Raw genomic sequence first — 72,089 nt, 5'->3', positions numbered from 1 at the left:
TTCTGAATGAACTCAAGGATAGAATGTAAAGGAGCAACCGAAGGAATGTTCCTCAACTGGATCTGGGCAAAATTTAAGAATTTGTGCCAAATTCTGCTATAAATCCTTACTGTAATCTCTTTTTTGCTTTTTAGCAGGGTAGAAATTAAAGCATTTGAGAACCCTTCCTTTTTTAATAGCTACCTCTCAAAATCCAGGTCATTGAGTGTAGGCTGTCTACAGCTGGATGTATCACTGGTCCCTGGCTCAGAAGGCTCCGGACCGTCAGAAGCACCCAGGGATCGGAGACCGACATGGTCCGGAGCCCCGTGAAACAGGACCTCCTGGGCCAGAAGGGGGCAATTAGGATTACTCTGGCCCGCTCTTCTCTGATTTTCCGTAAAACCCGGGGAATCGGGGGAAGAGGGGGGAAGGCATAAGCCAGACGGAATTTCCACTCCTGCGTCAGGGCGTCTATCCCACAGGGGGATCCTGCTCTGCTCAGGAAATAAAACGTTGGCACTTTCTTGTTTGAATGGGTAGCAAATAAGTCAATTTTGGGGATACCCCAAAGATCTACGATCTTCTGAAAAACAATAGTTTCTAGGGACCATTCCCCCTGAGACAGGGCACGGCGGCTCAGGAAATCCGCCTGTTTGTTTCCCACCACTCTGATGTGAACTGCTGATATCGAGGTGCACATTCTCTCTGCCAGACTCAGAGTGACATAAGCTTCTTCCATGAGGGCTCTGCATCTTGTCCCTCCCTATCTGTTCAAATAGAAGACTACAGTCCTGTTGTCTGAAAGAATCCTTAGGTCCTTTCCTTCTTTCTCCGGGAGGGAGGCCCTCATCGCAAGTCCGACCGCCATCAATTCTTTTAGATTGGAAGACTCTGCTTTTTGTAGGGGGTCCCAACGACCCTGGAAGGAAGTTCCCTGAATGTGGGCACCCCACCCCCAAGGACTTGCATCTGTAGTCAGGCAAACTAACCTGTCAGTCTTCCAGGGGGTACCCTGAATAAGATTCTCCGTATTCAGTCACCATGATAGCTTCTGTAGAGTATGGACCGAGATCTTCAATTTTGCGTCTAAGGACCAGTTTTTCTTCCAAGTGGACAGGATCTCCCACTGTAAGGCTCTGGAGTGTAGCTGAGCCCACCTCACTCCCGGAATGCAGGATGTGAGGGAGCCGAGGACCGACATTGCAACTCTTATTGAAGTAACTGGTTTCCAGGTGAGATTCCTGATTTTGTTTTAAACGACATCTACCTTGTCTCTAGGTAAAAAAGTTCTCTGGAGAGATGAGTCCAGTATTAAGCCCAGGAAGATCTGCCTTCTTGAAGGACGGGGTCTTGACTTCTCTTCGTTTACTATCCACCCTAATCTGTTTAAGATGGACTGGATCTCTGAAACTGCCGAATTGCAGGCTTCTTCTGTCTGACCCACTAGTAAGAAGTCGTCTAGGTAAGGCTGTGGGCTGCCATGTGGGCTGCCATTTCCGCCACCAATTTCGTAAACACCCTTGGGGCCATGGAAAGGCCAAAAGGGAGAGCCTGGAACTGGAAATGTTCCAGTTGACACTTCAAATGGATGGCCACCCTTAGGAACCCCTGGTGCTCTATTGCAATGGGGACGTAGTAGTAAACGTCTTTTAGGTCGAGAACGGCCATGAAGCACAGAGGATATAGAAGATTGATTGCTGAACGCAAGGTTTCCATCTTGAATCTTTTGGGTTTAAGAAACCGATTTAATTTTTTTAGATTTATGATGGTTCTGAAAGAACAGTCTGGCTTTCTGACCCAAAAAAGTGGTGAGTAGAACCCTTTGTCGTCTTCTTCTTTTATTACCGGGGTTAAAACAGATTTTTCTATAAATTTTAATACCTCTTCCTGTATGACTGACTTCCCTAAGGCTGAAGAAGGATCTACGGTTGGTTAGAATCTGGCAGGAGGGGACTGAAGGAATCCTTATCTTAACCCCTTGCCGAAGGTATCTAAAACCCACGGACTTTGGGAAATTTTTCTCCACTCTGCCCCCGGAGTTCTGGCGTTATTGTTGGTCTGTTTTTCTCTTATCCGAGGAGGACTGGTTAAAGAAAACATTTCTATTTTTCCTCTGACCTCTGAACCGGTCTTCCCTGGCCTTCTTATCCTGTTCCTGGCTACCCCTAAAGGGACGAAAGGGTCGACTGAACCTATTTTTATAAGAAAAGGATCCCTGGAAACCAGGAAACCTTTTTTTTTTGTTTTTTGTTGTCTGCCGCTTTATCCAGCAAGTTGTCTAGGCTTGGACCGAAGAGATATTCCCCCTCACATGGAACTCCACAAAGCTTTGATTTAGAAGCAATGTCCCCAGTCCAATTTTTTAGCCAAAGTGTTCTTCGTGCTGAGTTGGATAAAGCTGCTGGTCTGGCTGCCAACCTAACAGAGTCAGCCGAGGCGTCTGCCAGAAAGTCTGCTGCCTTCCTGATCGTAGGGAGGGAGGCTAAGATATCTTCCCAGGGGCACCTATTCTTTAACTGGGACTCTAGCTCACCTAACCAAACAATAGGAGACCGGGCCGTGCAAATGGAGGCTATACTGGGCCTAAAGGAGGAGGTTGATGCCTCCCAAGCACCTTTAAGAAAGGCATCCGCCTTTTTATCCAGGGGGTCCTTCAATATTTCCGTGTCATCGAATGGTAGGGCCGTCTTTCTAGAGACCTTGGATATAGCCACATCGATTTTAGGCACCTTATCCCAAGAGGAAGAATCTTCCTCCTTAAAAGGATATTTACGTTTAAGATTCTTGGAAATAAATACCCTCTTTTTGGGTTTCTTCCATTCTCCTTTTATCAATGCTGATAAATTTTTATATACTGGAAAGGTACTATGTTGTCTGGACTCCAACCCCACAAACATAATATCCTGAATTGAGCGGGGTTCCCGAGTTTCCTCTATGCCCATAGTCGAGCGGATAGCTTTAAGGCGCTTTTCAGTGTCTTCTACCGGAAAACAGGGTCTCCCCCTATTTCTTCTTCCCCAGAAGAGGTCTGCGATGAAACATCAGAGGGGCCAAACACCTAAGAAGGGGTCTCTCCCTCATCTGACGAAGGAGGTCCTCTGGGGTACTCTCTACGCTTAGAATTTTGCTGTTTATGGGTAGCCTGGGATGCATTAACCACTTCAGCCCCCCTAGCTGAAACACCCTTAATGACCAGACCACTTTTTACACTTCTGCACTACACTACTTTCACGGTTTATTGCTCGGTCATACAACTTACCACCCAAATGAATTTTACCTCCTTTTCTTCTCACTAATAGAGCTTTCATTTGGTGGTATTTAATTGCTGCTGACATTTTTTGTTAATAATCGAAATTTAACAAAATTTTTGCAAAAAAATTACATTTTTCAATTTCAGTTGTAATTTTTTTTTTTTTTTTAAAAAAGGACATCAATATATAAATTTTTCACTAAATGTATTGTTCTACATGTCTTTGATAAAAAAAAAAATGTTTGGGTAAAAAAAAAAATGGTTTGGGTAAAAGTTATAGCATTTACAAACTATGGTACAAAAATGTGAATTTCCGCTTTTTGAAGCAGCTCTGACTTTCTGAGCACCTGTCATGTTTCCTGAGGTTCTAAAATGCCCAGACAGTAGAAAAACCCCACAAATCACCCCATTTCGGAAAGTAGACACCCTAAAGTATTCGCTGATGGGCATAGTGAGTTCATAGAACTTTTTATTTTTTGTCACAAGTTAGCGGAAAATGATGATTTTTTTATTTATTTTTTCCTTACAAAGTCTCATATTCCACTAACTTGTGACAAAAAAAAAAAACTTCCATGAACTCACTATGCCCATCATGAAATACCTTGGGGTGTCTTCTTTCCAAAATGGGGTCACTTGTGGGGTAGTTATACTGCACTGGCTTTTTAGGGGCCCAAATGCGTGCAAAGTAGTTTGAAATCAAAATCTGTAAAAAATGCCCTGTGAAAGCCTAAAGGTGCTCTTTGGAATGTGGGCCCATTTGCCCACCTAGGCTGCAAAAAAGTGTCACACATGTGGTATCGCCGTACTCAGGAGAAGTTGGGGAAGGTGTTTTGGGGTGTCATTTTACATATACCCATGCTGGGTGAGAGAAATATCTCGGCAAAGACAACTTTTCCCATTTTTTTTTATACAAAGGTGGCATTTGACCAAGATATTTCTCTCACCCAGCATGGGTATATGTAAAATGACACCCCAAAACACATTGCCCAACTTCTCCTGAGTATGGCGATACCACATGTGTGACACTTTTTCGCAGCCTAGATGCGCAAAGGTGCCCAAATTCCTTTTAGGAGGGCATTTTTAGACAGTTGGATCCCAGACTTCTCACGCTTTAGGGCCCCTAAAAATCAGGGCAGTATAAATACCCCACATGTGACCCCATTTTGGAAAGAAGACACCCCAAGGTATTCAATGAGGGGCCTGGCGAGTTCATAGAATTTTATTTTTTGGGCATAAGTTAGCGGAAATTTTTTATTTATTTTTTTTCTCACAAAGTCTCACTTTCCGCTAACTTGGGACAAAAATTTCAAACTTTCATGGACTCAATATGCCCCTCAGCGAATACCTTGGGGTGTCTTCTTTCCAAAATGGGGTCATTTGTGGGGTGCTTGTACTGCCCTGGCATTTGAGGGTCTCCGCAATCATTACATGTATGGCCAGCATTAGGAGGTTCTGCTATTCTCCTTATATTGAGCATACAGGTAATGAGATTTTTTTTTTTCCGTTCAGCCTCTGGGCTGAAAGAAAAAAATGAACGGCACAGATTTCTTCATTCACATTGATCAATGTGGATGAAAAAATCTCTGCCCCCAAAAAAAAAGGAGGGGAAAGGCGTCAGGACATAGGAGCTCCGCCCAACATCCATACCCACTTAGCTCGTATGCCCTGGCAAACCCGATTTCTGCATTCACATCAATCAATCAATCAGATGTGGATGAATAAATCATTGCCGGGATTTTTTTTTTTATCTTTTTATATACAAAGTGTTTGCCAAAGCATATGAACACCGCCGCCTCCTCAGCTCATATGCCTCGGCAAACGTATCTTTTACTGCAGAGGAGAAATCTCGTCTTGCAGCGCCGCATACACCGACTTTTGTGTAATCTGACAGCAGCGCAATGCTTCTGTCAGAATGCACATCAGTGCTGCAGCTAGTCGATCGGTTGGTCCACCTGGAAGGTAAAAAAAAAAAAGAAAAAGAAAAAACCAGGCCGCAACGCAATAAATTTTATTAACTTTATAATAACTTTTGAACATAACATATAAACTTTATTTAACTTTTGGAACTGAACGTTAACTTTTTTGCTTACTGGTGTTTTTTTCTTTTAGTTTTTTACCTTTATAGGACAAATCTCTCCTTCCCCATGGGACAATGTGCAAAGCGCAAATCGCCCAAAGATGTAGCGAAGTGCATTATGCACTTTGTCCCAGGTGAAAGGAGAGGTTTGCAGCAGCTGTGTGTGAATGGGCCCTAATAGCCCTGTGTGCCTGTCCTGTGAGATATGATCCCTATGCTAAGTGTACCTGTGTGTGGTACTTCCGGAAACACTCCCCTAAGCATAGGGCAGGGTGGTCAGGGCACTCAGGACAGAAATAGCGGGTGTCACGCCTTATTCCACTCCTGCTACACAACATCTTTTTCGGGGTGACGGTTGGGTTGAAGTACCAGCAACGACATTGGGGAAATGTCGCTCGTGTAGATGGCTAACTACACTGGTGGATGGGGCCACGGAACCTCCTGGATACAGGAGGTTCTTGATGATCTCTTCCTGAAATTTGAGGAAGGATCCTGTTCTCCCAGCCTTACTGTAGAGAACAAAACTATTATACAGAGCCAATTGAATTAAATATACAGACACCTTCTTATACCAGAGTCTGGTGCGTCGGGAAACTAAATACGGAGCCAACATCTGGTCATTGAAGTCCACCCCTCCCATGTGAAGGTTATAGTCGTGGACTGAGAGGGGCTTTTCAATGACACTGGTTGCTCGCTCAATTTGGATTGTCGTGTCTGCGTGAATGGAGGAGAGCATGTAAACGTCACGCTTGTCTCTCCATTTCACCGCGAGCAGTTCTTGGTTACACAAGGCAGCCCTCTCCCCCCTTGCAAGACGGGTGGTAACGAGCCGTTGGGGGAAGCCCGCGCGACTAGCTCGCGCGGTGCCACAGCAGCCAATCTGTTCTAGAAACAAATGCCTGAAGAGGGCCACACTTGTGTAGAAATTGTCCACATAAAGATGGTACCCCTTGCCAAATAAGGGTGACACCAAGTCTCAGACTGTCTTCCCACTGTGCCCCAGGTAGTCAGGGCAACCGACCGGCTCCAGGGTCTGATCTTTTCCCTCATAGATCCGAAATTTGTGGGTATAGCCTGTGGCCCTTTCACAGAGCTTATACAATTTGACCCCATACCGGGCGCGCTTGCTTGGGATGTATTGTTTGAAGCCAAGGCGCCTGGTAAAATGTATTAGGGACTCGTCTACGCAGATGTTTTGCTCAGGAATATACAAATCTGCAAATTTCTGGTTGAAGTGGTCTATGAGGGGCTGAATTTTGTGGAGCCGGTCAAAAGCTGGATGGCCTCTGGGACGGGAGGTGGTGTTGTCACTAAAGTGCAGGAAACGCAGGATGGTCTCAAATCGTTTCCTGGACATAGCAGCAGAGAACATGGGCATGTGATGAATTGGGTTTGTGGACCAATATGACCGCAATTCATGCTTTTTGGTTAGAGCCATGTTGAGGAGAAGGCCCAGAAAAAAATGTATTTCGGAAACTTGGACTGGTTTCCACCGGAAAGGCTGGGCATAAATGCTTCCCGGGTTGGCGGATATAAATTGAGTGGCATACTGATTTGTTTCTGCCACAACTAAGTCCAAGAGCTCCGCATTCAAGAACAGCTCAAAAAATCCCAGGGCCGAACTGATCTGAGCTGTCTCAACCCGAACTCCAGACTGGGCGGTGAAAGGGGGAACTACAGGTGCGGCTGAAGTTAGGGACTGCCAATCAGGGTTTGCCAGCACCTCAGGGATTCTAGGGGCTCTACAGGCCTGTCTGTGCGGTGGCTGTGACAGGGTAACTACTGCACGTGCCACCGTACCAGCTTTAACTGCCCTTCTGGTGCTCGCCACTTCACCATGTTGTACGGCAGTGCTGGTACTAGGTCCAGGATGGGCTGCGCTACTGGTGTATGCCTCACCACGTAATCAGACAGCGCCAGCCCCACTCTGCTGCCCTTGAAGCGGATCCTGCGCAACCTGTGGTCTAGCGACACGGGGCCGGGTACGCCTGGTGCTATCAGGGACCTCAACCTCCTCGTCCGAACTTTGAGTCAGACTGCCACTGCTTTCTACAGGTTCATATTCTGACCCGCTAGATTCATCAGATGAGGGTTCCCATTCCTCATCCGACTGGGTCAGAAGCCTGTAGGCCTCTTCAGAAGAATACCCCCTGTTTGACATTTGGGCTACTATATTTAGGGGTATTCCCTGAGACTACCCAAGAAAAAAAGCAAGCCTGTTTTACAAATGGGAGGCTAGCAAGTACCGGAGGCCGCTGCGGTTGATAAAAAATATCAAAACAGATTTTTTGCCTGATCGGGCAAACACTGCATTTTGGGTGGAGGGCGAACTAAGGTGACACTAATACCATTATAGATCTGACTGATCAGTTTTGATCACTTACAGATACTATAAAAGTACAAAAGCTGATTAGCGATATGCTAATCAGCGAATAAGTGACTGCGGTTCGTTGGGCTGGGCACTAAACGATCGCTAAACTACCTAACCAAGGGGCCTAAACTATTCCTAAAACCTAACAGTCAATACCAGTGAAAAAAAAAAGTGACAGTTTACACTGATCACTTTTTTCCCTTTCACTAGTGATTGACAGGGGCAAGAAGGGGTGATCAAGGGGTTAATTGGGGTGCAGGGGGCGATCTGGGGCTATGTGTGGTGTTTGGTGCTACTCACTGTGATGCCTGCTCCTCTGCTGAGACCAACCGACGAAAAGGACCAGCAGAGGAGCAGGGAAGCCATTTAACACATTATATTTACAAATATAATGTGTTAAATGGCTTCTGATTTGAGATTTTAAAAATCGCCAGCCTGCCAGCCATGATCATTGGCTGGCAGGCTGGTGACGTGACCCCCCTCTAACTTTTGCCGGCCCGCGATGCGCATGCGCGGGCCGGCTCAGACCGAAATCTTGCGTCTTGCGAGATGACGCACGGATGCGTCCATGAGGAATAAATCGACCACCTCCCGGACCCATCCATGTGTTTAGGCGGTCGGGAGGTAAATAACCTCTGAGCGTACTAACGCTTGCAGGCACTTGTAAAAGGAGGGAGACTCCTCCGCCACCGTCTTATCTATACAGGGTTGGCACATCTTCTTATCCCTGAGAAATATGAATTACATAAGGTTGCAGGCCATAATGCAAAAACATAAAATGATGCCCCATCCAAGCTATAACCAACAGCTATGTCAGACTTTCCATTTTACCAGTCAGATGATAACCCCACTCTGCATAAGGCACATTCCTTATTCTTTTTCTTTGACACCACTTTCTTAGGCCTAACTGGAACAGGAAAAACAGTGGGCTCCTCAGACAGCTTGTCGTCCTCAATACCTGCAGAGTTTGATTAGTTCAAGTCAGAGGAAGACGCCGGACGAAAACCTTGTGCTCTACTCATAGGGGCGCCCCGAAGATGACGTCACAGCCGGCACCTGAGGCCGGTCATGTGACTTTAGGAGCGCTCCGCTCATAGCTGGAGCCGCTCCTCTCCCTACCCCTGGTGGCCGGCGTCCTTCTGCCGGCGTAACATGATGCCGCCGTCTCCAGTACCCCCGCACACTGACCGCCCCCTCCGGAGCTCGGCTGTGCCTCTGCCTGCCCTCAGCACACCATCAGATGCCGCCAACTTACCAGGGACTCGCAGGTTAGTGGGGAGCCACCAGAGGGAAGGAACATGCACGTCGAAGCTGCAGGCTTACCATCAGAGACAGGAAACCACACTGATGGACAGGAGAATGTCCGCCCATTTTATCCTGCAGGTTTCCTGTCTCTGTGGGGCGGATCCTCCTCTCTCCGGTGGTGCTGTCATGGGCGATAGGAAAAGATGTCCAAACTTACTGTCAAGGTTGTTGGTTTGTGCTCAGTTCCAGCCTCTAGGTCCCACACATCATGCCCCACTTCAGAATAAGGGATTCTCATTGCCATGGTTCGATATACAGATTGACTTTATAGGTCCTGTCATAAAGTCATCCAGGGGAAACAAATACATGTTAATGGTTTTGAGCGCGAATAGTCGAATAGCACATTTTTTTATCTCAAATATCGCAACTTCGAGAATTTGTCAATAATTCGAATATAGTGCTATATATTCGTTATAGCGAATATTTGTAATTTTTTTCCCTTCTGAACACATGATTCCTCCCTGCTTCTTGCTTGTGGGCCAATGAGTCATTGGCTCACAAGCAACTTAAGCAGGGAGGAATCATGTGTTCAGAAGGGAAAAAATGACGAATATTCTAAAAAACAAATATATTAAATATATTAGTTTTTTAGAACATTCGTCTCTTTTTTTTCAATCTGTACAGTTGTTCCACTTCGGCATACTCCTCCCTGAAAGTGAGATTGTGAAAACTCAGATCCGATGGTATATTCTAACCCCCAGGTGTTCCCATGGTGACGGGGACACTTGTCGGGGAGGAGTATGCCCAAGTGGAACAACTGTACAGATCTAAAAAAAACGAATATATTCGATATAGTGCTACATATTCGTTTTTCAGAATATTCGTAATATTCTAAAACAAGAATATATAGCAATATAGCGAATATTCCAAAAACCCCGAACATAGAGCAATTTAGCTAATATAGTGCTATAATCATTTTTTTTTTATGCTTGTAATTTTTTTCAAATCTGAACTTCAGATGAGAAAAAAAATGACAACTAGTAGACACAGAAGATTATAGCACTATATTAGCTAAATTGTTCTACATTCGTTTTTCGAATATTCGCTATATTACTATATATTCTTGTTTTAGAATATTACAAATATTCGAAAAAACAAATATGTAGCGCTATATCGAATATATTAATTTTTTTGAATATTCATCTTTTTTTTCCCATCTGAAGTCATGATTCCTCCCTGCTTAAGTTGCTTGACAAGCAACTTAAGCAGGGAGGAATCATAACTACAGATAGAAAAAAAAATTATGTTCTAAAAAACTAATATATAGCACTATATTGTATAGTCTGATATCTTTATTTTTGACCCACGCCTGTATTGATCACGTTATATTCGCATATTACGCGATCATTACCTTGCCGATTTTTCGAGCAAAAAATAAGTCGAATTCGCAAATATACTACAAAATATTGCGAATTCGAATATGACCCCTGCCATTCATCAGTACTTAACAGTCACTTGAGTGTTTATCAAGTGGTTAGAGTGTTTACCGGCTTGTAATAACACAGCTGAAATATGTGCCACTTTGCTTATTAACCATGTATTTTCCAGATTTGGGCTACCATTAAAGAGGACCTTTCACTAGAATAAAACATCTAAACTAACTATACAGACATGGAGAGCGGCGCCCAGGGATCTCCCTGCACTTACTGTTATACCTGGGCGCCGCTCCATTCTCCCAGTATAGCCTCCGGTATCTTCATAGTTAGGCTCCACCCAGGGGAACCTGCCGGCGCCTCCTTCTCCCAGGCTGTAGCGCTGGCCAATCGCAGCGCTCAGCTCATAGCTTGAGAGGCTTTTCTTTCTCTAAGGCTATGAGCTGAGCGCTGCGATTGGCCAACGCTACAGCATGGGAGAAGGAGGCGCTGGCAGGTTCCCCTGGGTGGAGCCTAACTATGAAGATACCGGAGGCTATACCGGGAGAATGGAGCGGCGCCCAGGTATAACAGTAAGTGCAGGGAGATCCCTGGGCGCCGCTCTCCATGTCTGTATAGTTAGTTTAGATGTTTTATTCTAGTGAAAGGTCCTCTTTAAGGATCAATATGGACCTCACTTCATAAGTGAGGTAATGTCTAAGATGTGGAAGATCTTGGGTGTCAAACGGAAATTGCACATTGCTTATCGTCCAGCATCTAGTTGATCAGTAGACCGCTATAACCAGTCAATTGTCAACATCCTTAAGTAGTACGTTAAGGAATCAGGTAAAGACTGGGACATGAAGCTAACTTTAGTGCTCATGACTATTACAGCCACTGCAATTGCTGCTACTAAGATGTCACCCCTTGAGCTGATGATAGGTAGGAGAATAGTACTTCCACAACATCTGTTGTATCGCACATCGGATCAGATTCTGATCCATGCAGCCACGACACACCAGTATGTGAAGAATCTTCGTCAGCATCTTCAACAAGCTTTTTGTTTTGCACAGAAGAATTTCGAGAATGCAGCAGTAAGTAGTAAAACGTATTATGATCTCAAAACCACTAAGAAGGAGTATGAGATAGGTAATAAAGTGTATGTACAATTTTGCTCGGGACCTGGTAAAAGGTCGTGGAAAGGTCCTTAAGATATCATCGACAAAATCTCACCCGTGGTTTATAAAATAAAACTGTAACTTATCCATATTCTAGCTAGAAAACTGTAAAGATCAATTAATAAGCACGTGTATTCATAACTATCTGTTTCTTTTATAAAAAGGCGCTACAGTCCATACCAAGTCGTTGATTCACACAAACGATGATGACTACCCAAGACACAGCTATCGTATGGATGGTGTCAATCCTTAGTGCCCAGTTTAGGACTGAACCTGTCATCAAACTGGGTCCTTCATCAGGAGTCATGTTGCAAGAAGCTCCTGGATTCTATTCACGGAGAGGGAGATTTTATCACAGAAGATCTTTATGAGTTTGGATCCAAGGATATCCATTAAAAGGAATTACAATACATCCCAATTTCAGCTTGAAGAGATGCAAGAATGTTATTTTATTGGTTGCCTTTATACCTTATATGTTACCTATGTTCTCAAATTGATTGAACTTAATTGATCATTATTCTTTGTTTGTCACCAATTATATATTTTATTATTTTGCACTGATTTTTAATATATATAGTATACAATTGTTTCCCACTTGTCTGCAACTCAGCACAGATAACGATGATTTTATTTGTGGAAATAAGTTGGAATCTCCTCCATTACAGATTCTTGCTTGTTTTCATGAATAGAAAACAGTTTATCAGAGCAGTATAAACATTCTGACAGTACCAAACAACAAATTTGATCTCTTTGGGAGGGTTAAAGATCTCAATCTGTTTGTGCGAAGGCTGGGGTGGAAAAAAATTCTTCACCACAGACGGCACTGCTTGGAATTGGGGATTGATACCGAGGACTTGGCAGATGTAGAAGTCCTGGCTGAATTAAGGGAAGAGGGGTCTAGGTGAGGGACCCTTTACCCAGTTGATGCCGCCTTTCTCCAAAAACCCACCCATTGTTGATCATACACCCATTGATGTGTTCTTTAGGGTGGTGGTGGTGGACCAGTCAACAACTATAAGTGGACCCGATTTTGGGCAGCATAATTTGACACATACAGAGTGGAATGGTCTAAGGGCCCTGGAAATTGACAAATCAATTGTCTAGAACTCTCAGACAAGGGGGCAATGTGGTTATCATGGACTATGAGCAGTATACCCATATGTGCCTAAACATTCTGAATGATAGGTCCTGTTATGACATTCTCCCCAAGAATCCATCATTGATGGATTGTTGAAGCCCTCCAACTCAGACTGATCAACAATTCTGAGCCTGTTTCTATGGCCTCCATAAGGGCTTAGAACCCTTAAAGTGAAGACCAATTGTATCAGGGACAAGCACCCTATCAGCAGACACATTGACCAAATTTTAAAACCATTTGTTACCTCTCTCCCATCTTATGTCTTGGACACCATGGAGGTCATCAAGAATGTGAATGGCCTCCATGTGGAGCACGGCGTGATTCTGTCAAGTTTAGATGTGGAAGCACTATATAATTTGATAACGCACAACAAAGGATGCAAAGTAGACGCCACCTTCTTGCGGGAGAGGGGTACTCATTTATGCCTCACAGTGATTTGGTGCTGAAACTCTTGTTATTTATTTTTGAACATAATACCTTCCTTTTCAATAATAAGTTCTACCACCAGGTAAAGGGTGTTGCGGTGTGGAGCCTGTGTGCCCCCACATACGCAAACCTTTACCTGGGTGGTTGGGAAAAGGAAGTAGTGTTCAGTGAAGAGATGAGTGACTTCACATCGTCTATTATCTTATGGCTTAGATATATCGATGATATATTGATTTTTGGCAGGGTCATGGGAACACCTTTGTGACCTTTGTCCAGCAGCTCAATGTTAACGACTGGGGGCTTGTTGTTCACATTGGAAATCCATCTTTCCAGTGTCACTAATAGCTTATTGGAATGGCGGAGTTGTCAGCCTGGGGCCCTTAAACGAGGTATCCCAAGGGGTCAGTATGTACGTCTCTGCCGTAATTGTTCCACCATAAAGAGATTTCCGACTGGCTGCAAATTATCTAAAACTGAGGTTCCAAAGCTGGGGATACCGGTTTTGAATCAAGCGTATCATCAGGCTGTGAGTAGCAATAGGGAATCGTTGCTAAACACTCACACGCGGATTTAAAAAATCTGACCAGATTCGGATCATTGGAAACTATGATAAAGCTTACGGCCCTGTGAGACAAATCTTGTCACAATATTGGGGCATTCTACAAGCAGACCCCGACATAGGGCATTTGGTGGGCAGTACCCCTTCTATTACATATCAAAGGGGCACAAATATTAAAGACAGACTGGTTTACAGTTTCCATACTCCAGCAGTGTAGCTTCCCTTCTCCTTCAGAGACCAATTGTTGGGGACCTATAGATTTGGGGGGTGCATCGTGTGAGGCTCAATCAAGAAGGGTGGCACATTTTCAAGCACCACTACTGGATACATCTATTATATCAGATCTTTTATAAATTGTAAATCCACAGGTCTGATATATCTAATGACGTGTATGTGGACTACAGTTTGTGGGCAAAACGGTGAGAGAGTTCTGCAGACGCATCGGGGAACACCTCAATGACATTAAAAAGGAGGCGGATACCCCGGTGGCAAGACACGTGGCGGAATGCCATGTGAGTGACCCTGGGGTTGTTCAATTCCAGGACATTAAATTAATTCGACCCTCACCTAGAGGGAGTAATTATGAGAGATGTGCGAATTTCATATTTTGAAATTCGTTCACGCTTCGTTTGGTGGTAAAAGCAGAACTGCGTTATGGATTCCGTTACCACGGACCATAACGCAATTCTATGACAGAATGCATAACGGAATGCCTTTAGATTTCGTTATTCATTCCGTCATAATAGAAGTTTATGGCCTGCATAACGGATCTGTTCCGTTTCTGTTATGCAGAAGAAGACTCCCCTGCATAACAGAAATGGGACGGATACGTTTAGCAGCCCATAGACTTCTATTATGACGAAATGAATAATGGAATACCTCTAAAGACATTCTGTCATAGAATTGCGTTATCGTCCGTGGTAACGGAATCCATTATGCAATTCTGCTTTTACCACAAAACAAAGCGTGAACGAATTTCTAAATATGAAATTCGCTCATCTCTAGTGATTATGATAGGTGTGTACTACAAAAAGAGGCGAGATGGACCCTTCGGCTTAACACTGACGGACTTTATGAAGGAACATAATAGGGCATACCCAATTGTATTCTTGCTCCGATTAGTACGGTATCTTCTCTGTTGCTGATTTTACCATTGCAACCACGGTTATTGCCGCCCCCTCATTTGAATACATTATTAGGGTTGATACTGCTGATGTTGAACTGCACTTATTATATGCCATACTTGTATTATTATTGTTCATATACAATGACATATCATTATCATCTATTAGTGGGGGGGTTTTGTAAATAATTATTATTTCTCATTTTTTTATTATGTACATTTGCGATTATGTACATTTGTCCTTTTTGATCGTGTTCATTCTATTACACATTTATGATTTTTCCTCTGTAGGCGTTTTTCTGCGAGCAGTATAATGAGCATTGAATCCCTCTCCCACAATGTATTTTGTTCCTGCGATTAGATATATCCGCCTTATGATCCCTGCTTTACCTAAAGGGGACATTTGGTCCCTCTGCATCTCTCCCTCCTCCTTGCAGTACAGGGTTAGTAGCGCTTGATATCTTCAGTGCTGATTCAGGCACAGACCCGAGTGACTGGGACGGCAGACTTGCGTCTGACCTAAGGATGGCAGAGCCATGACATTTAAATAGCCGGCTTTTCGGCTGCCGCTTCACGCCCATCATAGCGCCGGAATGCTGCCCCTATGTGAGAGGGGTTGCGTGCCTTTACTGCTACTATATTCTAAACCACTGCTCATAGCACTCTTCTGTTGTTGGGCTCCTGAGGAGGCATCTAATGACGCAGAAACGCGTCGAGCCTGCGTTACATAATAGAAGGGCTATTTAGTTAGAGCAGGGCAAACAGGTTTTACTTAGCAAGCAGTAAGTTTTCAGTTTGGACCGTTTGGGCCGTGTCCCAACTGCATACATAGCAGTGTCTGTGTCGGATTAGCCCGTGCCCTCTCCATTAATTAGAGAAGAGTGGACACTTGCCTATTTAGTAACTAGGGTTCATTCAAGATGTATTTTTATTCTGCAAGTGACTTTGGACCGTGGATTTGGTCTTTTATTGTCACCTGTCCATTGCCACTTGCGTCTATTATTGCACCAATGTTCCAATGTTGGAATAGGGATTGGTTCAGAGCGGGGAAGCTGCTCTCAACCCCTAAATCATTGAGTGTAGATCTCTATATCCATTGATTGCAAAGAGTTCTACCTGGTGCGACTATTTCCATGTACCCCTAATTTCTTTGATTAATTGATGTTTAATTAACTTTTTTTCTTTTAAACAACCTCTTCATAAAATGGTTTTTCACTATTTTGATATTGATATTGCCATTGATCTGACACTGTGCTCTCCACTGATCAGATCTTCTGCAGTAGATGTCTAGTTGTGCAGCAGATTTAGCTCGTTTCATCTTAGCTGCTCCCACTGAAGTGATTGGTTAACGCATCTGACCAAACCACAATGGATGGAGTTTTGGTGCCAGAGCTACTGTAGACCATCTGATTGGTAGGGGTGCTATAGTGCCCTAAAACAAGGGTTCTTTGAAGTCTGTATACAATAAAAATGAAAATGTCAGTCCTGTGTCCCAAAACACGGACACTTATCTGCGCTGCTGGTTCCGGTGTAGTGTGGTGGGTATTCACACTGAAAGTCAAGTAGTTAAAGGTTTGAAACCAAGTGACAGAAATAGGGTATTAGCCTTCATCCTCCTCTCTCAAGGATTCGATCCTCCTCAGACCACCTCCTCTGTAGGATTAAATGACCAGCATATAGTAAAGTACCCTCTTAGTTGTTAATAAAAAAAGGTTTTATTCTACTCACAAACAATGGTAGATCATAGGCATATCACAATTAGTTAAAACAACTTGAAGTCCTGCCCGACCCGGGTTTCGCTCTCTGGCTTCCTCAGGGGCGCCAACTGCGCATGTCCACAGCTGGGCCCTTTAAATAGCCCAGTCTCCCATTATCAGACCGTAGGAATCACTCCCAATCAAAAATTTTTTTTTTAAATGCATGATAAAAGCAGTATTCATAACATATCCTTAATAGGAACATTCATATCCTTATAAAACAATATCAGCCATACACCAAATTGTATCAAAAATCGATTAGAAAATATTTTAAATATAAAATATACTTTTCCATATATCTCACATAGCTGTGCCGCAGCTTTATCTTATATACAACCTTGTCACCATATTTCAACTTATCCCCTTTCTTACTCAACCGCATTTTAGTATTAACATGCTTCCTTTTTCACAGTTATATGACCGCATCTTATTAAAAGCTTTTAATTCACAGTATTCTTACTTTTCTTGTGTGCTTCACCACATGCTCACCTGATTACATCTCCACCCACTATTGGTCACGTTACTCTAAACGTTATTACCCTACCCCTTTCCCATTCATAAAACTCAAATCACATGTTTCAGCTACCCAATCCCTAGTTACTACTCATGACATCTCCTGAAAGGTCCTCAACACAAGGTAGAAGTTGTTACTATTTAATTTCCTATGGGCATTTCTTCTCCTTTTTGCACTTTATATTAAACATGGCTTTAGATCAAACTCTATGTTTAAACCGCTCGGCTGCAAGGTGCCCAATTGATAAATCCATTGTACTTCTTTTCGGTTAATTTGTGCCCAAAAATCGCCTCCACGCCAATGTGGTTTAACCACTTCCACCCCAGCAAACTTCAAGCCCCACGGGTTCTTGCCATGCATCAGCTTGAAGTGGGCTGATACACTATGACTCATCAGTCCTCTCTTGATATTTCCTATATGCTCCTGGATCCTCACTTTTAGTTTCCTCACTGTTCTACCTACATATTGGAGTCCACAAGGGCACTCCAATACGTAGATAATACCCTCATTTTCACAGGAACATTTTCCCTTTATTTTAAATTCCTCTCCATTCTTTTTAGATACAATGCAGTCAAGTGTTCTCATTCTCCCTTTTGTATTCCGATTCTTGCACCCAATACAAAATCCACACCATGTGAACTTCCCTCCCTCCCTCCCCTGTTTTTTATCTACTGGGGGAATGGCACTATGTACCAGCTTAGTTCTGATACTTGGAGCCTTTTTAAAGGTGAACATCGGGTTCTCAGGAATAGCCTTTCCTAATATGGGGTCATTTTTAAGTGTTCCCCAATTTTTTCTAACAGCCTTTTTAACAATGTCAGACATTGAGCTATATCTTGTAACAAAGGAAAATCTATAGTCTTTCTCATCTTTTTTTTATTTTTACTTTCCCCTTTTCCCCTTTTTTCTCTTCTTCTACAGTCTGGATATATTCTTCCAGGCTCCCTTCTTCACATCCTCGTTCCAGGAATCGATCTTTCAACACCTTACATTGCAATCTATAGTCCTCCACTGTAGTGCAGTTCCGGGCCATTCTTTTAAATTGCCCTTTTGGTATACCTCTAAGCCATGGTTGATAGTGGCAGCTTTTCATGTCAATATATGAATTGACATCTGTCTCTTTAAAAAAGGAACTGGTTTTATATCTGCCATCCTCAATTTTTATGCACAAGTCCAGAAAGTTAATAGCGACATTACTAATCTCCCCCACAAACCGCAAGTTCCATGTATTATTGTTGAGCTGATGGATGAACTTCTCAAGTCCCTCCCTCTCTCCTTCCCACACTAGGAGACAGTCATCGATGTATCTCCTCCAGAGGGTTAACCTGCCTCTGGAGGTGACCGCTCCTAGTGTGGGAAGGATGGTGGCCTCTTCCCATGCCCCCATAAAAATATTGGCGAAACTGGGGGCAAATTTCACCCCCATCGCCGTACCGACGCACTGTACATAATGCGAATCTCGGAACCAAAAATAATTGTGTTTGAGACAATAGTCCAGACACTTCAAAATAAAATCCCCCTGTAGATCACCAATTTTCGGATCTTGTTTGATTCTATTCTCTACAGCTTTTATCCCAAGATCTTTCGGGATTACTGTATACAGGGATGCCACGTCAACTGTGGCCATCCATATATTTGCTGTAGGAGGACTCGGGTCTTTCATTAACTGTATTACAGATTCAGTGTCTTTGAGATGTGAAGGGTTTTTTATTACATAACCCTGTAAATAAAAATCTATGTACTCCGTTATTCTTCATGTCAAGGAGTTCAACCCCGAGACTATCGGCCTCCCCGGGGGGTCGGTGAGGCTTTTGTGCACCTTCGGCAGATGGTATATCACGGGTACAATTGGGTGTGACACGGTTAAATAATCAAACTCCTTTTTGTTCAATACCCCTTTTTTGTGGCCATCCATTAATAAACCATCCAGTATTTTTTTATATTCCAAAGTGGGGTTATCTTTTAACCTTTTGTATGTGACCTCATCCGACACCAGTCTCAACATCTCCGCCTCATATTTATCTCTATTCATCATAACCACCCCACCCCCTTTATCGGCGGGCTTGATTATTAGATCCGGATTCTGTTCCAGATCCTTTAATGCCTTCCTTTCACCAAAAGTTAAATTATGGGATATCCTACTCGTATCCATTTCTTCTAATTCCTTCAATAGGCCTGTTTTAAATGCTTCAATACATTCATTGTTGCGGTTTTTTGGGAAGAATTTTGATTTTTCTTTTAAGTTTGTGTGCACAATTTCCTCCCTTTCCTCTATCTTTTTATTTTGTGGGGCCGGGTTATTCATCCAGTACTTTGCCATATTAATCTTTCGAATGAATTTGTGTATATCTAGGAACATCTCAAATTTATTTATCTTCTGATTTTAATCCTTTACTAAGAACGCTTTTTTCGTCTTCCGTTAATTCATAGCTACTCAAGTTGAAAATTCCTCTTACATTAATTCCTCTTAGGAATTAGAAGAAATGGATACGAGTAGGATATCCCATAATTTAACTTTTGGTGAAAGGAAGGCATTAAAGGATCTGGAACAGAATCCGGATCTAATAATCAAGCCCGCCGATAAAGGGGGTGGGGTGGTTATGATGAATAGAGATAAATATGAGGCGGAGATGTTGAGACTGGTGTCGGATGAGGTCACATACAAAAGGTTAAATGATAACCCCACTTTGGAATATAAAAAAATACTGGATGGTTTATTAATGGATGGCCACAAAAAAGGGGTATTGAACAAAAAGGAGTTTGATTATTTAACCGTGTCACACCCAATTGTACCCGTGATATACCATCTGCCGAAGGTGCACAAAAGCCTCACCGACCCCCCGGGGAGGCCGATAGTCTCGGGGTTGAACTCCTTGACATGAAGAATAACGGAGTACATAGATTTTTATTTACAGGGTTATGTAATAAAAAACCCTTCACATCTCAAAGACACTGAATCTGTAATACAGTTAATGAAAGACCCGAGTCCTCCTACAGCAAATATATGGATGGCCACAGTTGACGTGGCATCCCTGTATACAGTAATCCCGAAAGATCTTGGGATAAAAGCTGTAGAGAATAGAATCAAACAAGATCCGAAAATTGGTGATCTACAGGGGGATTTTATTTTGAAGTGTCTGGACTATTGTCTCAAACACAATTATTTTTGGTTCCGAGATTCGCATTATGTACAGTGCGTCGGTACGGCGATGGGGGCGAAATTTGCCCCCAGTTTCGCCAATATTTTTATGGGGGCATGGGAAGAGGCCACCATCCTTCCCACACTAGGAGCGGTCACCTCCAGAGGCAGGTTAACCCTCTGGAGGAGATACATCGATGACTGTCTCCAAAACATAGAGTTTGATCTAAAGCCATGTTTAATATAAAGTGCAAAAAGGAGAAGAAGTGCCCATAGGAAATTAAATAGTAACAACTTCTACCTTGTGTTGAGGACCTTTCAGGAGATGTCATGAGTGGTAACTAGGGATTGGGTAGCTGAAACATGTGATTTGAGTTTTATGAATGGGAAAGGGGTAGGGTAAAAATGTTTAGAGTAACGTGACCAATAGTGGGTGGAGATGTAATCAGGTGAGCATGTGGTGAAGCACACAAGAAAAGTAAGAATACTGTGAATTAAAAGCTTTTAATAAGATGCGGTCATATAACTGTGAAAAAGGAAGCATGTTGATACTAAAATGCGGTTGAGTAAGAAAGGGGATAAGTTGAAATATGGTGACAAGGTTGTATATAAGATAAAGCTGCGGCACAGCTATGTGAGATATATGGAAAAGTATATTCTATATATAAGATATTTTCTAATCGATTTTTGATACAATTTGGTGTATGGCTGATATTGTTTTATAAGGATATGAATGTTCCTATTAAGGATATGTTATGAATACTGCTTTTATCATGCATTTAAAAAAAAAAATATAATTTTTTCTTGATTGGGAGTGATTCCCACGGTCTGATAATGGGAGACTGGGCTATTTAAAGGGCCCAGCTGTAGACATGCGCAGTTGTCGCCCCTGAGGAAGCCAGAGAGCGAAACCCAGGTCGGGCAGGACTTCAAGTTGTTTTCACTAATTGTGATATGCCTATGATCTACCATTGTTTGTGAGTAGAATAAAACATTTTTTATTAACAACTAAGAGGGTACTTTACTATATGCTGGTCATTTAATCCTACAGAGGAGGTGGTCTGAGGAGGATCGAATCCTTGAGAGAGGAGGACGAAAGCTAATACCCTATTTCTGTCCCTTGTGCAGCGTCTGACTGAACCATTAGCAGCGCGGTTTCAAACCTTTAACTTCTTTGAAGTCTGGACATATGTGGACATTTAATCCAGCTTCCCCTATGCAAAGTCATCAACTCATTACTCTATTTCAGTTTAAAGGGTTAACCTGCATTGATTTATACTGTTAAAATACTGCATAACTGTATTTCATATGCATGCTGTCATATATACCCTGTTTATTTGCACAGCACTGTGGAAAGGGTTAATGAACACAGAGACTTTTGGGACTTTGAATGAGAAGATGGTAAGTTTCCACAGCTACCATAGGGTTGCAAAAGAGCATGTTTTAGAGGAAAAAAAAAAAAAACAGACTTGTTTACCACCAAATTCAGACAGACTGACCTTTTGAATGTCTGGTTTAGCTATGTTATTATGTCTGAAAACCTGCTTTTGTCTGGAAAAGCTGCTGTGTTATTGCCTTTGAGTATCGTTGAAGCTCTAATGCAAGTCTATGAGAGACAGGAGTTATAACTGTATTTATTATGGTGAGTTTTTTAACTCCACCCCTCCCACTAGAAGGTTCTAGTTAGTCTAGAAATGGTATATAAGGACGGCAATCAGAGACCCTAGTGTTCTGCTCTTAGGGAACGGTGCCTTGAGGGGGATACTCTTCCAGACTGCACGAGTGAGCAGAAGAAGACGCTGAGACGGGATACTCTGCAACAGACCCTGGGTCTCCAGCCTTTAGCCAGGGTACCAGCCTTCTGAGAGACAGAGATGGACACACTAGCTCAGGTCCTTCCTCAGCAAACCCTCAAACCCTTCTGTCAGGGAGGAGACTGGAGAAGACAGCCCTATGCCTTGCCTATATGTTTTTGCACCTGAATTTCTCAGCAAAGAAGCACTCTGGTTAATTGCAGACCCTGACTCTATGGACTTAATTCCCATTGGGGTGCATCTTACCATCCCTTCTGGAGAGCAGCAACACATGGTGACACTTCAGAGTCTGGGGGACACAGAGTTACAGCGCTACTGCAGTGCCAGGTATTAGACCCCTCAATCTCATCCAATCTGATAGTTGTGGCCTATCCTGATAATAGGCCATCAAGAAAACCCCTTTAATGACATACACATGTATTTAGTGCATATGGTGGTTTATTGGACCAATCTTAAAGAGGTTGTCTGGGTTCAGAGCTGAACAGACATATCCCCTTCTTCATCCAGGCAGCCCCTCTGAGGGGGAGCATCCGACATTTATCGTGCAGGACAAGGGCTTTTTCTGCAGATCCGGTGATGTTACAGGGTTTCTGTTAGGCAGAGGCTTCTGCCTAGCAGCTTTGCAGGTGGACGTCACCGGCACTAATGGACAGGCTTTAGCGCTGCCCTAGCCTGTAAAACAACTGAGAAACCTTCGCCTAGCAGTGTAAAAATGTAAACAAAAAAGCAAAAAACGAAACATGAAATGCTCTGATGCTCATCTCCGAGGGGCTGCCTGGGTGAAAAAGGGGATATGCTCGGATTCAGCTCTGATCCTAGACAACCCCTTTAATTTTTACTTATTGTGCTGCCTACCTAATTTTTGTCACTTTTTTTTACATGATGCAGAGGGCTTTTTATTGATATGTTTTTCTGAGATTTATTTTCTTTTTAATTCAAAATCAAGCTCCTTATTCTTAAAGTATGCAGATTGACACCAAAATAAATGGTTAAAATTGGTTCCCTGTTTTGGTCATATTGATATTTATTTATTTTTTTCATGTAAAAAGAGAAACTATAACTGAAATAAAATGGCCTAAATGGGAGGAAATGCTCAAAAACCTCAAACACTGTGGCGTGTTTATAACCGGGGGAGGAATTCCCCCGCATGTGATCCATTGCTAACGGCAATCCCCAGTAAAAATGCATACAATGGAGGATGTCGACAGGGAATCACATGCACCACAATGGCATCCTACTCAAGATGGGATGTGTGGATACAAATATAAAAATACATAAATCACTGCGAAAGGTGCACCACAATGATAAGCAACTGACAACACTGGCTAATCCCTCAAGTTGATGCTAAGAACCAAGACTATAGCCAATGTATTCCTGTCAGGAACACATCGGAGCCCTTTTGCACCAGTGTCAAGGTATCTCATCGTGGCATGGGTTCCTACCACTAGACTACCTACGGTGTGTGTACACGGTCTGAGAGGTGCTAAGATACAACTTCTAGCCAAGCTCCCACATACCTCCCTGTGGTAGCTCCCTGTGGTAGCCTGTGTAACATGGCCTGTTATAGGTGGGGCTTACAGCCTTATCTTCTCTCCCACTACCTGAGTGATTTCACCATGTAGGTATGTGGGAGCTTGGCTACAAGTTGCATCTTAGCACCTCTCAGACCGTGTTCACACACCGTAGGTAGTCTAGTGGTAGAAACCCATGCCATGCTGAGATACCTTGACGGTGGTGCAAAAGGGCTCTGATGTGTTCCTGACAAGAATACATTGGCTAAATTCTCAGTTCTTAACATCAGCTTGAGGGATTAGCCAGTGTTGTCAGTTGCATATCATTGGGGTGCACCCTTCGCGGTAAAAAGAGAAACTATGCAGACTTTTTTTTTTTTTCTATTTTATTCTCACTTGTATTTTATTATATATTTTGTTACTTTTAAAATATATTTTGGCCTATGGGACATTTACACATCACTGTAACTGGGGCATCCAGATGTGATGAGTGATGCTTCTGCACCATAACAGCCCTGCCTGGCAAGGTAGAAACCACTATGTGCACAAAACAAGCAATCACCGACAGAATATATTAAGGGGCAGCGTCCAAAACCATCCATAGAAACACTAAGGGATCAGTACCCCATTCGAGGTATTGTCATTACTTCTTGAAGTATTGTCAGATGTAAAACATCTGATTAAAAACCCAGACAAAACTGTAACTGCGACCATGGAACAGCCTGAATATTAGAGATTCTCCAAATAAAACATATCATCTCCGTATCACCATACAATAATAGGAATTAAAACAGTCATAGGAAACAAAATGATAAAAAAATGCAATATATCCAATATAAATATTTTATAACAAGTCTTCAATTATAAAACTTAAACAATCCAGAACTGGTGGGACATACAAAAAATAATAACCTAGGATTCCCCCACTGGTAAATTCATGTGAGATGAGTGAACCATATGACTTCTACAAATAGAGTGGTGGCGGCGACCCCACTTGTTGGATTTATCTACAGGTACATTTTGGTCAGGGTGTGCAGATAAAGATGATATTCCTTTAGGAGGACGAGTAATGGCATCTATGTAATGAGGAAATCCTCGCCTGGGTCACTTGTTGGGAGAAGTGCACATCACTGATGAAACCCAGTAAGAACTGACTGTTTCTTCACAAGATCATATTTGACATTTTTAATTTTACAAATACTTATAAAAGTTAGAACAGACCGGGGCTGGGTAGATCGTTATCTTTTTATATCAGGCCCTATAGGGTTTTTTAATTTCCTCTCACCAAGAATTTTTGTTTAGAGGGGATATATATATATATATATATATATATATATATTTACAGTATAAACTTTCACTTTTAACTGGATCTGTCCTTTGATGACCAGCATTCATTCAATACAGGAGACAATACGTGTTTGGGGAGCTCTCACAGTGGTCCCAATCATCACTCCAAGCCCTCAGACACCTCTGGTAACTCAAAGCAAGGTTCTGTTTTATCTCCCTGTAAAAAGAAGTATCTGACGGAATAAAGCCAGTTAGTGGCACTGACTACCATAAAAACACAGAAGGGCGGTCACTAAAGGGCTAAGCATTGAGATGGCTTCTCTCTGTGAGTTTTCTGATGTGAAACGAGAGTTGATTTCTGCTTAAAACATTTCCCACATTCTGTACATGAAAATGGCCTCTCTTCTCTGTGCGTTTTTTCATGTGTAACAAGAGCTGATTTCTGCTTGAAACATTTTCCACATTCTGAACATGAAAATGGCTTCTCTCCTGTGTGAGTTCTCTGATGTACAACAAGAGCTGAATTATTGTTAAAACATTTCCCACATTCTGAACATGAAAATGGCTTTTCCCCTGTGTGAACTCTCTGATGTATAATAAGAGCTGATTTATGCTTAAAACATTCACTGCATTCTGAACATGGATATGGCTTCTCTCCTGTGTGAATTCTCTGATGTACAACAAGAGCTATTTTCTTGTGAAAACTTTTTCCACATTCTAAACATGAAAATGGCCTCTCCCCTGTGTGAATTCTCTGATGTTTAAGAAGAGATGAATTACAGTGAAAACATTTTGCACATTCTGAACATGAATATGGCTTCTCCCCTGTGTGAATTCTCTGATGTATAACAAGAGCTGATTTTGTCTGAAAACATTTCCCACATTCTGAACATGAATATGGCTTCTCCCCTGTGTGAAATCTTTGATGTATGGCAAGTTCTGATTTCTGGCTAAAACATTTCCCACATTCTGAACATAAAAAAGGCTTCTCCCCTGTATGAATTCTCTGATGTCTCACTAATTCTGATTTATATCTAAAAAATCTTCCACATTCTAAACATGAAAATGTCTTCTCTCTTACATGAGCTGTTGGATGTTTACCACCTTTTCTGTGACTTTTATTCTGTGTTACAGTCTGTGATGAATCAGAAGATCGGACCTGTTTAAAAGGATCAAATAATACATTTTTGCTGTGATTGGATGAAGATATATCTTGGATATTGGCATGCTCTTCATATATATCTTGTATGATACCAGGATCATCTACTTCAAAATCTGAAGATACCAGATGTTTCTCTAAATTCCTGGTACAGTCATCTGCCAAGAACAAAAGACATTTTATTATTGATGAATAATATACCAAAATATTCTATTTAAATTGAGTACATTTCAGTATTAAAAAAATCCACAGAAAGGTATGGCACAAAATACAAGAATTAACTGACTAAAACAGGGGTGGCCCAAAAAAATCACGATCTAATAGTAGACCGATGGAAATAACTAGGCCAGGTTGACCCCCACCTGGAACAACTTCCCTGCAACCTCCATCCAATCAGTCATTTTAAATACATATAAGGCCTCATGCACACGACCGTTGTGTGTTTTGCGGTCCGCAAAATGCGGATCCGCAAAACACGGATGACGTCCATGTGCAGTCCGCAATTTGTGAAAACTGCACAGACAGCCATTGATATAACTGCCTATTCTTGTCCGCAAAACGGACAAGATTAGGACAGATGCTGTCCGCATCTTTTCGGCCCCATTGAAGTGAATGGGTCCGCCTCAGATGTGGCCCAAAACAACGGTCGTGTGCATAAATAAAACATTCTCTAGCGCTGGACAAGAAGCGTTAAATTCTCCCCACACCACAGTTATCTCCCCTAAGAGTCCCTTTCACAGTAGAATTCCCATTTAGTCTCCTCAGGAGATGTCTACAAACAGTAATTATGCTCCCTTAGTGCCCCCCACACAATAGTTATGCCCCTTACAATAATGTTTCCCCTTAGTGGCCCCACACAGTAGTTATGCCCCCTTTGTGTCCCCTTCTACAGTTGTACTGTCCCTTAGTGCCCCTTACAGTAGTGAAGCTCCTTATACTGCTTATACTATGAATAAAATAAATAAATAAAGTAATACCGAGCACATCATGCTCTTCCCAGCAGCAGACGTGATGTGATGACGTCATCTCTCCTGCTGAGCTGAGGAGAGCGCACAGGCCGGGGGATTATCTCAGGTCTGTGCGCTCTCCCTCTCAGCCCAGCAGGTACAATGACATCACTGTATCACACCTGCTGCTGGGGAGAGTGCAGGCCGGGAATGAGACCTGGGCTATAATGGATGACAGATACAGCAGCTGGACTCGGAGGGAGGAGAGTAGAATGGACAGTATGAAGCACAGTCCTGTCACTCTCAAGTAAACAAACTGGAAGGCACGCTCCATAAAATCTTCATTTTTTTTGTGGATTAATATTAAGGGCCTGCGATTCAGATATAAACACCATCCAATGATAATGAAAATTCTATCACTACAGATGAACCATTTCTTGAAATTAGTTTCAGGTGTAATTCTGATGAATCAATCAGAAGAGTCAATTAGGGAATGTTAAATAATATGTGATCCAGTATTACCGTATTTTTCGCCCTATAAGACGCACCCGGCCCATAAGACGCACCTAGGTTTTTTAGGAGAAAAATAAGAAAATATATATTTTTAACCAAAAGGTGTGCTTTTGGTGGGTTTTGTACTGATGGTGGTCTGTACATGACACTACTATGGGGGATCTGTGAATGGCACTGTTATGGGGGGATCTGTGGATGGCACTGTTATGGGGGGGTGATCTGTGGATGGCACTGTTATGGGGAGGTGATCTGTGGATGGCACTGTTATGGGGGGGTAATCTGTGGATGGCACTGTTATGGGGGGGTGATCTGTGGATGGCACTGTTATGGGGGGGTGATCTGTGGATGGCACTGGTATGGGGGGGTGATCTGTGGATGGCACTGTTATGGGGGGGTGATCTGTGGATGGCACTGTTATGGAGGGGTGATCTGTGGATGGCACTGTTATGGAGGGGGATCTGTGGATGGCACTGTTATAGGGTGTGGATCTGTGGATGGCACTGCTATATATGTGTGCCATCCACATATCCCCCACCCCATAATAGTGGCATCCACAGATCACCCCCCCCCATAACAGTGCCATCCACATATCACCCACCCCATAATAGTGGCATCCACAGATGCCCTAATATATGGGAGCGGCCGGTGTCATGCAAATGCGGTGGGGACGGTGCGGTCACTGTACTCCGGTCCCACCGCTCACTCACTGTTTTATTGCCTAAACATTTTATAATAATAACTTTCATTGAAGTTCCGATCCCCAGCCCCATCTGTGCTACTTACTAAATGTCCTGTAGTAGGCAGAGCAGGGCGGGTCCCCTCCTCCCTCCCCCTCCAGCTGATACATGGCAGACTGCGATGTAAAATGGCAGCATTCGCCCCATAACACGCAGGGGGCGCGGGGGGAAGGGGGGCCTAAGAGTGTGTCTTATGGGGCGAAAAATACGGTACTTAGTATTTAATGTAAAAGATTTATTATGCTGCACCCTGACACCATTTATACTGATACAAAAGGGCGATGGAAGGTCCCACCAGATACCAACGGCCATCTGACCAATGATTGCTCATAAAATCTGTCAGATAATCTGTTGGTGTAAATGCACCTTTAAATACAAACAGCAGATCTTGATGGCTTGCCCAAATGCATTCAGCATGGCAGAACATTCCTCAGACAATCAATAATAACCCCATTGATAGCATGTGAAGGCGTGTAGGTGAATTTATTATGCACGTGTAAGAAATACAGATTTTTAAGAATTTTTGGGAAAGAAATGTAAGCCATCTATTGTATTGGTATCCTGTTTTCAGCAACTTCCTGGTAATTAGTGCCTATACTTGTCCTCTCAAAGCCAGTGAGCGAGTACTGTCTATCTGGACAACGGGCCATTAGCATCAAAGGTACTGTAGTTGTCAATTATCTAAAGAATGGCTGACAATTGTCCAGTAGGTGGTACATGGCTAGTGGGGCAGGAAAATGCTGGAAAATCCCAACATTCCAGCTGCTTCTATAAGTCTTCAAGAGTTCACTGGAAATTGCTAGAAAACCATAAGGAACCACCAAAAAGATGTGTCCAAGCCATATTCTAGACAATGCTAGGATTGGCTGTTAGGAAGGAAGGAAGGAAGGAAGGAAGAAGAGAGAAGGAGAAGAGAAAAGAAAAGTGCTACAGAAGAGGAAACCTGGAGGGGCCAGAGCAAAGACCGGGACTGGAGAGACATGAGAAGACCTCTGTATAGTAACTACACTGTACTGTAGAGGGATAGGAATTTGTGGTTTAGTTACCAAATGGTCTTGGGAGTAACTTTATTATTAGTAGTAATTATTAGTAATTGTTATTGTGTACAAGTCTCTCCGTATGTGAGATTTATGTTTGTTCCTTTATAATTTCATATATACTCATCAATAATAATATCATTATTTCCACATTACACAATATATCTATTTTTTATTTTATTTGTATAAGCAGAATCTTCGAGACCTCTCTTTACTTAGTGGTCACTACTCACCTGGGCGGTTATCTGCAGGAATGTCCTCTGTACTCTGCTCATCACCCTTCACATATGTCTCTGCAACATATATAATGTTCAGACCTTCACCCGGATTCACAAGCTGTGAAAGAAATATTGTAGAAGTCATCAGACGGTTGGAGAAGTCGTGTGGAAGGTTTTATATGACCTGAAAAGATCAGTAATTAGAATGATGACCAAAAATGACCGGACAGCAGGAGTTATCTGACCCAAACATCTGCAGGTCTCCTGTATAAATCCAATCTGATTGCTTCATTATTCCAACCAGTTTACAATGCAGGGAGAGCAGCCCTTATATTCCATCCCTAACATTACATTGTGTGTATAGAACATTACATTGTGTGCACCTGTTGCCCTTGATGGCCGCCCCAAGGCTGTGAAGCCGGTAAGCCAAAGTTTTTTCGGTCCATGGCTTATTTACCTTCTAGGAATGGGCATAATCATCTGCTCTGCTGCAGCCAATGACTGGATTCAGGGGTAACATGTCCACAAGAAACACATCACCGCTAAAGCCAGTCATTGGCTGCAGTAAAGCAGGTGACCATGCCTGTGCCGGCGAGGGAGCAAACAACATTTACTGGAAGATGGACACACAGGAGCTGGCACACATAACCAGAGCTGAGGGTAGCAGGTACATATGACTCTTTCCATAGTAGAGGCTGCGGACACATGTAAAAAGTTACTTATTCCTGAACAAACCCTTTAATGTTGTCTTCCTGTTCTATCTAGAAGTTTTGGGATGACTGCAGGCATGAAGATACTGTACCTAGTATAAGGGACAGGGGAGAACACAGGAGAGGTGAGAACGGATTATCTATCACCACTAGAACATGCTGCTTATCACTGTACATAGTATAAGGGACAGGGGAGAACACAGGAGAGGTGAGGACTGATTATCTATCACCACTAGAACACTCTGCTTTTCACTGTATATAGTATAAGGACAGGGGAGAACACAGGAGAGGTGAGAACGGATTATCTATCACCACTAGAACATGCTGCTTATCACTGTATATAGTATAAGGACAGGGGAGAACACAGGAGAGGTGAGAACGGATTATCTATCACCACTAGAACACTCTGCTATCACTGTTAATAGTATAAGGACAAGAGAGGTAAGAATTGATTATTTATTACCTCTAGAACAGCTTGATTATCACTGTTTATAACATAATGGGCACTAGAACACCGTGCTTATAACTGCTCTTAGTGTATGGACAGGAGAGAACATAGGAGAGGTGTGAAATGAATATATCTTACCACTAGAACACCCTGCTTATTACAGATTATAGTATAAGGGACAAAAGAGAACACAGGAGAGGTGAGAACTGATTATCTATCACCCCTAGAACACCCTGCTTATCACTGTTTATTAGGGTTGTGTCGATACCAAAATTTTGATTGCGATACTTGATACCACGCGGAAAAAAAAAAAACACCTGGGATCTTTTCATCTCTTGTCCTATTCACCATGATAGAGCTTTATTAGGGTGAATAGGACTTTACACTGTCCCTGCTACCCTCTGCATAGTACACACAGCAGCAGGGAAATTACCATGGCAGCCAGGGCTTCATTAGTGTCCTTTGGCTGCCATGGTAACCGATCGGAGCCCCAGGATTACACTGATGGGGCTCCGATCAGAAGTTGCCACTGCCACCAATGAGGAGGGGACCCTGTGGCCACTGCCACCAATGATTTTTATACTGGGGGGGGGGGTTGGGGGAGCACTGCGCCACCAATGATTTTAATATTGGGGGGGTCGAGGGGAGGGGGCTCACTGCGCCACCAATGAATTTAATACTGGGGAGGAGCGCACTGCGCCACCAATGATAATATAATACCCAAAAACTGAAAAATCAGGACAGCAATTGTATAGCACAAAATATCAAGTTTTTATTAAACATATAGTTTTTTTAAAACATTTGTTGGAAATACATACAGTACAGACCAAAAGTTTGGAGACACCTTCTCATTCAAAGAGTTTTCTTTATTTTCATGACTATGAAAATTGTAGATTCACACTGAAGGCATCAAAACTATGAATTAACATATGTGGAATTATATACATATCAAAAAAGTGTGAAACAACTGAAAATTTGTCATATTCTAGGTTCTTCAAAGTAGCCACCATTTGCTTTGATTACTGCTTGACACACTCTTGGCATTCTCTTGATGAGCTTCAAGAGGTAGTCACCTGAAATGGTCTTCCAACATTCTTGAAGGAGTTCCCAGAGATGCTTAGCACTTGTTGGCCCTTTTGCCTTCACTCTGCGGTCCAGCTCACCCCAAACCATCTTGATTGGGTTCAGGTCCGGTGACTGTGGAGGCCAGGTCATCTGGTGCCGCACCCCACCACTCTCCTTCATGGTCAAATAGCCCTTACATAGTCTGGAGGTGTGTTTGTCCTGTTGAAAAGTAAATGATGGTCCAACTAAAGGCATGGAATAGAATAGCATGCCGCTGCAAGATGCTGTGGTAGCCATGGTGGTTCAGTATGCCTTCAATTTTGAATAAATCCCCAACAGTGTCACCAGCAAAGCACCCCCACACCATCACACCTCCTCCTCCATGCTTCACGGTGGGAACCAGGCATGTAGAGTCCATCCGTTCACGGTGGTTGGAACCAAAGATCTCAAATTTGGACTCATCAGACCAAAGCACAGATTTCCACTGGTCTAATGTCCATTCCTTGTGTTCTTTAGCCCAAACAAGTCCCTTCTGCTTGTTGCCTGTCCTTAGCAGTGGTTTCCTAGCAGATATTCTACCATGAAGGCCTGATTCACACAGTCTCCTCTTAACAGTTGTTCTAGAGATGTGTCTGCTGCTAGAACTCTGTGTGGCATTGACCTGGTCTCTAATCTGAGCTGCTGTTAACCTGCGATTTCAGAGGCTGGTGACTCGGATGAACTTATCCTCCGCAGCAGAGGTGACTCTTGGTCTTCCTTTCCTGGGGCAGTCCGCATGTGAGACAGTTTCTTTGTAGCGCTTGATGGTTTTTGTGACTGCACTTGGGGACACTTTCAAAGTTTTCCCAATTTTTCGGACTGACTGACCTTCATTTCTTAAAGTAATGATGGCCACTAGTTTTTCTTTACTTAGCTGCTTTTTTCTTGCCATAATACAAATTCTAACAGTCTATTCAGTAGGACTATCAGCTGTGTATCCACCTGACTTCTCCACAACGCAACTGATGGTCCCAACCCCATTTATAAGGCAAGAAATCCCACTTATTAAACCTGACAGGGCACACCTGTGAAGTGAAAACCATTTCAGGTGACTACCTCTTGAAGCTCATCAAGAGAATGCCAAGAGTGTGCAAAGCAGTAATCAAAGCAAAAGGTGGCTACTTTGAAGAAACTAGAATATGACATATTTTCAGTTGTTTCACACTCTTTTGTTATGTATATAATTCCACATGTGTTAATTCATAGTTTTGATGCCTTCAGTGTGAATCTACAATTTTCATAGTCATGAAAATAAAGAAAACTCTTTGAATGAAAAGGTGTGTCCAAACTTTTGGTCTGTACTGTATATATTAGCAGCATTAATCATACAGGAATGATATCCACATATCTGTCACTAGTAGTACATATAAATAGCAATTACTCCCCCAGGCTGTGGGTGACAATAAGCCCCAGCCCTAAATCAATACATAAAGGACATAGTGCCACAAGATCAATAGATACATATAGGAGAACAATGCAGTGATATATACAGACCAAGACAGTCCTGGATCCCTTTAATTAACATTTAATACAGGAGGCGGGTGCAGCACCTGAGAGGTTAACTGCCGCTAATCCCAGCTCCCCACCAGTACCCGCCTCTGGGGTTTGTATTAAAGAGGACCTTTCATCTGGCAAAAAATTCTGAACTAAGTATCAAGATATGTACAGGGATCTTACTGCACTTACTATTATACCTGGGGGCCGCTCCATTCTCTCTCTATGTCCTCCGGGGACTTGGTTATACTGGGTGGAGACTTAGGGGACTTGGTTATATTGGGTGGAGACTGCCCTTGTTCTCCTGAGCGTCTCCTTCTCCCAGGCTGTAGCACTGGCCAATCGCAGTGCAGAGCTCACAGCCTGCAAGGTTTTTTCTCCCAGGCTGTGAGCTCTGCGCTGCGATTGGCCAGATTGGGAGAAGGAGACACCCAGGAGAACAAGAGCAGTCTCCGCCCAGTATAACCAAGTCCCCGAAGATACCGGAGGACGGAGCTGCACCCAGGGATAATAGTAAGTGCAGTAAGATCCCTGGGTGCCACTGTACATATAATGATACTTAGTTCAGAATTTTTTGCCAGATGAAAGGTCCTCTTTAAACATTTACTTTTACTGGTGGCGCAGTGCGCCCGCCCCTCTCTCCTCACTGGTGGCAGCGCCTGCGCCGTTTACTTCTGTCTTTGGCGCAGGCGCAGTGAGTGAAGGCCGCTCTCCTGATGCCGGCTTTCAAACTGTGACGTAGTCGGTGCAGGCGCAGTGACGAATCCGGCACCAGGAGCGCATCATTCACTCACTGCGCCGAATACAGAAGTGAACGCCGCAGGCGCGGGATTTCGTCAACGATGCGGTGGACCGTGGCATCAATCAAGAGGAGCTCTGCGGGCAGAACAGGGGACCTGGGCGGGATAAAGCGTGAGTAGACAGAGCCTCTAGGTGCAGATTTTACGCCCACATAGCACCTAGAGGCTCATTAGCATATAACAAAAGTGCTTTTTTTTTTTTTACAAAAACGGCTGCAGGGACAAATGTTAGAAACATACTGTTTTGTAGTGCTGACATTAGCGCATCGCTAATGTAAGTCAGCTACATAACAGTATTTCTGGTGGTAGAAGGCCTTTAAGTATGGTTTCCAATAATTTCCTCACTATTGATGTCAGGCTTACTGGCCTATAGTTGCCAGATTCCTCCCTACTACCTTTCTTGTGAATAGGCACAACATTTGCTAATTTCCAATCTTTCAGGGACGACTCCTATTACCAGTGATGGGTTAAATAAATCTGTTAATGGTTTTGGTAGTTCACCGCTGAGCTCTTTTAATAGCTTTGGGTGTATCCCATCAGGCCCCTGTGACTTATTTGTATTAATTTTAGACAGCTGACTTAGAACCTCTTCCTCTGTAAAGACACATACATCAAAAGATTCATTAGTCTTCCTTCCTAACTGAGGTCCTTTTCCTTCATTTTCCTTTGTAAAAACTGAACAGAAGTATTCATTGAGGCAGTCAGCTAGTTCTTTATCTTCTTCCATATACCTTCCTTCTTTTGTTTTTAATTTGGTAATTCCTTGTTTTAGTTTCCTTTTTTTTATTTATCTGAAGAATGTCTTATCGCCTTTTTTCACTGACTGAGCTAATTTCTCTTCTGCCTGTGCTTTAGAAGCTCTTATAACTTGTTTGGCCTCTCTCTGCCTAATCTTATAAATTTGTCTGTCATCCTCGTTTTTTTTTATTTTTTTTTTATCATTACTAAATGCTATCTTTTTGTTTTTAATGATTTTGACCACTTCTGCTGAGTACCACAGTGGTCTCTTCCTTTTTTTGCTTTTATTGACATGCCTAATGCAATTATCTGTTCCCTTCAATAGTGCCACTTTTAAAGTAGTCCCATCTTTCCTGGACTCCATTGAAACTGTTCCAATCTGATAGGGACTCGTATACCACTAATCTAATTTTAGAAAAGTCAGTTTTTCTCAAATCTAAAACTTTTGTTTTTGTGTGGTGTGACTCACTGTACTTATAGTAAACCCCACTGACTGGTGATCACTAGATCTCAAGCTTTCCCCTACAGTAATATCCGATACCAAATTCCCATTTGTGAATACTAAATCTAAAATGGCCTCCTTCCGGGTTGGCTCCTCAACTACTTGCTGTAGAGATAATCCCAGTAGGGAATTTAGAATATCTGTACTCCTGACAGAACTAGCTATATTGGTTTTCCAGTTTACATCAGGAAGATTAAAGTCTCCCATAATGATAACTTCCCCTTTTAATGTGATTTTAGCTATTTCCTCAACTAGTAGATCATCTAATTCTTTGACTTGGCTAGGTGGTCTATATATCGCACCTACACAAGTTACCTTATGATTAACAAGCTGCAAGGTAACCCAAACTGACTCTAAATTGGTCTTGCTAACTTGTATTAAATTAGATTTTATGCTATCTTTCACATACAGGCCACCCCTCTCCCTTTCTTGGCTTCTCTGTCTTTCTTATATAGAGAGAACCCTGGTATTGTTATATCCCAGTCATTACTCCCATTGAACCATGTCTCAGTAACAGCCACTAAATCTATATTCTCAGATGCCATTATAGACTCAAGTTCATTGATCTTATTCCCTAAACTGTGAGCATTTGTAGACAAGACTCTGAGCTTGTCATTTCTTAACCTATGTGCTACTGGCATCTTCTAGCACTGTTCTGGGGGGCAGTCGGACTGCTGGATTATCACTCTTTTGCCCCCCTTTCCTAGTTTAAATGCTCCTTAGCAAATACTTTGAACTGTTCACTGAGGACATTCGTTCTATTGAGAGAAAGATTTAAACCATCTTTCTTGTACAGTTCTTTTCCATTCCAACGAGAGCTAATATGAGACACAAAGCCAAACCCTTGGTTCAGACACCATTCACCAAGTCATACATTGAATTCCTTAATGCGCATCTTCCTGTCATGCTGAAGGTTATGCACAGGCAAAACTGCAGAGAATGAAACAGTTGATGCAACCTCCGATATATCATTTGCTTTGCTTGCCTAACAATATCAAGGATACGTCGTCTATCCCTGCTAGGGGTAGCACCAGGGAGACCTCTCACAACACCATTTTCCTCAAACTTCACACCTTTTATATTAGAATCTCCCACCAACAGCTGCTTACTATCAGTCCTCACCTTATCCTTTTTGTCTTTAGCTGCAGTGTTGCATACTTTAGGCATGGGAGATGATTGTTCCTCACCCACTGTGCCTGAGCTATCCTCCTTGTTTCTCTTGTGGGACATGTCTTCTATCAACAACTCTCAGTTTACAAGAACCTGCAGTAACCCATCTTCCATTTCTAGGGGGCCTCTGTGGCAGTGGCATTGCAACATTCCCAGCCTGAGTTTGTTTAACAGTTAATTTACAAATCTCAGATTTCAAAAATGCTAATTTCCTGCTACATTATGGAGAGCTGTCTACAGATCAGACAACATCCAAACCTCTGAAGATTGGAACCTGAAATAAAAGCACAACAATTCCTGCACAGAACCAGGTCTGCCATTTAAAAGAGGGGAAAGATTTTAAACAAACAAATCTTACTTTTTTAGATTGTATCCACCTCCAGATTACCTCCTGAATATCTCAGATGCACTTATAAATGCAGCACAAGAGAATGCAGCAAGCTATAATTAGGCAAGCTAATACTATGTTGCAATATATACACACACTCCCACAAAAGCTCCTCCACCAACAACAAATTTAACATCTTAATCATCTATGCTCATTTGCAATCAGACAATAGCAAGAACCTGTCGTTACCCTATGTCGCCCACTCCCCCAGTGCCATCAGATCAGCCCCTCCATGTCACCCAGTGCCATCAGCTCAGCCCCTCCATGTCACCCAGTGCCATCAGCTCAGCCCCTCCATGTCCCCCAGTGCCATCAGCTCAGCCCCTCCATGTCCCCAACTCCTCCAGTGCCATCAGATCAGCCCCTTTATGTCCCCTACCCCAGTGCCATCAGATCAGCCCCTCCATGTCCCCCTACCCCAGTGCCATCAGATCAGCCCCTCCATGTCCCCCACTCCCTCAATGCCATCAGATCAGCCCCTCCATGTCCCCGACTCCCCCAGTGCCATCAGATCAGCCCCTCCATGTCCCCCACTCCCCCAGTGCCATCAGATCAGCCCTCCATGTCCCCAGTGCCATCAAATCAGCCCCTCCATGTCCCCCAGTGCCATCAAATCAGCCCCTCCATGTCCCCTTCCCCAGTGCCATCAGATCAGCCCCTCCATGTCCCCCTACCCCAGTGCCATCAGATCAGCCCCTCCATGTCCCCCTACCCCAGTGCCATCAGATCAGCCCCTCCATGTCCCCCTACCCCAGTGCCATCAGATCAGCCCCCCCATGTCCCCCACTCCCCCAGTGCCATCAGATCAGCTCCTCCATGTCCCCCACAGCCATCAGTCAGCCCCTCCATGTCCCGCTCTCCCATCTGCCCCTCCATGCCATCCATTGCCGGCTGTCCCCCTTTAGTGGCATGTGCCCAGCGCCAGTGAAATAAAATACTTACCTTTCCTGTAGGGGCGCTGCTCCACAGCTCCTTCCTCTTCTTCTCGCCCGCTGCACTGGATCCTGACGTCACACAGTGTCGGTTCATAGTGCACCGTGGTGCGGTAAGTAATAGCAAGCGCTTCACTCCCGCTCCGTGGTCACACGATACAACCGAATGATTTTTTTTTGTGTCGACTTACTCGTTTCAATTGAGTAATCGTTTCAGCCCTACACACAGACAAGTTTACTGTGAGCAAAATCACCTCTACTGATGTGATGATGAGGCCAAATTAAGAGTGAACGAAAAAAATCATTGTCACAGAGATATAGGGAGGTGTGTGCTCTGGCTTTAGGCCAAAAAGGAGTGAATTTCTCACAGGAACGAACACAGGACATTCGGCTTTGAATTAAGAACATTCTATTCTTGATATTATAAAAAACAATGGAAGCACCAGCATGAAAATAATTAAAGTATAAAAAATTAGACTGGACAAAAATGTATGATGAACAGACAAGTAATTATTTTTACATGCCGCTGATACTACCCTCCAACATGGCGCTGAGAGACCCTACCACACCCCCAGCGGCAATCATAGCTAAGGTAACTTCTTCACCAGCGGCCATCTTAACTAATACAATTTCCGGCCTGGCTGCCATCTTAACTCCTGTAACTTCCGGCTGGCCTAGAGCCATCTTAACTGAGGGAACTTTCTGCCCGGCAGCCATCTTAGTTACTGGCCTTTTTTACTGCTACGGCAACAAACATGAGAAAATACACATAGATCTAAGTAGCACTACATAGAGTACTGAACTCCGTAAATGAAGGATACACATATACCTGTAATTAGGCATTACTGGTAGCATTGTTTAACCCCTTCTACACCGGGCCAGTTTTCACCTTCCTACCCAGGCCTTTTTTTGCAAATCTGACATGTGTCACTTTATGTGGTGATAACTTTGGAACGCTTTTATTTATCCAAGCCATTCTGAAACTGTTTTCTCGTGACACATTGTACTTTATCACAGTTATAAATTTGAGTCAATATATTTCACCTTTATTTATGAAAAAATCCCACATTTACTAAAAATGTCGAAAAATTAGCAATTTTAAAAAATTCTATTTCTCTGCTTTTAAAACAGAAAGTGATACCTCATAAAATATTTATTACTTAACATTCCCCATATGTCTACTTTATGTTTGCATCATTTTGTAAATGTAATTTTATTTTTTGGGGACGTTAGAAGGCTTATAATTTTAGAAGCATTTCTAAAAAAATTTACGAAAATTTCCAAAACCCACTTTTTAAGGACCAGTTCAGGTCTGAAGTCACTTTGTGGAGCTTACATAATAGAAACCCCCCATAAATGACCCTATTGTTAAAACTACACTCCTCAAGTTACTCAAAACTTTGTTAACCCTTTAGGCGTTCCCCAAGAATCAAAGGAAAATGGAGATGAAATTTCTAAATTAGACTTTTTGGGCAGACTTTCAATTTTTTTTTTCTTTAACAGATCGAGGGTTAACAGCCAAACAAAACTCAACATTTATTACCCTAACGGTCCATTCACACGTCTGTTATAAATCGTTTTTTTCGGATTCATTAATTTCAATTGCCTCTGCAAAAATGCGAACACCAATCATAGTGCTGTCCGAATCACGGAGTCCTTTCCGTTTTCCAATTTACGAGTATGCGGATCCTGAAAAAAAAATTAAGCTTGTCCTACTTTCTGTCTGTTTTTTTTTCGGGTCTGTTGTCCATTCAAGTCAATGGATCCGCACAAATGCGGATGACATGCACAAAACCATCCGAATGTCATCCGATTTTGCAGATCCGTTGAGAGGAAAATGGATGAAAAAAAAAACTAAAAAAAAAACTGAATAACGGAAACACGAAACGGATTCGGAAGCACTTTAGTAAAAAAAAAAAAAAAAAAAACAAAAAAAAAACGGAAGGTTGTACTGAAAAACGGATCCGCAAAAAAAAGGAACGTTTATCTGGAAAGGTAAAAATACTGACGTGTGAATGGACCCTGATTCTGAGATTTACAGAAACACCCCACATGTGATCGTAAACTGATGTAAGGGCGCTCGGCAGGGACGGCAAAAGGAAAGGACTGCCGCATGGTTTTTGGAAGGCAGATTTTGCTGGACTGGTTTTTAGACACCATGTCCCATTTGAAGCCCCCCTGATGCATCCCTACACTACAGTAGAAACTCCCAAAAGTTACTGCCTTTTGGAAACTAGGGGATAAGGTGAGTTTTATTGGTACTATTTGGGGGTACATATGATTTTTAATCGCTCTATATTAGGTTTTTTGTGAGGCAAGGTAACCAAAAATGGCTGTTTTGGCACCGTTTATATTTTTTACAACGTTCATCTGACAGGTTAGATCATAGAAACATAGAATGTGTCGGCAGATAAGAACCATTTGGCCCATCTAGTCTGCCCAATATACTAAATACTATGGATAGCCCCCGGCCCTATCTTATATGAAGGATGGCCTTGTGCCTATCTCATGCATGCTTAAACTCCTCCACTGTATTTGCAGCTACCACTTCTGCAGGAAGGCTATTCCATGCATCCACTACTCTCTCAGTAAAGTAATACTTCCTGATATTACTTTTAAACCTTTGCCCCTCTAATTTAAAACTATGTCCTCTTGTGGTAGTTTTTCTTCTTTTAAATATTCTCTCCTCTTTTACCTTGTTGATTCCCTTTATGTATTTAAAGTTTCTATCATATCCCCTCTGTCTCGTCTTTCTTCCAAGCTATACATGTTAAGGTCCTTTAATCTTTCCTGGTAAGTTTTATCCTGCAATCCATGTACCAGTATAGTAGCTCTTCTCTGAACTCTCTCCAAAGTATCAATATCCTTCTGGAGATATGGTCTCCAGTACTGAGCACAATACTCTAAATTAGGTCTCACTAGTGCTCTGTAGAGCGGCATGAGCGCCTCCCTCTTTCTACTGGTAAATCCTCTCCCTATACACCCAAGCATTCTGCTAGCATTTCCTGCTGCTCTATGAAATGGTCTGTCTACCTTTAAGTCTTCTGAAATAATGATCCCTAAATCCCTTTCCTCAGATACTGAGGTTAGGACTGTATCACTGATTTTATATTCTGCTCTTTGGTTTTTACGATCCAGGTGCATTATCTTGCACTTGTCAACATAAATTTTAGTTGCCAGATTTTTGACCATTCCTCTAGTTTTCCTAAGTCCTTTTCCATTTGGTGTATCCCTCCAGGAACCTCAACCCTGTTACAAATCTTTGTGTCATCAGCAAAAAGACACACCTTACCATTGAGGCCTTCTGCAATTTCGCTGATAAAGATATTTAACAATATGGGTCCCAGAACAGATCCCTGAGGTACCCCACTGGTAACAAGACCTTGGTCTGAATATACTCCATTAACTACAACCCTCTGTTGCCTGTCCCTCAGCCACTGCCTAATCCATTCAACAATATGGGAGTCCAAGCCCAATGACTGCACTTTATTGATAAGCCTTCTATGTGGGACAGTATCAAAAGCCTTACTAAAGTCTAGATAAGCGATGTCTACTGCACCTCCTCCATCTATTATTTTAGTCACCCAATCCAAAAAAATCAATAAGATTAGTTTGACATGATCTCCCTGAAGTAAACCCATGCTGTTTTTCATCTTTCAATCCATGGGATTTTAGATGGTCCACAATCCTCTTCTTAAGTATGGTTTCCATTAATTTCCCCACTATTGATGTCAGGCTTACTGGCCTATAGTTGCCCGATTCCTCCCTACTACCTTTCTTGTGAATGGGCACCACATTTGCTCATTTCCAATCTTCTGGGACGACTCCTGTTGCCAGTGATTGGTTAAATAAATCTGTTAATGGTTTTGCTAGTTCCCCGCTGAGCTCTTTTAATAGCTTTGGGTGTATCCCATCAGGCCCCTGTGACTTATTTGTATTAATTTTAGACAGCTGACTTAGAACCTCTTCCTCTGTAAAGACACATGCATCAAAAGATTCATTAGTCTTCTTTCCTAACTGAGGTCCTTCGCCTTCATTTTCCTTTGTAAAAACTGAACAGAAGTATTCATTGAGGCAGTCAGCTAGTCCTTTATCTTCTTCCATATATCTTCCTTCTTTTGTTTTTAATTTGGTAATTCCTTGTTTTAGTTTCCTTTTTTCATTTATGTATCTGAAGAATGCCTTATCGCCTTTTTTCCCTGACTGAGCTAATTTCCCTTCTACCTGTGCTTTAGAAGCTCTTATAACTTGTTTGGCCTCTCTCTGCCTAATCTTATAAATTTGTCTGTCATCCTCGTTTAGTTTTTTTTTAATAATTCCTAAATGCTATCTTTTTGTTTTTAATTATTTTGGCCACTTCTGCTGAGTACCACAGTGGTCTCTTCCCTTTTTCGCTTTTTTTTTTTATAGAGCAGGTTGTTACGGACACTGTGATATCAAATATGTCTTCTTTCTTTCTTTGTTTCAGTTTTACATAATAAAGCATTTATGAAAAAAAAAATATATGTTTTTGTGTCTCCATTTTCTGAACGCCATCTTTTGTATTTTCTGCTAATCGTCTTGTGCAGGGGCTCATTGTTTGCAGGAAGAGTTGACTTTTTATTGGTACCATTTTTGGGTACATATGATTTTTTGATCATTCATTATTACACTTTATAAGGCAAGGTTATCAAAAAAATTGGTTATTTATTTTTACAGCGTTCTCCTGAGGGGTTAGGTCACGTGATATTTTTATAGAGCAGGTCGTTACGGACGTGGCAATACTTAATATGCATACTTTTTCTTATTTATTTAAGTTTTACACAATAATAGCATTTTTGAAACAAAAAAAATTATGTTTTAGTGTTTCCATAGTCTGAGAGCCATAGTTTGTTTTTTTTGACCGATTGTCTTAGATAGTGGCTCATTTTTTTGCGGGATGAGATGACAGTTTGATTGGTTCTATTTTGGGGGCATATGCCTTTTTGATCACTTGGTTTTGCACTTTAAATGATGTTAGGTGACAAAAAATTGCTTTTTTTGGCACTGTTTTTATTTAAAATTTTTTACTGTGTTCACCTGAGGGGTTAAGTCATGTGATAATTTTATAGAGCTGGTTGTTACGGACATGGCAATATCTAATATATATACTTTGTTTTTATTTATTTCACTTTAACACAATAATTAATTAAACAAAAACAAAACAAAAAATGATGTTTTAGTGTCTCCATGTTCTGAGAGCTATAGTTATATTTTAATTTTTTGGATGATTGTCCTATGTATGGGCTTTTTTTTGCGGGATAAGGTGACTGTTTTATTGGTACCATTTTGTGGGGCATACGCCTTTTTGATCGCTTAGTGTTGCACTTTTTGTGATGTAAGGTGACAAAAATGGGTTATTTCAAACCGTTTTTATTTTATTTACGCTGTTTATCTGACGGATGTCGGTCGTTACGGATGTGGCGATACCTAATGTGTGTGTGTTTTCTAGTTTTTAATATAAAATAAGGGGAAAGGGGCATTTTTTTTATATTAAAAACTCATTTTTTTACTTTACAAAAAAAAAAAAAAACTTGATTTCTGTCCCACTCTGGGACTTTACTTTTGGGGGTCTGATCCCCTTTGCAATGCATTACAATACATCTCTTTATGATTGTTTATCTTTTAGTCCCTTCCACTTTATAAATGAAGTGGTAGATACCTTTATGCCCTAAACCTGGCAATTATGTTCACCCCGCACTGTATCAGTTTATTATATTACATTTGGATTGGATTGTATAGAAGTGAATGGCCATGCCTCAGGTGTCCTGGCCCAACTGCATGGCCAGCAACAACACCCTGTGGAATATTATTCAGCCAGACTTAACCCCATTGCCAGAGGTGCCCCTTACTGCATCAGAACTGCAGTAGTTGTACAAGCCATGCTTGATAAAAGCTCTGAGATAGTACAAAAACCTAGTTTTTGTGGTTCAGGACTAACTGTAAAATCTGTTTCTCTTCTGTTCATTGGGGGGACACAGACTTTGACTATGGGTATAGCTGTTGCAACTAGGAGGTGGACACTAAGCACACAAAGTGTAAGCTCCTCCCTCTTCAGATACTGTACATCCCTTCCTGCAGGGACCAAGCTAATCAGTTTAGTGCAAAAGCAGTAGGAGAAGCCAGACACAAGAAAATCAAATTATGTGCAAACCCAGAACCACACAGGCCAGAAAAGGCCCATAAACAAAAAACTGGATGGGAGCTATGTCCCCCAATGAACGGAAGAGAAACAGATTTTACGGTGAGTAAAAAAAACCTAGTTGTTTTCTTATCTGTCTCATTGGGGGGGTCAGGCATTGACCATGGGACGTTCCAGAGCAGTCCCTGAGGGTGGGCTTAACTACAACCCCCTCTACCAATCAGAGAACCACTGTTTTCAAAACTCTACGCCCCAAAGAAGAGTCAGAAGATGCAAAGGTGTGCACCCTGTAAAACTTAGAAAAAGTATGCAAAGACGACCAGGTTGCCGCCTTGCATACCTGAAGGGCCGAAGACCTGTGATGCATCGCCCAAGATGCTCCCACGGCCCAAGCCGAATGAGCAGTCACCCGGAAGGGCGGGGCCTGGTCCTTAACATGGGACGCTTCCACAATAGCGAAACAAATCCATATGGAAATAAACGTTTTTGACGCTGCCAGCCCTCGTTTCGGCTCCTCTGGAATCACAAACAGGGAATTCGTCCGCCTGAAGGATGCCGTCTGGGACAGACAGATACGCACTGCACGCACCAGATCCAGAGTATGGAGTGACTGTTCTCGAGGATGAGACAAAATGAAGGAAGAATAATCTCATTTAGATGGAATGTCAACACCACCTTCGGCAAGAAGGACTGAAGAATCAGGAAGGGCGACCGACATGACAGAGCTGCGAGTTCCGACACTCTACGGGTAGAAGTAACGGCAACCAAAAAAGCCACTTTATAAGACAGGAAGCGCAGCGAAACCTGCTGCAAAGGCTCAAACGGAGAAGATTGGAGAGCGTTGAGCACTGGATTAAGATCCCAAGGATCCAATGGAGGACAGAAGGGGGGCGGAAGATGCGCCACCCCCTATAGAAAAGTCTGAACCTCTGAAAGAGAAGCTAAATTTTGCAGAAAAATAATGGAGAGAGCCGACACTTGCCCTTTTTGAGAGAGTTTGATAGCCAGACAGTTGTCTCCGCTTACACCAACTAAAGTAGGATTTCCAAGTCCGGTGGTAGATTCTGAAAGACGACGGCTTCCTGGCACAAATCATAGCTTCCTGGCACAAACCCAGAGCCTTCACTATGGCGGCTTCAACAGCCATGCCGTTAAATGTAACGACTCAAAATTCGGGTGGAAGATCGGTCCCTGCGACAGCAAGTCCTCCTGAAGAGGAAGACGCCAAGGTTTGTCGGCAAGAACTGCGACTAGGGATGCGTGCCACACCCTGCGTGGCCAATCTGGGGCCACGAGAATGACGGGCAGTCCCTGCCCCTTTCTTACAGATAAGATGCAGAATGAGGGGAAGTGGCGGGAACACATAAGGAAACATGAATAGACTCCACGGGATCACCAGCGTGTCGCATGCCAGGGCCATGGGGTCCTCGACCTTGTTGTTAAAGCGTGAGGCCATGAGATCCACATTCAGCCGACCCCACCTCTCACAGATGTCCCAAAAGACCTATGGGTGAATAGCCCACTCGCGGGGATCGAGACGCTCCCGGCTGAGAGAGTCGGGTATGTGAACTGCAAACAGTGCCGGAACATGTTTCTGCGCACAGCTGAAAATTAGCGCAGTCTCTTCCATAACTGTCGGGCTCCGGGTGCCGCCCTGGTGAATGATGTACGCCACCGCAGTAGAGTTGTCGGACTGCACCCGCACCGGACAACCCCTGAGATGGTCGTCCCAATGTCGCAGAGAGAGCCGAATCGCCCTCAACTCCAGAACATTGATTGGAAGGGAGCGCTCCTTGCATGACCATACCCCTTGAACAGAGAGATTTTTCAACACTTCCCCTCAACTCTTGAGGCTTGCATCCATTATTAACACCTTCCAATGGAAAGGGCGGAACGAACGACCCAACGTCAACATCGGAGAGACCATCCACCATCTGAGGGCACCGCGCAATGGGGCAAGGAGACGCATTGGCCAATCCAAGGAGGCTGGGAAGAGATCCTGAAGCGCTCTGGTATGGAAGTGAGCATAAGGAACTGCTTCGAAGGTAGAAACCATGTGCCCCAGAGCCCGCATGCAGCAACGAATGGGAAACGGAGCTCGCCGCAACAATTAGCGAATCTGAAGATGGATTGCGGATAGTTTTTCCGGAGGCAAGAACACCTTGGCCTGACAAGTGTCCAGTACCATGCCCAGATAAGTCAATTGCTGCGATGGATAAAGACTAGACTTCTGTCTGTTCACGATCCATCCTAAAGGCTCCAGGACTATGCTCAGGCTGTTTGCCGTCCCCTGGAACGATGGACTCGTCACCAGGATGTCGTCTAAGTAAGGGATCGCCACGATCTCCCTGGCATGGAGCAGGGCCATGAATGCCGCCAGGCCAAACGGGAGGGCTACAAATTGGTAGTGAAATGGACCTACTGCGAACCGGAGAAAACTCTGATGACTGACGCATATGGGCACATGAAAATAAGCGTCTTTGATGTCTATTGAGGACAGGTACTCCCCCCAATTCCATGGACGCAATGACCGACCTCAGTGACTCCATCTGGAATCTGCGGATGCAAAGGAAACGGTTGAACGCCTTGAGGTCTAGAACGGGATGGACCATCCCCTCTTTTTTGGGAACCACAAATAGATTTGAGTAAAACTCCTGAAAACGGTCTTGCGCAGGAACCGAAACAATCACACCTTGCTGCAGCAGCGTGCGAATTGCCAGAAAAAAAGAATCTGTGGTTGCGGCCGAGGCCGGAGGAGATGACCGAAAAAAACGGGACAGGGGGAGGATTTGAAATCCAGCTTGTAGCCCTCTGCAATGATCTCCCTCACGCACGTATCTGAGACGTGAGCCAGCCAAACATGCCAAAACACATGAAGGTGGCCGCCCACCCGAACAGAGGGCGCCGGGAGCCGCCCGTCATACAGCGGAGCTCTTGGAGTTAAAGGACTTGGAGCCCTGTTGACGGGCATGCCAGAAAGGCCGCGGCTTGAAGGAAAGCTTGCACTTCTGGCCTGCAGCCGACTTATCGGATGCTCCCTTGGGGCCGGAAAATCTCTGAAAAGGGACAAAAAAAATGGCTTCCGCTTTTTTGCCTTATTAGACCACCCCCCAGTTCTGAGGTAAATGGGTGCTCTTACCACCTGTAGCATGCGAAATGATCTCATCCAGGCGCTTACCAAAAAATCTGCTGCCGGTAAATGGGAAAATTCCACTCCCTGGAGAGCGAGAAATCAAACTCCTAGTGGCTGGAGAAACACTTGTGCGAATCATGGGACTTCCTAAAGGAAACACAAGCGCTGGCAGATAACGGAGCTGGATCCTCAACCTGCATCATCTAAATAACTGCCATAATTAGATTGTCCACCATTGAGGATAGTTTGGACTGACCCTTCGGTGAGACAACATCCTCATCTGAGCCTCTCTCCTTGGAACATGGCTCTTCAACTGAGGACATGTTGGAGTGAGAACCCCTTTTGGGGGAGGAAGTTCTGGCCCATTTTGTGGGGCGGCCGCGATGGGCACCAGCCCCATGATCCCCAGAGTCGGACTGGTCAGAGGACTGCCTTGCCTTGCCGACAAACGCCCCAATATATCTACAATGGCTTTGTTGGTATTGGGAGACATCCTGCACCACCCTAGACAGGGAACACGCCCATTCCATAACTTGGGCAGCGGGAAGCAATGGGTCTGGAGCAAAGCCACTAGATGGCAGTGCAGCACAAGCAAATCAGAGGGAGTCTGACTGAGGGGATGGAAATTTTGCACGACATGATGCGCAGGCAAAATGAAGCACCAAAAGGACTGCTTGCTTCTGGACCTGGGACCTGGGTTCAGACATAATGATACCCCTGGCACCCCAATAAAGAAAATAAGGTTAGGCCCTGTAAGAAGGGACAAACACTCACCCAGCCTGTTCCCTCCAAGCAGCAAGCACCATCAGCATCCCCCAAGGTGCTTTAAATCCCAGAAGTGGGCAAGCCCCGCCCCCAAAATGATGCCAACTCTCAGTGCCCATCAGGCCATGCCCCTCACTCAGGCCACACCCTCCACGCTCGCCATCCCCAGCAGAGCCCAGACAGCGGCCAGGGAAAAATAAGCCGCGGGGGGGGGGGGGGGGGCCCTGTAGTAGGACGCCCCCAGTAGTAGGCCCCAAATGCAGCCAGGGCCTCAATTACTAATGGCCCGCAGCCCTGTGGAAGCGGCGATGAGGACGACGACACCGGACCAAGGAAGAGCCGCGTGTGGCCACACAGCAGAAGTAGTCCCCGAGTCCTGCACCAGGTACCATTTAAACATTTACCGGGCTCCTATTACCGCCCATAGTACCTAGGGCGATCACATGGGGAACATCACATTGGGGGGGGGGGGGGGGAAGAGGGTACTGGAGGCTCTGGAGATGGCTTTCAGATATGCAGAGGAAAAAAGCAGCCAACATTTATGCTGATTTCAGATATAGCCCATGACTATGGGTCCATTTGAAAGCCAGAGACTTCTCGACAGTTTCAGGTAAACCCATCAAAATGGGGAAGTAGTGAGGTCTCTTATGGAAGCCCTCATGTCGCCAAATTGAGTGGCGGTGATAAAAACAAAATATTAACCTAGAGTTTTGGACCCTTTAAAATGTAGCTTTTATTGGTTCAATTAAAACGCAGAATACATCACCCTGTGATAACTGGGTGACCGAAAGGTATCAGGACAGGATGTCTCCCAGCTACCACCGTGAATTGGTGAAATTAACAGGGTGTAGATAGTGCAAATTCCACAAGGGCATTTGTGACGTTGATGATAGGTATAGGTTTGGTAGAAGGTTAGGGCACTTTTGAGGGGTTAAAACTGACATCATTATGTGTGTGAAATCCTAACGTACAGGGTTGTACAGGGCCAGACAGGACAGTTACAGGGACAGGGAAATCCCACCATCGGGGATCATCCCTGGGCAAAGGTTAACCTAGGGCGGGTACAGGGAGAGAATCATCCCCAGCACCCATCAAAAGTGCCCTAAACATCCCCCAAACCTTTACCTATCATCAACGTCACAAATGCCACTTTAAAACAGACTCAGAGGAGGCAAAGGGAAAAGCCAAGGCAGATCAGGTGGCAACAATGGTTACCAAATTGCCTAGGCAGACCCCTGCCTTAGTGGCCACAGCTCAGGTCTCTGAAATACCTCCTCTTGTTTCCCTGGAAGTTCTTAAGACCTTACGGGACCAGGCAGGGAAGGTACTAGTGGATGTAAAAAGGGGGGGACTGCAAATGAGGAAGGACTAATACAGTTCCAAAGAAAACTCTGCCTTCCCTGGTCCCTATATTCCATGATGGCACAGGCAACCCATAGTGTGATGCACCAGTCAAAAAAACAGCTTTGTGCGATTTAGTACATAGCACATGGTACGCCCCAGGGTTCAGAACTGTGGCAGTCAGATATACTGAAGGATGTATGATTTGTGCCCAGAACAACGTCGACAAGGTGGTTAAGGTACCCCAGAAACATACGCCTCACCTCTTGTATCAGTTTCAGCTCTTGCAGATAGACTACATTCAACTACCCAAGGTGGGCGTGTATGAGTATGTATTGGTGTGTGATGACTTGTTTTCAGGATGGCCAGAAGCATACCCAATAGCTAAGGCCACAGCCTAGACCACAGCAAAGAAGATTATGGCTGAAGTTGTATGCAGGTATGGGGTACCTGAGACCATTGAAAGTGACAGAGGTGTTCACTTCACAGGTGAAGTGATGCAGGAGATGATGAAGGTTTTTGGTGTAAAACAGGCCTTACATGCTTCGTGCCATGCACAAAGTAGGGTAGGAAAAAAGGAACTAAACGGGACACTAAAGTTAAAGATTCAAAAAGCCATGAACATGAGTGCCTGCTGGTAGCCCTCTTTTCAGTAAGGTATACCCCATATAAGGTCCTTTTTGGGTCAGCCCCTAGTACAGGATTGTATTTCCCACAGCAGCTTCAGATACAACCTGGTTGTCTGACAGATTATGTGATCAGTTTGCACAAGCATTTGACTTGACGGGGTTCCGTTGTTCCGTGATCCGTTTTTGTTTCCGTGTGTCTTCCTTTATTTTCGGAGGGCCACCAGACATAAAGGAATGTAAAAAAAAAAAAAAAGAAAAGACAGGTTTGCCATGCAAATGATAGGAGAAAAACAGACGCGGATGACAATCTTGTGTGCCTCCGTGTTTTTTAGCGGTCCCATTGACTTGAATGGGTCAGTGAACCGTTTTCCGCGGAAATAATAGGACAGGTTATATTTTTTTGACGGACTGGAACCACGGATCACGAACCCGGATGGCAAACGGTCCATTAGCCGAGTTTTCAACAGACCCATTGAAAATCAATGGGTCTGCAGAAAATCACGAAAAACGGCACAACGGACACGGAATAAAACAATGGTCGTGTGCATGAGGCCTAAAATACACTCTCGAGTTTTTGCTTCACTTCCAGATCTTGATAAAGTACCATAAACCCACCCACTTGTGTCTGGAGAATGGGTGGTGGTAAAAAGACACTTTAGAAAACTCCTTAAACCCTGTTATGATGGTCCATTCACAGTGTTGCTGACCGCAAGCACATCAGTGAATTGGATCTACGCCAGTCATTGCAAGAAAATGTTGAGTCTTGCGTGCTGTTGTTCCCCATTGTGTGACCCTGATCCTGACTCAAAGAATATGGATTTCAAATGAGATAGTAAAAATAGGGTTCTGAGCTGGGAAAAAGTTGTGTAAAAAGAAGAACAAAGCTGTTACAGCCTGATACTTTCAGTCCAGTGACCCATGGATAGTATTGCCCAAAGATTCCCAGTATTAATAGTTTTTATGTTCACAATAATGGAGAAGCCACCACTTAACATCACCCCCATATATTCTGTATTAGGGATAGGTGAGAATCTGACTTCCCATTGTATAAGTCCATTACGAAGGAGTCTATCCAATAGGGATAGGTTGTCTCCAAAGTGGTGAAACAACCAACAGGTAGAATGGGACAGATTGTAGAACCTACTTAGATTAGGGATGGCGGTAGGCCAATTGAAATGGCTTCAAAGGGGGACTGATAGAGATGTGGATATCATTCTTGATTAATTGAGATGCTCCCCATATCCTCCAGCTCTAAGTTTACGCCTTCTTCACTTAAGTTCCAAGAAGACCCTCCTCCCTGATGTGTCAAATATATGACGTATGCTGTACTGCTGTTAGAGTGAAGCCACTGCAATATGGCGCTTGCACTTAGATGTTTACATAGTTTGTATACCAGAGTTAGTAAAACAATGCACAATGCGCAGATGCCAAGTGTTATCTCTTTTCTTATTATTGTATTCTCGCCAATGAAACAATGCCACAAGCCTCCGGGGGGGGGGTGCCCCTTCTGATGTCTTTATAAACTGCTTCACTTCCTTGAATAAAAGGAGAAACTGCTTTGACCCTTGTCTGGTGTCAGTGTGGGTTCTTCCATGCATGTAAAATCCTAAAATCTGAATTTAGAGCAGTAAAGCAAACGTAATTAGCCCTGATTGAGGGCATCTTAAACAATGGCGGGACAGAATAGGAGGAGGCATAGTCTTAGATGGAGAAGCAGTAACTGATGATGACTTGGACACAGTACTGCATGTGGATGCCGCCTGGCTGCCACAAAGGAGACCGGGATAAGGAGGAATCTCTTGTTGTGGTAGTTGGCAGACACCTCTGTCACTCCCATGGCTTATTGTAATCTGGCAGATCTTGCACAGGGCATTGCTTTTGTTTTCCAGCACCGTGGAGAAGAACTGCCAGACAGGAGATACTTGCACACTCCACACAGAGCGAGCTGCAGCCGAGCTTGTTTTAGGTCTGGCACGTTTTCAGCCTGCGACCACAGTATCATCAGCATCACCAGTTCCCAAGCTGACAATACTAGAAGCAGATCTAGCCCTGGCAGGTTTTGGGAGGTTCAGGGGTCAGTACAGAGATCTATCCCATCAGCTATTTATCCCCAGGACGGTGACTGTGACGAGGGGACATCCTCTGCGTCTGGAGGAAAGAAGGTTTGTACACAAACATAGAAGAGGGTTCTTTACGGTAAGAGCAGTGAGACTATGGAGCTCTCTGCCTGAGGAGCTGGTGATGGTGAGTACAATAAAGGAATTCAAGAGGGGCCTGGATGTATTTCTGGAGCGTAATAATATTACAGGATATAGCTACTAGAGAGGGGTCGTTGATCCAGGGAGTTATTCTGATTGCCTGATTGGAGTCGGGAAGGAATTTTTTATTCCCCTAAAGTGGGGGAAATTGGCTTCTACCTCACAGGTTTTTTTTTTTGCCTTCCTTCCTCTGGATCAACTTGCAGGATAACAGGCCGAACTGGATGGACAAATGTCTTTTTTCGGCCTTATGTACTATGTTGCCTTCACTCTGTATTGCTGCCACTGCCACCATCCTCTGCTGTTACCTTTTTCTCAGCACCCTGATCTAGCTCCAACACACAATCATAGTAATAGTCTTCAACCTCTCTGCCATGAAAACTGTGATATGTCATCATGGGCTTCCTAGCCCCCTCCAGATTACCTGCTTTATACTTGCCTTGAGTTCCAATGCTGCTATCACTGCCCCTGCCACTACCAGTGCAGCTACAGGTGCCTGTACTCCTACAACCACAAACACAGCTGTGCATGGGGTGTCCCTCCTCCCCCGAATCTCCCCCTGATGGTAGTCTAAACACTGAGCCATCCAGTCGACAATTCCATCTTCTGTGTCCTCAATAATATTAGGAGCCAAGGAGAACTGTGGCCAACTACTACTACTCCTGGCAGGTACTGATACTGCTGGTACTACATACATTCTGACTCTAGGAGGACGAGGCATGGGTCTTTCGTTTTGCACTCTTCCAATTTTCATACAGTTTATTATGAGGTGAATAAATGAAAAGTCAGGGGTTTGGTATAGACAGATTATTTAACAGTAAAAGCAAAATGGCAAGTGTGTTTTTTGTAATTAAAAAGGCAGTGGCACAATTAAATGTCTCTCCACTTCTACAAACACACTCCACACTGGTATTGACAATTTACTTTGGGAAGAATGCAGTTAAATGTCTTAGAACTATGTGTTTAATAACAGTGGTAAAACAATCAAAATTGTGTACTAAAATATCTTTAATACACACAGTCTCATGTACTAATATGTTCACTAACACAATATAACAATGCAGCGTTTGTTGTAAAATGTCTTCGAACTGTGTGTTTAATAATATGGACATAAAATTGTTGTTGTTGATGTAACATGTTTGTGTTTTAATGCAACATGCATAACCCTTTAAGGACCTTTTGATTTTCAGTTTTTCTGCTTTTATTTTTCACTCCCTGCCTTCCTAGAGCCATAACTTTTTTTTTTCCGTTCATATAGCCTTAAGAGGGCTTGATTTTTTGTAGGAAAAGTTAATATTGCACACAATGTAGTGGGGAGCTTGAAAAAAAATTCAAAAACAAAACCAAAAACATAGATTACACTTACCGGTAATCCTTTTCCATGAGCCCATGACAGCACCTATGAGAGATCCTCCCCTTCCAGACAGGAAACAGGAACTCCCCAGATCTTTAAAAGGATCCTCCTCTCTCCACTCCTTAGTTTGTGACAAGAGCCATAGGACTGAAATAATTGTATATACCGTGAAACATTCACTTCTATTACATACATATGTGCGCCTAAATCAACTTTTTTTTTTGTATATATATATATACATATACACACACACACACACACACACACACATATATAATGTAGGTGCGTGCTGTCATGTGCTCATGGGAAATGGATTACCGGTAAGTGTAATCATGTATTTCCATTACGCCTCATGACAGCAACTGGGGGAGACTAGATGCCTTGGGGGGGGGGCTACAGCCTGCAGAACTTTTCTTCCCAAGACCAAGTCCTGACTAGATGAAAGATCCAACATGTAACGTTTATAAAAGGTCTTGGAAACGCAGATAAGGCAGATATCTGCCCCACCCGTTTAGCTGAGGTAATTGCCAATAGAAAGGCTGATTTGTAAGATAACATTCTTACAGGGATGGAATCTATAGGTTCAAATGGACTTTGAGTTATACTAGAAAGGACCACATTAAGATCCCAAGGGGATGATCTGGGTCTAATGGACGGATTCAGTCTGGAGTATGCTCTTATAAACCTCTTTATCCAGGGATGAACTGACAATCTAACCTCAAACAAGTGCTGAAACCTTAACTTTTAAGGTACTAGGTCTTAACTTTTTATTAAGCCCTTCCTGTAGAAAGTTTAAAATCACTGGCATATCTGGGGGTAAGGATAGATCCGAGTCTGATCTGGAAAAAACTGATAAAGGCTTTCCAGAATCTCACATATATATCAGAAGAATCATTTTTCTGCTAGCCAGAAGCGTACCAATCACCTGTTCTGACAGACCCCTGGATCTAAGGAATTCCCTCTCAGTATCCAGGCCGTCGAATATAATTTTGCTACTTCCGGAAGAAGTAGAGGCCTTGATACAACAATCTACCCTTTCTGTAGGTACCCAAGGATCTAAAAGGGACAGTTTCCTCAGCCACGTAAATCATACTCTTTTCGGCCAATAGGGTCTATTAATATTACTGTAGCATCCTCCCTCCTGATTTTTCAGAATTACTCAGGGTAGCAAGCCCAGAGAGGGAAACGCATCCCATAGACCTTCCCTCCATGGTTGAGACAGAGCATCTATCCCCTGAGAATGATCTGCTGGATTGAGAGAAAAAAAAAAATCTTGCACTTGCTGTTCTCTTTGGAAGCCAAACAGGTCTATTGATAGGGTCCCCCATAAACCCATTATTTGGTTGAACACTTCCTGACAAAGGCACCACTCCCCCGGTCTGACCCTGTGCCTGCTTAGGAAGCCGGAAAATATCCTCACATGTCTGTTTATTAAAAAGGGGAGGAATTCTTCAGAGCACAAAATATTGCCCTCAGCTCTCTGAAATTCTGGGACTGCTGCCCTTGGGCAGACAACCACTGACCTTGGGGGGGGGGGGGGAAACGAATCTGAGTGAACTCCCCACCCCCTCGGGCTGTCCTCTGTTATAATTATTATAGGATTGACTTTTATCCATTACCCCTTTGATCTCAGGTTACTGGATCCATCCACCAATACAGGGAGACAGTCACTGACTCGGGAATCGGAATCCTGCAATCTAGGGATGCAAGATCTATGCTCCAGCATGATAGAATGTAAGCCTGAAGGATCCTTGACCTGAACTGGGCCCCCTATCACCGCTGGAATGCATGATGTCATTAGACCTAGCACTGACATGGCTTGTCTTAGGGTAGAGAATCTGGTTTAGCTGAATTCCCTCATCTTTCGTTATATTAAAAAGTCTCTCCCTTTCCGGAAGAAAGGATCTTTGTGAATCTAGATGGATACCTAGGAAAGTACAGTGCTTATTTGGTGTCAGACACAATTTCTCCCAGTTTATGAACCAACCTAGATTTGTCAAGGTCCTTAACACCTCCTGAATCTGTCTTGAAAAGAAATTCGGAGACTGTCGCACTATAAGGAGATCATCCAGGTACGGGATGATTATGATGTCTATCTCCTTATTTGCGCCATCACCTCCGCCATTAGTTTTGTGAAGATTCTTGGTGCCTGAGACACCCCAAAGGGAAGCGCTCTGAACTGTAGATGAAGGACTGAATCTTTTGTCTGCACTGCAACCCTGAGAAACTTCTGGGAAGAGGGATGTATGGGTACGTGAAAATAGGAGTCCTTGATATCTATTAAAGCCATAACACAATTGGGGAACAGATAAAGGACTGTTGATGCTACGAATGCCATCCGGTACTTATGATAGGACAGACAAGAGCTCGGGTCTTTCAGATTTGTTATTGTCCCATAGGACCCTTTCGGTTTGGGGATCAGATAAAGTGTCGAATAAAATCCTTCCCCTCTTTCTTCTACCCGCACTTAGATCAAGACTGATTTGCCCCTTAGGTCTTTTATTTCCCCTAATAAAGCTGCCTGTTTCGGGGAACGATGTCGTAAAGCTGTAATTTTTACTCTCCTTGGTGAGGACTTATTTGCTGTAATATTTTGGCAAGCTTGGCGTAATTGCCGAGTTGTGTTTTCAAGACTGATATTTGGACTTAAACAACAGACCTTTTGATTTATTTCTTCTCCAATCCGAGCTTTTCCTTTGGTCCCTAGCCTCCTCCTTTTTCTCTCTAAATTTAAACGGCTTTCTTTGTTTGGAAAAAAAAATGGTTCTGGAAACCCCTTTTTCTTATCAGAGGCTTTGACCAATATATCATCCAGTGCGGGACCAAATAGAAAATTACCCTGACAAGGAAGGATGCGTAATTTGGATTTTGATACAATGTCCCCTTTTCCCACATTTAACCATAGGGATCTTCTGGCAGAATTGGACAAGCCGCAGCTCTGGCTGAAAGTCTTAACGTGTCAGCCTACGCGTCTAAAATATAATCAACTGCCTTCAGCATAGTAGGGATTGCTTCCAGCAGTTGTTCTCTCTGGGTTTTACTGGCTATATGTGATTCTAACTCCCCCAACCAAAAATGAAGTGACCTAGCCACGAATGTCATAGCAATATTAGGTTTAAAGGAAAAAGTGGATGCCTCCCAATTTTTTTTTTTTTCCTAAGATAGGGTGTCAGCTCTTTTATCCATTGGGTCTTTAAGAGACCCCCAAATACTCAAATGGGAGGCCCGATTTCTTTATTGACTTTTGCCACAGGGGCATCCACCCGCGGTACATCTTGCCATGCCGCTATTTCCTGATTCTTAAACAGATACTTCCTTTACCTGATCTAGGAAAAAAAACTTAACTGGCTTCTTACTTCTCTTTTTAGCAATTCCTTAACACAGTCCTGTATGGGAAACACTCTTAATTTCCTTGGTCTCAGAATTTTAAACATTAAATCCCCTTTTGACCTGGATTCCTTTTCACTTCCAATTCCATAGTAGACCTCACTGCTCTTAATAAAAAGGTCTGTATCCTCTACTTTAAATAATGGCCCTCCGGCAAGGTCCTCGGAGCAAGAATCTGAATTTTCTATTAAGCTTTCTTCCTCCCAATCAGACTCAGTAGAGTATGATACTACAACCTGAACTTTCCTCTGCCTAGAGAAGCTAGGAAGTGATTTATTAAGCTGTTCTACCGAAGAATGGACATCAATTTTGACCAGGTTTTGAATGTTCTGGAAGAGAGATGTGGATTCTTCCGCTACCACTCTTCCAAACATGCTTGACAACAGGCTTAGGGATAAGGGTACTTTAACACTTGCGTTTTTCTTTTCCGGCATAGAGTTCCGTCCTAGGGGCTCAATACCGGAAAATAACTGATCAGTTTTATCCCCATGCATTCTGAAAGGAGAGCAATCCGTTCAGGATGTCTTCAGTTCAGTCTTTTTGACTGATCAGGACAAAGATAAAACGGTAGCATGCTGCGGTTTTATCTCCGGACTAAAAAACTGAAGACCTGCCTGAATTCCAGATCCATAGGAATGTATTAGTGCCGGATTTGGCATTCAAAATACTGGAATGCCGGATCCGTTTTTTTCCGGATGACACTGGAAAGACGGATCCGGCATTTCAATGCATTTTTCTGACTGATCAGGCATTTTTCCGACTGATCAGGATCCTGATCAGTCTTAGACTACTTTCACACTAGCAGAAGGACAGATCCGACAGGCTGTTCACCCTGTCGGATCCATCCTGCCGCTATTTTGCCTTGCCCCCGGACTGCCGCTCTGGCGCAGCACGGCAGTGCACGGCGAGAGGCCGCCGGACTAAAAAGTCGGACATGCAGTATTTTTAGTCCGGCAGCCTTCCGCTGTGCACTGCCGTGCTGCGCCGGAGCTCCGCCCCCGTCCCCATTATAGTCAATGGGGACAGAGCGGCAGTCCGGCGGCACGGCGAAATAGCGACAGGATGGATCCGACAGGGTGAACAGCCTGTCGGATCTGTCTTTCTGCTAGTGTGAAAGTAGTCTAAGACTGATCAGGATCCTGATCAGTCGGAAAAATGCCTGATCAGTCAGAAAAATGCATTGAAATGCCGGATCCGTCTTTACGGTGTCATCCGGAAAAAAACGGATCCGGCATTCCAGTATTTTGAATGCCTGTCGGATCCGTCCTGCCGCTAGTGTGAAAGTAACCTTACAAATGCCATCAGTTGGCATACGTTTTGCCGGATCATTCTGCCGCAAGTGTGAAAGTAGCCTAAGATCGGATTAACTTCTTTTTGCAAATCCCACACTCTCTGCATTTTGTCTTGTGGGTGACCTTCCTTGGGGGCTCCTTAACCACCATTAACACATAGCCCACAGTGAATAACATAAGAAACAATAATCTCCTAACCAGGAGATAGTGGGGTACAACCCCTCTTACCCCCAGGAGTACTATGCCAGATTCGGAGTGGTACTCCTGCCTTCAGTGTGCTGTGGTCTATCCCCCTCCTTCTGCATAATCATCAGTGCAATTACAAGGGGACTCTGGAAGGGCAGTGGTCACTGTACAGCAACCTGCCACACCGCTGCTGCTCCCTTCCATGATGGCCGGCCGGAGTCTCCTTTCGAAGGGCGCGTACCACCCTTCATGTTTCTGGCTCCCCCCCTTCCCTGCACCAGCGTGGAATGCACACGTCACATCCTGCGCGCCAGCTCACCACGTGCCGGAAACAGGGCCTGCTAGTACACGCCGCTACGACGTGCAGGGAGAGGACAGATTCCCCTCCCCCCACAGGCAGAAGGGACATGAGGAAGCCAAAAGGAATCCCCCCCATGGCACCAAAAAGAGACAATCCGGGCTTCACAGCGGCTCCTAGTGGAGTCTTACACCGTCAGGTACCCTCCACTAGGTATATAATTCAACCCTAGAGGTCCTGCAGCCTGCATAATCGATCCGGGAAAGATCCATATACCTGTCCTATGGACAGGAAACAGGAAGAAAAGTGAGGAGTGGAGAGAGGAGGATACTTATAAAGATCTGGGAAGTTCCTGTTTCCTGTCCGGAAGGGGGACGTAATGGAAAAAACGCCTGCCCGCACTGTAGAATCCAGTAGATAAACCCATGCACACTACCAACTGAGCCACCACACCTTCTTAGCAAGGAGACCAAATAAACCTGGTTTTCCGACTCTAAGGCTGGGTGGGCTCAGGCTGTCTGAATGATAGCCCGCCTCGCCCCCCTAATCAGACAAGCATCGGAAGTGAGCATACATGGCTGAAGAGCAGATGTGATGTCACGAAAAGCCGGGGTGGTGGCCCAGCCTTGGAGGCAGGAAATCAGAAAATGAAGCGCAGAGCAGGCTGCCAGACAAGCTGAACAAGTGAGGTGAGACAACCACTTTAAGCACGGTTTTAGCATCCCCTCACTCCCTTAATACTTTCCCTAATCGAATTCCCTCTCTGTAGTGTTCCTATCACACTACGTTAGTGACTTGTGTCTATAATCGTTCTTTGTCAGACTCCGCCCCCTCCCCACTTCCTCCCAGTGACATGTTATCCACAGTCCTCTACCTTCTTCATGGTTTTCCCTGCTAATACTGACATTAAACACACTGGGCACTGCTTTCAGGTGATTTTATCTGAAATGATATCGCATAAACTTGTTTTTGTATGGCAGACCAATTACGTATTAATGTCAGGGACTCATTGTCTAAAGTTTAGTCAACGAGTCCCTGAAATATATACCTTCAGAGTAAAGATGAGCAAATTGACTCTAAACTAATTGGATTCAGTAAGAATGTTGCAAAAATTTGTCTGCCATACAAAAACAAAGCTCCCTCCCCACCAGCTGCTCCTCCTTGTCTTCTGTATGTCCCTAAACAGATCATGCTGCTGAAGATCTCATCTCTACATTATCCATTACACTAGAAGAGCAAAGGTTTAGACTCTAAGAGAGGAGATCTTCAGCAGCATGATATGTTTAGGGACAGACAGAAGACAAGGAGGAGCAGCTGGTGGGGGGGGGGGGGGGGGGGGGGAGCTCTCCAGAGGGATCTGATAAATGATGCTGTAATCTTGTAGATCACAGGATGTCGGCCACACAGGAGAGAGACAGCAAGCCTCAGACTGGAGGTCAGACTAGAGATCACATGACCAGGTGTCCATAATCAAAGGTTCAAAATGGATGGATGCATCTGAGCAGCTAGAACATTGTTGGAGAGTTAGAATTATATGTGCTGATGAAAATAATCCTAATAAATCTTTGTCGCACTCCGTGTATGAGCTGTAAGTAGGGTTCCAACCCCGTCATCAATAGTGAATACAACTACAGCTTATAGATTTTGATCTTGAAAGTAGAGTTTTATTATTATATAACATACGGTAATATTCATGCGTGATATTTCGGCTCGCAGGCCTACCTCAGACACGGACGCTCTTTACAACAAACATGTATGATACATGACTGCTTCTATACTGCGTCCTCTGGCTCATTTCCTTACCTTCTCAATCACAACTGTGGCATAGTATCTGAGGTAGGCCTGCGAGCCGAAACGGCACGCATCAATATTGCCGTATGTTATATAATAATAAAACTCTACTATCAAGATCAAAATCTACAAGCTGTAGTTGTATTCACTATTGAAAATAATCCTGTATAGCTTTTCCAATAATCAACTTCCAATATTATCAGGGGCGTAGCTGTAAGGCAGTTGTGGGGAACCTCTGGTCCGTGGGCCGTATGCAGCCCGCGGGACCATTTCATGTGGCCCCAGCCTCCCGCCGGAACACATTGTGAAAATGCTAATGACCGCTTCCATTATGGAAGCAGTCATTAGCATGCGGGAGGCACAGGAAGGTGAGAACAGCGCATTGCTACCTGTACTCACCTTCCCTGGTCTTCTTCCGGCCCCACGCTGTGTTCTGACACGTACAGCGTCAGGACGTAGAGCATGTAGATGCAGACTATGACCTGACGCTGTGCGCTGTCAGGTCACAGTACAGCGTGGCGGGAAGAAGACCAGGGAGGGTAAGTGAATCTACCAAGTGGCAGCACCATCCGGAGCTCGAGAGGCAAGTTTATTTTTGTATTATTTATTTTAAATGTCTGATCTGAGGCTGGGAGGTTTGATGGGGTCTGATTTGAGGCTGATGGAGGTGGGGGGCAGATCTGAGGCTGAGAAAGGGACAAAGGCAGGGACATTTGCAAAGAAAGAGGCAGGGAGAGTAGCAGGGAGAGCGAAAGCTTGGTGAACCCTTCTCTGGACCCCTCTGGGTTTAGCTTAGCTGCCATTAATGCCAAATAAAGAACTAAATATATAACATTCTCAACTTAAAAATTAGACTGCTATATGTGTTCAAAATGGCGCCTGTACTATTTGTAATATATAGCGCAGGTGCCATTTTGTGCAGCAAAAATATAGCGCTCTAGATTTTTTTAAATTGAAGAGCAATTTCTGTAACTTACCCCTAAGTCACATATCTTTGACCAAATATAGCCGGAAATTTTTTTAAGTTGACAACTTTGTTTGGCCCCCGAATGATGTTACAAATATCCAAATGGACCTCGGCATCAAAAAGGTTTCCCACCCCTGCTGTAAGGGGTGCAGTCACTACAGGGCCTAGGAGCCTGAGGGGGCCCAAAGACCCTGGAGCCACATAAGAAGACACCGGTACTATACAAAGTTCATGCAGGTCAAGTTACATCTCTGGCAGGAGGGAAGGGGTAAGGTCAAGAATTTGGTTTGAGGGAAGGGGGACCAAGCTGAACTCTTGCACCTGGGCACATGAGCCTTTAGCTACGCCCCTGAATATTATATTATACTCTATGCAAGTAAGAAGGATGACTTGCATCTACATGTGCTAGAATAGAATCCGTGGTATGATCTTGGTACTGCCATTCTGACAGTAAGGAGACACCAGGAGACTGCAGCCTAGACTACAAAACCTTTGAAGATAATGATGCATTTATCTCCTGATGTTCATGTTCAAGCTGACAATCCGAGCACAACTATGGTTGACCATTTGTAGTATTGCATGGTCCCGGCCTAAGACCTCTCAGAAAACTGTTATGCTACTCTTGTGCAACCACAAAAGATCTGCAGCAGTTGACAGAGAAGGCCATCTTAAAAGTCTATACAGGCAGAAAATAGTGAGAAGATCCAGACAACATACAATGTCTATGGTCAGCTGTAATCCTGCCATCTGCATCTTTCTCATTATACAAGGATAAATCATATAATACTGGTGGATAAAACAAGACTGAAAACAAGATCTTCACAGTCTTCTACAGATCAAAGGGAACATTTCATGAGACCTTATCTCTATCTACCTGATCATCCTGTGGGACATTGTGATGTTCTTCTGAACCATCCTGTAGAAGAAGAGGACTGGGACATCTCTCTGGTGTTCTTCTCTCTTCCTTAACTGTAGGAAACACATCCAGTGACTGAATTCATCCCTTACATACAGATAATGAGAGGACGTGTGTATTTAGTCATGTCTATTACCTGGTGATATGAGGGGCTTGTGATCCTCCATCATGATGTCCTTATATCCATCTACCTGATCATTCTGTGGGACATAGTGATGTTCTTCTGAATTATCCTGTGGAAGAAGAGGACTGGGACATCTCTTGGGTGTTGTTCTCTCTTCCTTAACTGTAGGTGTTGCAGAATCAGAATTAGATCGGATGGTCAGCCATGTTCTCCTAGGTATACATCTTGGGACACATTTATTAAGACCTGTGTTTTAGGCGCAGGTCTTAAAAAAAGCCCTAAGCTGGTGGTGGTTCCACCCAAGTTATGAAGAGGCGCAGGCCTTTCCATAACTTCAGGGCTTCCAGCACCATTTCTAAATGTAAGACATCTTCCAAGCTGTCTTACATTTAGACCCTTTTCTACACCTGAAACATTTGTAGAAAATGGTAAATGAGACAGGCCTGCCGGCCCGTTCCCTTCCCCGCCCACTGCACACCGACAATTGTAGACCTGCCGCCCCCCATTGCACCGACATCTGCTGCCTGAAATACGTCTAATTTAGGTTTATTTCAGAATAGTAAAGGACCCCCCTTGTGTTTACACCTCAAAAAGGAGCTTAGCTAAAGAGTTAATCACCATTTTGAAGTGAGTACTTTTAGTACTAACTACTTTTGCTGAGAAAATAGAGGCCTTTAAGTAATCGATAAAATGTTATGATGGAATGGTGACCTTTAGAAAGTAGATAATATTTGCACTAGAAGTGGAAGCCTTGGCCAAGATAAATGTATTTGTCTATTAAAATTAACCATTTGCATGTTTATGATCATGATCGATCCTTGGTGTTGGACCGGTGATTAATGAAAGAGCCGATCTTGGCTTTATGGACCATGGGGCTCTTTGGAAAGAAAAATGGAGATTGGTACTTGAATTGGAGAGGATTAATGGAACAAATTATTTATGCAACAGGAGATCGTGATAAGGAACTTTTATCCAATTAGAAGTTGTTGTCGGTGTAACTTGTAGATCTACGGTTACGTATAATGATGATGGAATGAGGTAATCGTGTGTAAAACACTGAAGTCTACGTACAGCGACACACTGCGGAAAACTTGAATTAAAATATGAATTATTCCTTTGTCCTCTGAGGTATAAAGGACGGTGTCCAGGACTTATAACAGAGCGCTGCCTTTTACCACGGCTGTAATTCACTTCCATTTATCTCTTATGCCATAGTCTGCCTACATTTTACATTGATGTCAATGGTGTCTTGCTGCTCTTCAGATTTCCATCAGAGATTTTAAGCCTCAAACCTGGTGAGACTCTAAACACAGAACAGGTACAGAGTTTCCCCTATACCTTATGTCTGTGGAGGCTCCAATCCTGCTTCTGGCTCACAATCACTGATGGAAATCACTGACAAAACACTGACATATGAATGAGGCTTAAACAAAAGAATCTTCTGAAGAAGAAGTTGCTTCAAAAAGTTTTGTGTTGTTGTGGCCAATTTCCAACTGTAGGAAACACATCCAGTGACTGAATTCATCCCTTACATACAGATAATGAGAGGACATGTGTATTTAGTCATGTCTATTACCTGGTGATGTGAGAGGCCGGTGATCCTCCATCATGACGTCCTTGTACAGATCTTTGTGTCCTTCTAAATACTCCCACTCCTCCATGGAGAAATAGACGGTGACATCCTGACACCTTATAGGAACCTGACAACACAATGATACAGTCATCACCCAGATCGTTTCATAGTGTTCCTGTATAATGTCCCAGCATTCCCAGCAGTGTCACCTCTCCAGTCAGCAGCTCAATCATCTTGTTGGTGAGTTCTAGGATCTCCTCTCTATTGATTTCCTCATGTATCAGGGGGTGAGGTGGAGGTCCCATGATTGGGCTCAGGGTTCTTCCCCATCCTTCAGACACAGGGTCCTGACATCGCTCACTAGAGGTCTTCTTCACTACTGTGTAGTCCTGGTTATGGAGAGACACAGTAATAAATATCTCTCCATACATCTCCAGAGTCCCTCACCTATCCAGTCATGTCCATCTGTTAGTAACATAGAGAAGATGATGTAATGTGACATCATCAGAATCTCTCACCTCTCCAGTAAGACAGAAGAGGATCTCTAGGGTGAGATTTATTATCCTCTCTGCCATCTTGTCCATGTCCATCCTTGTCGGGTTAATGAGGAGAAGGATATTATATAGAAGATCTCCACTGAGCGGATCCTATATTGTGGGAACCTGAATGGAGAGAAGATGAGAAGATGTAAAAAAGTACAATAACTGGAGATAACTGGAGATAAGAGGAGACATCGGAGGAGATAATAAAGTGTAGACGTTGTGTTCTCTCTTTTTACAGTCAGGTCGATAAATATTAGGACACCAAAAAAATTCAAACATTTTTGGCTCTATACACCACCACAATGGAATTGAAATGAAACAAACAAGATGTGCTTTACCTGCAGACTGTCAGCTTTAATTTGAGGGTATTTACATCCAAATCAGGTGAACGGTGCAGGAATTACAACAGTTTGCATATGTGCCTCCCACTTGTTAAGGGACCAAAAGTAATGGGACATTTGGCTTCTCAGCTGTTCCATGGCCAGGTGTGTGTTATTCCCTCATTATCCCAATTACAATGAGCAGATAAAAGGTCCAGAGTTCATTTCAAGTGTGCTATTTGCATTTAGAATCTGTTGCTGTCAACTCTCAAGATGAGATCCAAAGAGCTGTCACTATCAGTGAAGCAAGCCATCATTAGGCTGAAAAAACACAACAAACCCATCAGAGAGATAGCAAAAACATTAGGTGTGGCCAAAACAACTGTTTGGAACATTCTTAAGAAGAAGGAACACACTGGTGAGCTCAGCAACAGCAAAAGACCCGGAAGACCATGGAAAACAACTGTGGCGGATGACCATGGAAAACAACTGTGGCGGATGACCGAATAATTCTTTCTCTGGTGAAGAAAACACCCTTCACAACAGTTGGCCAGATCAAGAACACTCTCCAGGAGGCAGGTGTATGTGTGTCAAAGTCAACAATCAAGAGAAGACTTCACCAGAGTAAATATAGAGGGTTCACCACAAGATGTAAACCATTGGGGAGCCTCAAAAACAGGAAGGCCAGATTAGAGTTTGCCAAACAACATCTAAAATAGCCTTCACAGTTCTGGAACAACATCATATGGACAGATGAGACCAAGATCAACTTGTACCAGAGTGATGGGAAGAGAAGAGTATGGAGAAGGAAAGGAACTGCTCATGATCCTAAGCATACCACCTCATCAGTGAAGCATGGTGGTGGTACTGTCATGGCGTGGGCATGTATGGCTGCCAATGGAACTGGTTTTCTTGTATTTATTGATGATGTGACTGCTGACAAAAGCAGCAGGATGAATTCTGAAGTGTTTCGGGGAATATTATCTGCTCATATTCAGCCAAATGCTTCAGAACTCATTGGACGGCGCTTCACAGTGCAGATGGACAATGACCCAAAGCATACTCCAAAAGCAACCAAAGAGTTTTTTAAGGGAAAGAAGTGGAAGGTTATGCAATGGCCAAGTCAATCACCTGACCTGAATCCAATTGAGCATGCATTTCACTTGCTGAAGACAAAACTGAAGGGAAAATGCCCCAAGAACAAGCAGGAACTGAAGACAGTTGCAGTAGAGGCCTGGCAGAGCATCACCAGGGATGAAACCCAGCGTCTGGTGATGTCTATGCGTTCCAGACTTCAGGCTGTAATTGACTGCAAAGGATTTGCAACCAAGTATTAAAAAGTGAAAGTTTGATTTATGATTATTATTCTGTCCCATTACTTTTGGTCCCTTAACAAGTGGGAGGCACATATGCAAACTGTTGTAATTCCTGCGCCGTTCACCTGATTTGGATGTAAATGCCCTCAAATTAAAGCTGTCAGTCTGCAGTTAAAGCGCATCTTGTTTGTTTCATTTCAAATCCATTGTGGTGGTGTATAGAGCCAAAAATGTTAGAATTATGTCCATGTCCCAATATTTATGGACCTGACTGTATATGGATCAAAACATATGTGAGGTCAAGGCAGTTTCATGATATGTCATAAAATCCAATATATAGAAAATACCAAACATAAGTTGATCAACAAGTCATAAAACTGGGAATAAAACAAAACATAGAATAAAATGCAGACAGACCTGCAGAGCGAACTAACACCCCGGAATGAAGATCACATTAACCCTTTTACATTACATGGCCCTGATTTATTATACCTTTACTCCAGCATTCTGGCATCAAAAAGTTGCAAAATATGGCTTTTGTGACTTTTTGCATGTGTACACCACTGACTCCAGTTTTGTAATATGGGTGGGAAAGTGGGCGTGGTTAGCTATGTTAATGAGTTTCACTCCAGATTTATCATTGACACTTTTTTTAGTCGCAATCTCACTCCAGGAGCAAAGAGGAGGAAAACTGGAGGAGCTTCTCTAGACAGAAGTGTTAGGTTCAAGGACAAGCCAAATTTATCAAACAACATGTGACATTTGATAAATGTGGCACAACGTTCTCCAACACAGACTGAAGCAAAACCGAGTTCAAATATTCTCCTAATAATAAATACCCCCAAATTCGGCCGCCAACACACAGAGGGTGATGCCCCACATCATATACATTCCAGTTCAGCCCGGCCCATATTCATTAAACCATTTGAAAACACCAGTTACTTATTGAAATCAGTGACAGTGTCCGTCTGTCCACTTTGCTGCCAGTTCTTGTGCCCAGAACCAGTTTGGGCGGAACTCCCCTGTATACGGTGCGGGCACCACCCTCTGTATGTCACCAGTGTCAGATCAGTGCCCGAATTAATTTCAGTCTTTAAATCACACTTTTCTGCCCATTTTGAGCCCGTCTTTTGTATTTTAATGCTGCTTTCACATGATTTCCCCCCGGGACGCTCACTGCAACTTCTGAATAAGAAACCAACTTCAGCCTCGTGTCCTGTATTTATATATCCTTGGGGGGTGATCCTCTTCTTGTAGGGCCACTCATTATCCAGTCATGTTTTTAGTGATTGTTAGAAAAGGATGAATTCTTATGTTTTGGGCGTTCCAGTCCCCTGCTCCAGTCCACGTCTCTGAGATCTCCTGGATATGTCTTCTATATAACGCCCCCTCCTCCAGTCCACGTCTCTGAGATCTCCTGGATATGTCTTCTATATAACACCCCCTCCTCCATTCCACGTCTCAGATCTCCTGGATATGTCTTCTATATAACGGCCCCTGCTCCAGTCTACGTCTCTGAGATCTCCTGGATATGTCTTCTATATAACGCCCCCTCCTCCAGTCCACATCTCTGAGATCTCCTGGATATGTCTTCTATATAACGCCCTCTGCTCCAGTCTACATCTCTGAGATCTCCTGGATATGTCTTCTATATAACGGCCCCTGCTCCAGTCCACGTCTCTGAGATCTCCTGGATATGTCTTCTATATAACACCCCCTCCTCCATTCCACATCTCTGATCTCCTGGATATAGCTTTTATATAACGCCCCCTCCTCCAGTCCACGTCTCTGAGATCTCCTGGATATGTCTTCTATATAACGCCCCCTCCTCCAGTCCATGTCTCTGAGATCTCCTGGATATGTCTTCTATATAACGCCCCCTCCTCCAGTCCACGTCTCTGAGATCTCCTGGATATGTCTTCTATATAACGCCTCCTGCTCCAGTCCACGTCTCTGAGATCTCCTGGATATGTCTTCTATATAACGGCCCCTGCTCCAGTCCACGTCTCTGAGATCTCCTGGATATGTCTTCTATATAACGGCCCCTGCTCCAGTCCACGTCTCTGAGATCTCCTGGATATGTCTTCTATATAACGGCCCCTGCTCCAGTCCACGTCTCTGAGATCTCCTGGATATGTCTTCTATATAACGCCCCCTCCTCCAGTCCACATCTCTGAGATCTCCTGGATATGTCTTCTATATAACGCCCTCTGCTCCAGTCTACATCTCTGAGATCTCCTGGATATGTCTTCTATATAACGCCCCCTCCTCCAGTCCACGTCTCTGAGATCTCCTGGATATGTCTTCTATATAACGTCCCCTGCTCCAGTCCACATCTCTGACATCTCCTGGATATGTCTTCTATATAACGCCCCCTCCTTCAGTCCACGTCTCTGAGATCTCCTGGATATGTCTTCTATATAACACCCCCTGCTCCAGTCCACATCTCTGAGATCTCCTGGACATGTCTTCTATATAACGCCCCCTGCTCCAGTCCACGTCTCTGAGATCTCCTGGATATGTCTTCTATATAACGCCCCCTCCTCCAGCCCACGTCTCTGAGATCTCCTGGATATGTCTTCCATATAACGCCCCCTCCTCCAGCCCACGTCTCTGAGATCTCCTGGATATGTCTTCTATATAACGTCCCCTCCTCCAGTCCACGTCTCTGAGATCTCCTGGATATGTCTTCTGTATAACGCCCCCTCCTCCAGTCCACGTCTCTGAGATCTCCTGGATATGTCTTCTATATAACGCCCCCTGCTCCAGTCCACGTCTCTGAGATCTCCTGGATATGTCTTCTATATAACGCCCCCTGCTCCAGTCCACGTCTCTGAGATCTCCTGGATATGTCTTCTATATAACGTCCCCTCCTCCAGTCCAAGTCTCTGAGATATCCTGGATATGTCTTCTATATAACGCCCCCTGCTCCAGTCCACGTCTCTGAGATCTCCTGGATATGTCTTCTATATAACGCCCCCTGCTCCAGTCCACATCTCTGAGATCTCCTGGATATGTCTTCTATATAACACCCCCGCCTCCAGTCCACATCTCTGAGATCTCCTGGATATGTCTTCTATATAACGCCCCCTGCTCCAGTCCACGTCTCTGAGATCTCCTGGATATGTCTTCTATATAATGTCCCCTCCTCCAGTCCAAGTCTCTGAGATCTCCTGGATATGTCTTCTATATAGCGCCCCCTGGTCCAGGCTTATGTTGTACCTGAAGGAGGGGAAGGCCGGTGCGCGAAACGCGTTATACGTTAGTAGTGACCTCTTGTCAGTTGCTTTTTATAATAATATCTTTGAGCTGTGTCCTGCCCCAGAAGCCTGCGCGCTTACTTGCTGGTTCAGGTTGTTGGGAATCTGTTCATTACCTGCGGATCTTCTCAGCTGTGGAGTCTTACATGTGTGGAGCTGGGGAGTGTCCACTTACCTGTGTTTCTATTTCTTCCTGCGTTTACAGGAGGAGTCAGACTCCAGGTTGTGCTACAGGAGAAGGTACAGGACCTGTGATGATGTCCTGACCATGTGACCAAATATGGGCGGAGTCAGTCTCCATGCTCTGCTGTAGGAGGAAGTTAAGGACCTGTGATGATGTAATGGCCAGGTGACCAAATATGGGCGGAGTCAAGCTCCAGGCTGTGCTGTAGGAGGAAGTAAAGGACCTGTGATGAGGTTAAGACCATGTGATCATGTGTGGGAGGAGTCAGGCTCCAGGCTGTGCTGCAGGAGGAAGTAAAGGACCTGTGATGATGTCATGACCATGTGATCATCTATGGGTGGTGTCATGGAGATCACATGACCGGGTTTATCTGCTCTGTGTATCTAGGGCTCTGCTGTGCTGTTTGTAATTCCAGGGTGTATGTAGCACTGCTGTAGTGTTTATGTAGATGAGCTGTATGTGTGTAATGTCTGTGTAGTTGAGCTGTATGTGCATACAACCAAGCTGTATATGTGTAATATGCCTCTGAAGAAATCTATCAGTGTGTGCAGCAGAGCTGTGTATGTGTAATCCCAAAAGAAAGAAAGATGGTCCAGCTTCACTGAAAAATACTTGAGGCTTTATTCAATCCCGTGCAGATAAAAACCAACATACAGCAATGCAGAAAATCGACCGGTTTCGGATCACTGTAGATGCGGATCCTTAGTCATGATGTGCATCAGTGGGAAGTGAGGTCGAGACTAAATAGTGAACCACCAAACACGGGTGATCACAATCTGGTACACAGGACACACCTCATTCATAGAATTGGATCAGAAACTCCAACAGAGTCTAAATACAATGGAGGACAGTTTAATTCACATTAAGCAAGAGAAATACAATCGTGACATGCAGGACTACAGGTCTAATAATGTGTATAATTGGACTGATATGCGTACCTATACACCTCGTTCTATCATGAAGCGACGCCAGCATTACAAAAAGAACAGAGGTAACAAAGTGGCCTTTAGCTCCACTGATGCTGAATCCTCTGATTCTGCCCCAGAATCATCTGTGTCATTTTCTGCTAATCATTCGGGTATTGCACATGACATCAATCCCAACCCAAATGCTATTACAAGGCCGACAAAAAACGCTGTGCAGGGCGGAAGCATGCAAGGAGGAGGTCGCTATCCGTCACGTCACAGAAAGACTTAAGTAACATTCAAGTCATAAACCTATCAGCTAAGGTTTTCTCACAATTGCAAATTAATGTACTTGCCAAGGGTTTATCTTTTTCTCCCACAGTGCACTTTGATGTATATCGCACCTTACTTGATGTCAACCGTTTTGCACGCAATCTTACCATTAAAAAACACTTTTCTGATACAGATAATGTTGGTACAGGTTCTGCAGAGGCTGACACAATCCAGTCAAATTTTTCTGTTGATCAGATGTCTTCTTTTTCCTTTCAGGAACTATCACATATTGCCTCTATGCAGACCATGCGTTTTCTCTCTGGGACTGATCCAGAGCAGCAGGTGCACAGTGATTTTGCGAATAATTTTCGCACCTATAACAGAGACTTTTATCCCATCCAGTCACGCACCCCCGCTCTCGATCAATTCCAAGATAATGTAGAATGTGATCTGGTTGAACTTGATAGGGTGCTTCAGAGCAGGGATACAAATGACAGTAAAAATAAAAACAAAAATAATCTCATGGCCAGTGAACGCAAAGCGTTAAAAGAACTGAAGAGTATGTCTGATATAATTGTGAGAAAAGCTGACAAGGGGGGAGCGGTGGTCATCCTGGACAGACCCGTGTATGCCGCACAAAATGAGCTTATGCTCTCTGATTTCGCCACCTATACCAGGTTGACTCAGGATCCCACCGCTCCTTTCCAAACCCTTTTGAGGAGTATCTTGGAGGAGGGACTGGATAGTGGTTATTTGGACCAAAAACAATTTGATTATATTTTTGTCTCTTATCCAGTGGTCCCCATCTTCCATTCCCTCCCCAAGATACATAAAGAGGGATTCCCTCCCCCCATGCGCCCTATAGTTTCGGGTATTGGGTCTTTTTCGGAAAATTTGTCATCCTGGGTGGACAGCATGTTGCAACCACTAGTGCAGTGTATTCCTGGTTTTTTGCGGGATACTGCCTCAGTCTTGCAGGCATTTCATTCCTTCCAGTGGTCCTCTGATTTTTCTTGGATTTCGGCTGATGTTGCTTCCCTGTACACGGCTATCCCCCAGGATCTTGCCATTATCTCTTTGGGTTGGTTTTTGAGTCTTTATTCTAATTTCTCATTACCCTTTAGAGATTTCCTCTGCAAAGTTGTATTATTTCTTATGCAGCACAATTATTTTATGTTCAATGGGAGATTTTTTCTCCAATGCAGAGGAGTCTCTATGGGGGCCCGTTTCTCACCATCGCTTGCAAACATTTATATGGCATGGTGGGAACATCATTTTCTTTTCTCTGATTCCAACCCATGGAGTGGATCCGTCCGGTGGTACGGTCGCTACATCGATGACCTGCTCCTTGTATGGTCGGGCGATGTGGCAGCCGTACCATCATTCGGATCCTTCCTTAATGCTAACAATTGCAATTTACGTTTTTCTTTAAACT

At 43.7% G+C, this 72,089-nt stretch overlaps 1 protein-coding gene and 1 long non-coding RNA gene across 2 annotated transcripts; both read right to left on the bottom strand.

Annotated features, from left to right (window-relative positions):
* Nucleotides 1–24,038: 24,038 nt before the first annotated feature.
* Nucleotides 24,039–62,327, bottom strand: LOC122941904 (oocyte zinc finger protein XlCOF6.1-like). The gene is made up of 4 exons (XM_044299401.1): nucleotides 62,294–62,327; nucleotides 62,116–62,171; nucleotides 29,410–29,512; nucleotides 24,039–26,100 (listed from the first exon to the last, which is right to left on the bottom strand). Exons 1-4 carry the CDS (start codon nucleotides 62,325–62,327, stop codon nucleotides 25,076–25,078), a joined length of 1,218 nt encoding a protein of 405 aa, XP_044155336.1. The 3' UTR covers nucleotides 24,039–25,075.
* A 1,862-nt stretch (nucleotides 62,328–64,189) lies between these two features.
* Nucleotides 64,190–69,548, bottom strand: LOC122940531. The gene is made up of 3 exons (XR_006390356.1): nucleotides 69,468–69,548; nucleotides 64,373–64,516; nucleotides 64,190–64,243 (listed from the first exon to the last, which is right to left on the bottom strand). It is a non-coding gene; the product is annotated as an uncharacterized LOC122940531 (long non-coding RNA).
* Nucleotides 69,549–72,089: the final 2,541 nt, after the last annotated feature.

Source organism: Bufo gargarizans, chromosome 6 (genome assembly GCF_014858855.1).
Source record: "Bufo gargarizans isolate SCDJY-AF-19 chromosome 6, ASM1485885v1, whole genome shotgun sequence".
Taxonomy (NCBI): domain Eukaryota; kingdom Metazoa; phylum Chordata; class Amphibia; order Anura; family Bufonidae; genus Bufo; species Bufo gargarizans.
Note: the sequence above shows the minus strand (reverse complement) of the source record. Positions and strands in the feature narration are given on the sequence as shown.

Coding starts and splice junctions, on each gene's coding strand:
- LOC122941904 (XM_044299401.1), bottom strand. CDS start 62,327: ATGATGGAGGATCACAAGCCCCTCATATCACCAG. Junction 29,513..62,115: donor ATGTCCCACAGGATGATCAG/GTAGATAGAGAT, acceptor TTTCTTTCACAG/CTTGTGAATCCGGGTGAAGG. Junction 26,101..29,409: donor TCCTGCAGATAACCGCCCAG/GTGAGTAGTGAC, acceptor TGTTCTTGGCAG/ATGACTGTACCAGGAATTTA.